The following is a 72,089-nucleotide window of genomic DNA, read 5'->3' as shown; positions in this document are numbered from 1 at the left end:
AGAGCTTTGTGATAACAAGGTTCATGGAGAGTTGTAATGACACGGGCCAAGGAGCATTGTGATGAAAGGGGTGATGGAGCATTGGGATGAAACTCGTCATAGAGCATTGTGATGAAAGTGGTCATGGAGGCTTGTGATGAAAGGGGTCATGTAGGATTGTGATGACAAGGGCAGGGAGCATGGTGAAGACCACAACATGGAGCATTGTGAGGACAGAGGTCATGGAGCATTGTGATGAAAGCAGTCATGGAGCGTTGTCATGGGAAGGGCCATGGAGCATTGTGATGACAAGGGTCATTTAACATTGTGATGAAAAGGGTCATGTAGGATTGTGATGACAAGGGCATGGAGCCTGGAGAAGATCACAGCACGGAGTATTGTAATGAGAGGGGTCATGGAGCATTGTGATGAAAAGAATCAGGGAGCATTGTGATGACAAGGGTCATGGAGTATTGTGATGACACAGGCCAAGGTGCATTGTGATGAAAGGGGTCATGGATCATTTTGATGGAAGTGGTAATGCATTATTTTGATGATAGGGTATATGGATCATTGTGATGACAGGGGGCAAGGAGCATTGTGATGAAAGACGTACTGGAGTATTGTAATGAAAGGGGTCATGGATTATTGTGAGGAAAGTGATCATGGAGCATTGTGGTGTCATGGGTCATGGAGAATTGTGATGATGAGGGCCATGGAGCATTGTGATGACAGGTATCATGGAGCATTGTGATGAATATTGTCATGGAGATTTGTGATGACAAGCGCCATGGGCCATTGTGATGATAAGGGGCATGGACCACTGTGATGACAGGGGTCATGGAGCATTGGGATAACAGGGGCCATGGAGCATTGTGATGAAAGTGGTACTGGAGCATTGTGTTGAAAAGGGTCATGTATTATTGTCATGATAGTGATCATGGATTATTGTGATGATAGCCATCATGGAGCATTGTGAGGAAAGTAGTCATGATGCCTTGTGATGACACGGGGCATGGAGCATTGTGATGAGAGGGGCCATGGAGCATTTTGATGAAAATCGTCATGGAGCATTGTGATTAAAGGGATCATGGAGCATTGTAGTGAAACATTTCATGGAGCATTGTGATGCATGTGGTCATGGAGCATTGTGATGACATTGGGCATGGAGCATTGTGATGAAAACCGCCGTGGAGCATTTTGATGACAAGGGCTTTTTAGCATTGTGATGAAATGGGTCATGGAGATTTGTAATGAATGTGGTCATGGAGCATTGTGGTGTCATGGGTCATGGAGAATTGTGATGATGAGGGCCATGGAGCATTGTGATGACAGGTATCATGGAGCATTGTGATGAATATTGTCATGGAGCTTTGTGATGACAAGCGCCATTGAGCATTGTGATGACATGGGCCTTTTAGCATTGTGATGAACCGTGTCATGGAGCTTTGTGATGAATGTGGTCTAGGAGCATTGTGATGAGAGTGGGCATGGAGCATTGTGATGACAAGCGCCATGGACTATTGTGATGACAAGGGGCATGGAGCATTGTGATGACACGAGCCAAGGTGCATTGTGATGAAAGGGGTCATGGATCATTGTGATGATAGCGATCATGGAGCATTATGCTGAAAGCGGTCATGGAGCATTGTGTTGAAATGGGTCATGGAGCATTGTGATGACAAGCGCCATGGAGCATTTTGATGAAAAGAGCCGTTTAGCATTGTGATGAAACGTGTCATGGAGCTTTGTGATGAATGTGGTCCTGGAGAATTGTGATGACAAGGAGCATGAAGCATTGTGATGAAACGGGTCACGGAGCATTGTGATGTCAGGGGTCATGAAGCATTGTGATGACAAGGGCTATGGAGCATTGTGATGACAGGGGCCATGGAGAATTGTGATGACAGGGGTCATGGAGCATTGTGATGACAGGGGTTATGGAGCATTGTGATGACAGGGGTTATGGAGCATTGTGACTACAGGGGGCATTGAATATGTTGATGACAGTGCTCATGGGGCATTGTGATGACAGGGGGCATCGAGTATTGTGATGAAAGTCATACTGGAGCATTGTGATGAAAGGGGTCATGGATTATTGTCATGAAAAGGATCATGGTGCATTGTGATGACAGGGGGCCTAGAGCATTGTGATGAAAGGCGTACTGGAGCACTGTGTTGTCAGGTGTCATGGGGAATTCTGATGTCAATGGCCATGGAGCCTTGTGATGACAGGGGTCATGGAGCGTTGTCATGACAAGGTCATGGAGGATCCTGATGACAGGTGTTATGGAGCATTCTGATGACAAGGGCCACGGAGCCTTGGGATGACAGGGGTCATAGGGCAGTGTGATGACAGGGGTCATAAAACTTTTTGAAGACAGGGGTCATGGAGCATTGTGATGAAAGGGGTCATGGAGCATTGTGACGATGAGGGCCATGGAGAGTTTTGAGACAGGTATCGTGGAGCATTGTGATGAAAAGGGCCATGGAGCTTTGTGATGACAGGGGTCACAGGGCATTGTGATGGCAGGGGGCATGGAGCATTTTGATAAAAGGCATACTGGAGTGTTGTGATGAAAGGGGTAATGGATTATTGTGATGAAAGGGATCATGGAGCATTGTGATGACAGGGGTCATGGAGCATTGTGAGGAAAGTGGTCAGGGAGCATTGTGATGAAAGTGGTAATGCAGCATTGTGATAAAAGTGGTCATGGGTTTTTGTGATGACAGGGGGCATGGAGCAATGTGTTGACAAGGGCCATGGTGCATTGTGGTGAAAGCAGTCATGGAGCATTGTGATGACAAGGGCCATGGAGAATTGTGAAGTCAGTGGTCATGGAGCATTGTGACAACAAGGCCCATGAAGCATTGTGATGACAGTTGTCATGGAGCATTGTGATGAATGTGGTAATGGAGCATTGTGATGACAAGCGCCATTGAGCATTGTAATGACATGGGCCTTTAGCATTGTGATGAAACCTGTCATGGAGCTTTGTGATTAATATGCTCATGGAGCATTGTGATGTCAGTGGGCATGGAGCTTTGTGATGAAAAGCACCATGGACCATTGTGATGACAATGGGCATGGACCACTGTGATGACAGGGGTCATGGAGCATTGGGATAACAGGGGCCATGTAGCATTGTGATGAAAGTGGTACTGGAGCATTGTGTTGAAAAGGGTCATGTATTATTGTGATGATAGTGATCATGGATTATTGTGATGATAGCGCTCATGGAGCATTGTGAGGAAGGCGGTCATGGAGCATTGTGATGAAATGGGTCATTGAGCATAGGAATGAAAAGAGTCATGGAGCATTGTGATAACATGGCTCATGGAGCATTGTGATGACAAGGGCCATAGAGCTTTGTGATAACAAGGTTCATGGAGAGTTGTAATGACACGGGCCAAGGAGCATTGTGATGAAAGGGGTGATGGAGCATTGGGATGAAACTCGTCATAGAGCATTGTGATGAAAGTGGTCATGGAGGCTTGTGATGAAAGGGGTCATGTAGGATTGTGATGACAAGGGCAGGGAGCATGGTGAAGACCACAACATGGAGCATTGTGAGGACAGAGGTCATGGAGCATTGTGATGAAAGCAGTCATGGAGCATTGTCATGGGAAGGGCCATGGAGCATTGTGATGACAAGGGTCATTTAACATTGTGATGAAAAGGGTCATGTAGGATTGTGATGACAAGGGCATGGAGCCTGGAGAAGATCACAGCACGGAGTATTGTAATGAGAGGGGTCATGGAGCATTGTGATGAAAAGAATCAGGGAGCATTGTGATGACAAGGGTCATGGAGTATTGTGATGACACAGGCCAAGGTGCATTGTGATGAAAGGGGTCATGGATCATTTTGATGGAAGTGGTAATGCATTATTTTGATGATAGGGGATATGGATCATTGTGATGACAAGGGGCAAGGAGCATTGTGATGAAAGACGTACTGGAGTATTGTAATGAAAGGGGTCATGGATTATTGTGAGGAAAGTGATAATGGAGCATTGTGGTGTCATGGGTCATGGAGAATTGTGATGAAGAGGGCCATTGAGCATTGTGATGAGAGGTATCATGGAGCATTGTGATGAATATTGTCATGGAGCTTTGTGATGACAAGCGCCATGGGCCATTGTGATGACAAGGGGCATGGACCACTGTGATGACAGGGGTCATGGAGCATTGGGATAACAGGGGCCATGGAGCATTGTGATGAAAGTGGTACTGGAGCATTGTGTTGAAAAGGGTCATGTATTATTGTCATGATAGTGATCATGGATTATTGTGATGATAGCCATCATGGAGCATTGTGAGGAAAGTAGTCATGATGCCTTGTGATGACACGGGGCATGGAGCATTGTGATGAGAGGGGCCATGGAGCATTTTGATGAAAATCGTCATGGAGCATTGTGATTAAAGGGATCATGGAGCATTGTAGTGAAACATTTCATGGAGCATTGTGATGCATGTGGTCATGGAGCATTGTGATGACATTGGGCATGGAGCATTGTGATGAAAACCGCCGTGGAGCATTTTGATGACAAGGGCTTTTTAGCATTGTGATGAAATGGGTCATGGAGATTTGTAATGAATGTGGTCATGGAGCATTGTGGTGTCATGGGTCATGGAGAATTGTGATGATGAGGGCCATGGAGCATTGTGATGACAGGTATCATGGAGCATTGTGATGAATATTGTCATGGAGCTTTGTGATGACAAGCGCCATTGAGCATTGTGATGACATGGGCCTTTTAGCATTGTGATGAACCGTGTCATGGAGCTTTGTGATGAATGTGGTCTTGGAGCATTGTGATGAGAGTGGGCATGGAGCATTGTGATGACAAGCGCCATGGACTATTGTGATGACAAGGGGCATGGAGCATTGTGATGACACGAGCCAAGGTGCATTGTGATGAAAGGGGTCATGGATCATTGTGATGATAGCGATCATGGAGCATTATGCTGAAAGCGGTCATGGAGCATTGTGTTGAAATGGGTCATGGAGCATTGTGATGACAAGCGCCATGGAGCATTTTGATGAAAAGAGCCGTTTAGCATTGTGATGAAACGTGTCATGGAGCTTTGTGATGAATGTGGTCCTGGAGAATTGTGATGACAAGGAGCATGAAGCATTGTGATGAAACGGGTCACGGAGCATTGTGATGTCAGGGGTCATGAAGCATTGTGATGACAAGGGCTATGGAGCATTGTGATGACAGGGGTTATGGAGCATTGTGACTACAGGGGGCATTGAATATGTTGATGACAGTGGTCATGGGGCATTGTGATGACAGAGGGCATCGAGTATTGTGATGAAAGTCATACTGGAGCATTGTGATGAAAGGGGTCATGGATTATTGTCATGAAAAGGATCATGGTGCATTGTGATGACAGGGGGCCTAGAGTATTGTGATGAAAGGCGTACTGGAGCATTGTGTTGTCAGGTGTCATGGGGAATTCTGATGTCAATGGCCATGGAGCCTTGTGATGACAGGGGTCATGGAGCGTTGTCATGACAAGGTCATGGAGGATCCTGATGACAGGTGTTATGGAGCATTCTGATGACAAGGGCCACGGAGCCTTGGGATGACAGGGGTCATAGGGCAGTGTGATGACAGGGGTCATAAAACTTTTTGAAGACAGGGGTCATGGAGCATTGTGATGAAAGGGGTCATGGAGCATTGTGACGATGAGGGCCATGGAGAGTTGTGATGACAGGTATCGTGGAGCATTGTGATGAAAAGGGCCATGGAGCTTTGTGATGACAGGGGTCACAGGGCATTGTGATGGCAGGGGGCATGGAGCATTGTGATAAAAGGCATACTGGAGTGTTGTGATGAAAGGGGTAATGGATTATTGTGATGAAAGGGATCATGGAGCATTGTGATGACAGGGGTCATGGAGCATTGTGAGGAAAGTGGTCAGGGAGCATTGTGATGGAAGTGGTAATGCAGCATTGTGATAAAAGTGGTCATGGGTCTTTGTGATGACAGGGGGCATGGAGCAATGTGTTGACAAGGGCCATGGTGCATTGTGGTGAAAGCAGTCATGGAGCATTGTGATGACAAGGGCCATGGAGAATTGTGAAGTCAGTGGTCATGGAGCATTGTGACAACAAGGCCCATGAAGCATTGTGATGACAGTTGTCATGGAGCATTGTGATGAATGTGGTAATGGAGCATTGTGATGACAAGCGCCATTGAGCATTGTAATGACATGGGCCTTTAGCATTGTGATGAAACCTGTCATGGAGCTTTGTGATTAATGTGCTCATGGAGCATTGTGATGTCAGTGGGCATGGAGCTTTGTGATGAAAAGCACCATGGACCATTGTGATGACAATGGGCATGGACCACTGTGATGACAGGGGTCATGGAGCATTGGGATAACAGGGGCCATGGAGCATTGTGATGAAAGTGGTACTGGAGCATTGTGTTGAAAAGGGTCATGTATTATTGTGATGATAGTGATCATGGATTATTGTGATGATAGCGCTCATGGAGCATTGTGAGGAAGGCGGTCATGGAGCATTGTGATGAAATGGGTCATTGAGCATAGGAATGAAAAGAGTCATGGAGCATTGTGATAACATGGCTCATGGAGCATTGTGATGACAAGGGCCATAGAGCTTTGTGATAACAAGGTTCATGGAGAGTTGTAATGACACGGGCCAAGGAGCATTGTGATGAAAGGGGTGATGGAGCATTGGGATGAAACTCGTCATAGAGCATTGTGATGAAAGTGGTCATGGAGGCTTGTGATGAAAGGGGTCATGTAGGATTGTGATGACAAGGGCAGGGAGCATGGTGAAGACCACAACATGGAGCATTGTGAGGACAGAGGTCATGGAGCATTGTGATGAAAGCAGTCATGGAGCGTTGTCATGGGAAGGGCCATGGAGCATTGTGATGACAAGGGTCATTTAACATTGTGATGAAAAGGGTCATGTAGGATTGTGATGACAAGGGCATGGAGCCTGGAGAAGATCACAGCACGGAGTATTGTAATGAGAGGGGTCATGGAGCATTGTGATGAAAAGAATCAGGGAGCATTGTGATGACAAGGGTCATGGAGTATTGTGATGACACAGGCCAAGGTGCATTGTGATGAAAGGGGTCATGGATCATTTTGATGGAAGTGGTAATGCATTATTTTGATGATAGGGTATATGGATCATTGTGATGACAGGGGGCAAGGAGCATTGTGATGAAAGACGTACTGGAGTATTGTAATGAAAGGGGTCATGGATTATTGTGAGGAAAGTGATCATGGAGCATTGTGGTGTCATGGGTCATGGAGAATTGTGATGATGAGGGCCATGGAGCATTGTGATGACAGGTATCATGGAGCATTGTGATGAATATTGTCATGGAGATTTGTGATGACAAGCGCCATGGGCCATTGTGATGATAAGGGGCATGGACCACTGTGATGACAGGGGTCATGGAGCATTGGGATAACAGGGGCCATGGAGCATTGTGATGAAAATGGTACTGGAGCATTGTGTTGAAAAGGGTCATGTATTATTGTCATGATAGTGATCATGGATTATTGTGATGATAGCCATCATGGAGCATTGTGAGGAAAGTAGTCATGATGCCTTGTGATGACACGGGGCATGGAGCATTGTGATGAGAGGGGCCATGGAGCATTTTGATGAAAATCGTCATGGAGCATTGTGATTAAAGGGATCATGGAGCATTGTAGTGAAACATTTCATGGAGCATTGTGATGCATGTGGTCATGGAGCATTGTGATGACATTGGGCATGGAGCATTGTGATGAAAACCGCCGTGGAGCATTTTGATGACAAGGGCTTTTTAGCATTGTGATGAAATGGGTCATGGAGATTTGTAATGAATGTGGTCATGGAGCATTGTGGTGTCATGGGTCATGGAGAATTGTGATGATGAGGGCCATGGAGCATTGTGATGACAGGTATCATGGAGCATTGTGATGAATATTGTCATGGAGCTTTGTGATGACAAGCGCCATTGAGCATTGTGATGACATGGGCCTTTTAGCATTGTGATGAACCGTGTCATGGAGCTTTGTGATGAATGTGGTCTAGGAGCATTGTGATGAGAGTGGGCATGGAGCATTGTGATGACAAGCGCCATGGACTATTGTGATGACAAGGGGCATGGAGCATTGTGATGACACGAGCCAAGGTGCATTGTGATGAAAGGGGTCATGGATCATTGTGATGATAGCGATCATGGAGCATTATGCTGAAAGCGGTCATGGAGCATTGTGTTGAAATTGGTCATGGAGCATTGTGATGACAAGCGCCATGGAGCATTTTGATGAAAAGAGCCGTTTAGCATTGTGATGAAACGTGTCATGGAGCTTTGTGATGAATGTGGTCCTGGAGAATTGTGATGACAAGGAGCATGAAGCATTGTGATGAAACGGGTCACGGAGCATTGTGATGTCAGGGGTCATAAAGCATTGTGATGACAAGGGCTATGGAGCATTGTGATGACAGGGGCCATGGAGAATTGTGATGACAGGGGTCATGGAGCATTGTGATGACAGGGGTTATGGAGCATTGTGATGACAGGGGTTATGGAGCATTGTGACTACAGGGGGCATTGAATATGTTGATGACAGTGCTCATGGGGCATTGTGATGACAGGGGGCATCGAGTATTGTGATGAAAGTCATACTGGAGCATTGTGATGAAAGGGGTCATGGATTATTGTCATGAAAAGGATCATGGTGCATTGTGATGACAGGGGGCCTAGAGCATTGTGATGAAAGGCGTACTGGAGCACTGTGTTGTCAGGTGTCATGGGGAATTCTGATGTCAATGGCCATGGAGCCTTGTGATGACAGGGGTCATGGAGCGTTGTCATGACAAGGTCATGGAGGATCCTGATGACAGGTGTTATGGAGCATTCTGATGACAAGGGCCACGGAGCCTTGGGATGACAGGGGTCATAGGGCAGTGTGATGACAGGGGTCATAAAACTTTTTGAAGACAGGGGTCATGGAGCATTGTGATGAAAGGGGTCATGGAGCATTGTGACGATGAGGGCCATGGAGAGTTTTGAGACAGGTATCGTGGAGCATTGTGATGAAAAGGGCCATGGAGCTTTGTGATGACAGGGGTCACAGGGCATTGTGATGGCAGGGGGCATGGAGCATTGTGACAAAAGGCATACTGGAGTGTTGTGATGAAAGGGGTAATGGATTATTGTGATGAAAGGGATCATGGAGCATTGTGATGACAGGGGTCATGGAGCATTGTGAGGAAAGTGGTCAGGGAGCATTGTGATGAAAGTGGTAATGCAGCATTGTGATAAAAGTGGTCATGGGTCTTTGTGATGACAGGGGGCATGGAGCAATGTGTTGACAAGGGCCATGGTGCATTGTGGTGAAAGCAGTCATGGAGCATTGTGATGACAAGGGCCATGGAGAATTGTGAAGTCAGTGGTCATGGAGCATTGTGACAACAAGGCCCATGAAGCATTGTGATGACAGTTGTCATGGAGCATTGTGATGAATGTGGTAATGGAGCATTGTGATGACAAGCGCCATTGAGCATTGTAATGACATGGGCCTTTAGCATTGTGATGAAACCTGTCATGGAGCTTTGTGATTAATGTGCTCATGGAGCATTGTGATGTCAGTGGGCATGGAGCTTTGTGATGAAAAGCACCATGGACCATTGTGATGACAATGGGCATGGACCACTGTGATGACAGGGGTCATGGAGCATTGGGATAACAGGGGCCATGGAGCATTGTGATGAAAGTGGTACTGGAGCATTGTGTTGAAAAGGGTCATGTATTATTGTGATGATAGTGATCATGGATTATTGTGATGATAGCGCTCATGGAGCATTGTGAGGAAGGCGGTCATGGAGCATTGTGATGAAATGGGTCATTGAGCATAGGAATGAAAAGAGTCATGGAGCATTGTGATAACATGGCTCATGGAGCATTGTGATGACAAGGGCCATAGAGCTTTGTGATAACAAGGTTCATGGAGAGTTGTAATGACACGGGCCAAGGAGCATTGTGATGAAAGGGGTGATGGAGCATTGGGATGAAACTCGTCATAGAGCATTGTGATGAAAGTGGTCATGGAGGCTTGTGATGAAAGGGGTCATGTAGGATTGTGATGACAAGGGCAGGGAGCATGGTGAAGACCACAACATGGAGCATTGTGAGGACAGAGGTCATGGAGCATTGTGATGAAAGCAGTCATGGAGCATTGTCATGGGAAGGGCCATGGAGCATTGTGATGACAAGGGTCATTTAACATTGTGATGAAAAGGGTCATGTAGGATTGTGATGACAAGGGCATGGAGCCTGGAGAAGATCACAGCACGGAGTATTGTAATGAGAGGGGTCATGGAGCATTGTGATGAAAAGAATCAGGGAGCATTGTGATGACAAGGGTCATGGAGTATTGTGATGACACAGGCCAAGGTGCATTGTGATGAAAGGGGTCATGGATCATTTTGATGGAAGTGGTAATGCATTATTTTGATGAAAGGGGATATGGATCATTGTGATGACAAGGGGCAAGGAGCATTGTGATGAAAGACGTACTGGAGTATTGTAATGAAAGGGGTCATGGATTATTGTGAGGAAAGTGATCATGGAGCATTGTGGTGTCATGGGTCATGGAGAATTGTGATGATGAGGGCCATTGAGCATTGTGATGACAGGTATCATGGAGCATTGTGATGAATATTGTCATGGAGCTTTGTGATGACAGGCGCCATGGGCCATTGTGATGACAAGGGGCATGGACCACTGTGATGACAGGGTTCATGGAGCATTGGGATAACAGGGGCCATGGAGCATTGTGATGAAAGTGGTACTGGAGCATTGTGTTGAAAAGGGTCATGTATTATTGTCATGATAGTGATCATGGATTATTGTGATGATAGCCATCATGGAGCATTGTGAGGAAAGTAGTCATGATGCCTTGTGATGACACGGGGCATGGAGCATTGTGATGAGAGGGGCCATGGAGCATTTTGATGAAAATCGTCATGGAGCATTGTGATTAAAGGGATCATGGAGCATTGTAGCGAAACATTTCATGGAGCATTGTGATGCATGTGGTCATGGAGCATTGTGATGACATTGGGCATGGAGCATTGTGATGAAAACCGCCGTGGAGCATTTTGATGACAAGGGCTTTTTAGCATTGTGATGAAATGGGTCATGGAGATTTGTAATGAATGTGGTCATGGAGCATTGTGGTGTCATGGGTCATGGAGAATTGTGATGATGAGGGCCATGGAGCATTGTGATGACAGGTATCATGGAGCATTGTGATGAATATTGTCATGGAGCTTTGTGATGACAAGCGCCATTGAGCATTGTGATGACATGGGTCTTTTAGCATTGTGATGAACCGTGTCATGGAGCTTTGTGATGAATGTGGTCTTGGAGCATTGTGATGAGAGTGGGCATGGAGCATTGTGATGACAAGCGCCATGGACTATTGTGATGGCAAGGGGCATAGAGCATTGTGATGACACGAGCCAAGGTGCATTGTGATGAAAGGGGTCATGGATCATTGTGATGATAGCGATCATGGAGCATTATGCTGAAAGCGGTCATGGAGCATTGTGTTGAAATGGGTCATGGAGCATTGTGATGACAAGCGCCATGGAGCATTTTGATGAAAAGAGCCGTTTAGCATTGTGATGAAACGTGTCATGGAGCTTTGTGATGAATGTGGTCCTGGAGAATTGTGATGACAAGGAGCATGAAGCATTGTGATGAAACGGGTCACGGAGCATTGTGATGTCAGGGGTCATGAAGCATTGTGATGACAAGGGCTATGGAGCATTGTGATGACAGGGGTTATGGAGAATTGTGACTACAGGGGGCATTGAATATGTTGATGACAGTGGTCATGGGGCATTGTGATGACAGAGGGCATCGAGTATTGTGATGAAAGTCATACTGGAGCATTGTGATGAAAGGGGTCATGGATTATTGTCATGAAAAGGATCATGGTGCATTGTGATGACAGGGGGCCTAGAGTATTGTGATGAAAGGCGTACTGGAGCATTGTGTTGTCAGGTGTCATGGGGAATTTTGATGTCAATGGCCATGGAGCCTTGTGATGACAGGGGTCATGGAGCGTTGTCATGACAAGGTCATGGAGGATCGTGATGACAGGTGTTATGGAGCATTCTGATGACAAGGGCCACGGAGCCTTGGGATGACAGGGGTCATAGGGCAGTGTGATGACAGGGGTCATAAAACTTTTTGAAGACAGGGGTCATGAAGCATTGTGATGAAAGGGGTCATGGAGCATTGTGACGATGAGGGCCATGGAGAGTTGTGATGACAGGTATCGTGGAGCATTGTGATGAAAAGGGCCATGGAGCTTTGTGATGACAGGGGTCACAGGGCATTGTGATGGCAGGGGGCATGGAGCATTGTGATAAAAGGCATACTGGAGTGTTGTGATGAAAGGGGTAATGGATTATTGTGATGAAAGGGATCATGGAGCATTGTGATGACAGGGGTCATGGAGCATTGTGAGGAAAGTGGTCAGGGAGCATTGTGATGAAAGTGGTAATGCAGCATTGTGATAAAAGTGCTCATGGGTCTTTGTGATGACAGGGGGCATGGAGCAATGTGTTGACAAGGGCCATGGTGCATTGTGGTAAAGCAGTCATGGAGCATTGTGATGACAAGGGCCATGGAGAATTGTGAAGTCAGTGGTCATGGAGCATTGTGACAACAAGGCCCATGAAGCATTGTGATGACAGTTGTCATGGAGCATTGTGATGAATGTGGTAATGGAGCAGTGTGATGACAAGCGCCATTGAGCTTTGTAATGACATGGGCCTTTAGCATTGTGATGAAACCTGTCATGGAGCTTTGTGATTAATGTGCTCATGGAGCATTGTGATGTCAGTGGGCATGGAGCTTTGTGATGAAAAGCACCATGGACCATTGTGATGACAATGGGCATGGACCACTGTGATGACAGGGGTCATGGAGCATTTGGATAACAGGGGCCATGGAGCATTGTGATGAAAGTGGTACTGGAGCATTGTGTTGAAAAGGGTCATGTATTATTGTGATGATAGCGCTCATGGAGCATTGTGAGGAAGGCGGTCATGGAGCATTGTGATGAAATGGGTCATTGAGCATAGGAATGAAAAGAGTCATGGAGCATTGGGATAACATGGCTCATGGAGCATTGTGATGACAAGGGCCATAGAGCTTTGTGATAACAAGGTTCATGGAGAGTTGTAATGACACGGGCCAAGGAGCATTGTGATGAAAGGGGTGATGGAGCATTGGGATGAAACTCGTCATAGAGCATTGTGATGAAAGTGGTCATGGAGGCTTGTGATGAAAGGGGTCATGTAGGATTGTGATGACAAGGGCAGGGAGCATGGTGAAGACCACAACATGGAGCATTGTGAGGACAGAGGTCATGGAGCATTGTGATGAAAGCAGTCATGGAGCATTGTCATGGGAAGGGCCATGGAGCATTGTGATGACAAGGGTCATTTAACATTGTGATGAAAAGGGTCATGTAGGATTGTGATGACAAGGGCATGGAGCCTGGAGAAGATCACAGCACGGAGTATTGTAATGAGAGGGGTCATGGAGCATTGTGATGAAAAGAATCAGGGAGCATTGTGATGACAAGGGTCATGGAGTATTGTGATGACACAGGCCAAGGTGCATTGTGATGAAAGGGGTCATGGATCATTTTGATGGAAGTGGTAATGCATTATTTTGATGAAAGGGGATATGGATCATTGTGATGACAAGGGGCAAGGAGCATTGTGATGAAAGACGTACTGGAGTATTGTAATGAAAGGGGTCATGGATTATTGTGAGGAAAGTGATCATGGAGCATTGTGGTGTCATGGGTCATGGAGAATTGTGATGATGAGGGCCATTGAGCATTGTGATGACAGGTATCATGGAGCATTGTGATGAATATTGTCATGGAGCTTTGTGATGACAGGCGCCATGGGCCATTGTGATGACAAGGGGCATGGACCACTGTGATGACAGGGTTCATGGAGCATTGGGATAACAGGGGCCATGGAGCATTGTGATGAAAGTGGTACTGGAGCATTGTGTTGAAAAGGGTCATGTATTATTGTCATGATAGTGATCATGGATTATTGTGATGATAGCCATCATGGAGCATTGTGAGGAAAGTAGTCATGATGCCTTGTGATGACACGGGGCATGGAGCATTGTGATGAGAGGGGCCATGGAGCATTTTGATGAAAATCGTCATGGAGCATTGTGATTAAAGGGATCATGGAGCATTGTAGTGAAACATTTCATGGAGCATTGTGATGCATGTGGTCATGGAGCATTGTGATGACATTGGGCATGGAGCATTGTGATGAAAACCGCCGTGGAGCATTTTGATGACAAGGGCTTTTTAGCATTGTGATGAAATGGGTCATGGAGATTTGTAATGAATGTGGTCATGGAGCATTGTGGTGTCATGGGTCATGGAGAATTGTGATGATGAGGGCCATGGAGCATTGTGATGACAGGTATCATGGAGCATTGTGATGAATATTGTCATGGAGCTTTGTGATGACAAGCGCCATTGAGCATTGTGATGACATGGGCCTTTTAGCATTGTGATGAACCGTGTCATGGAGCTTTGTGATGAATGTGGTCTTGGAGCATTGTGATGAGAGTGGGCATGGAGCATTGTGATGACAAGCGCCATGGACTATTGTGATGGCAAGGGGCATAGAGCATTGTGATGACACGAGCCAAGGTGCATTGTGATGAAAGGGGTCATGGATCATTGTGATGATAGCGATCATGGAGCATTATGCTGAAAGCGGTCATGGAGCATTGTGTTGAAATGGGTCATGGAGCATTGTGATGACAAGCGCCATGGAGCATTTTGATGAAAAGAGCCGTTTAGCATTGTGATGAAACGTGTCATGGAGCTTTGTGATGAATGTGGTCCTGGAGAATTGTGATGACAAGGAGCATGAAGCATTGTGATGAAACGGGTCACGGAGCATTGTGATGTCAGGGGTCATGAAGCATTGTGATGACAAGGGCTATGGAGCATTGTGATGACAGGGGTTATGGAGCATTGTGACTACAGGGGGCATTGAATATGTTGATGACAGTGGTCATGGGGCATTGTGATGACAGAGGGCATCGAGTATTGTGATGAAAGTCATACTGGAGCATTGTGATGAAAGGGGTCATGGATTATTGTCATGAAAAGGATCATGGTGCATTGTGATGACAGGGGGCCTAGAGTATTGTGATGAAAGGCGTACTGGAGCATTGTGTTGTCAGGTGTCATGGGGAATTTTGATGTCAATGGCCATGGAGCCTTGTGATGACAGGGGTCATGGAGCGTTGTCATGACAAGGTCATGGAGGATCGTGATGACAGGTGTTATGGAGCATTCTGATGACAAGGGCCACGGAGCCTTGGGATGACAGGGGTCATAGGGCAGTGTGATGACAGGGGTCATAAAACTTTTTGAAGACAGGGGTCATGGAGCATTGTGATGAAAGGGGTCATGGAGCATTGTGACGATGAGGGCCATGGAGAGTTGTGATGACAGGTATCGTGGAGCATTGTGATGAAAAGGGCCATGGAGCTTTGTGATGACAGGGGTCACAGGGCATTGTGATGGCAGGGGGCATGGAGCATTGTGATAAAAGGCATACTGGAGTGTTGTGATGAAAGGGGTAATGGATTATTGTGATGAAAGGGATCATGGAGCATTGTGATGACAGGGGTCATGGAGCATTGTGAGGAAAGTGGTCAGGGACCATTGTGATGGAAGTGGTAATGCAGCATTGTGATAAAAGTGGTCATGGGTCTTTGTGATGACAGGGGGCATGGAGCAATGTGTTGACAAGGGCCATGGTGCATTGTGGTGAAAGCAGTCATGGAGCATTGTGATGACAAGGGCCATGGAGAATTGTGAAGTCAGTGGTCATGGAGCATTGTGACAACAAGGCCCATGAAGCATTGTGATGACAGTTGTCATGGAGCATTGTGATGAATGTGGTAATGGAGCAGTGTGATGACAAGCGCCATTGAGCTTTGTAATGACATGGGCCTTTAGCATTGTGATGAAACCTGTCATGGAGCTTTGTGATTAATGTGCTCATGGAGCATTGTGATGTCAGTGGGCATGGAGCTTTGTGATGAAAAGCACCATGGACCATTGTGATGACAATGGGCATGGACCACTGTGATGACAGGGGTCATGGAGCATTGGGATAACAGGGGCCATGGAGCATTGTGATGAAAGTGGTACTGGAGCATTGTGTTGAAAAGGGTCATGTATTATTGTGATGATAGCGCTCATGGAGCATTGTGAGGAAGGCGGTCATGGAGCATTGTGATGAAATGGGTCATTGAGCATAGGAATGAAAAGAGTCATGGAGCATTGGGATAACATGGCTCATGGAGCATTGTGATGACAAGGGCCATAGAGCTTTTTGATAACAAGGTTCATGGAGAGTTGTAATGACACGGGCCAAGGAGCATTGTGATGAAAGGGGTGATGGAGCATTGGGATGAAACTCGTCATAGAGCATTGTGATGAAAGTGGTCATGGAGGCTTGTGATGAAAGGGGTCATGTAGGATTGTGATGACAAGGGCAGGGAGCATGGTGAAGACCACAACATGGAGCATTGTGAGGACAGAGGTCATGGAGCATTGTGATGAAAGCAGTCATGGAGCGTTGTCATGGGAAGGGCCATGGAGCATTGTGATGACAAGGGTCATTTAACATTGTGATGAAAAGGGTCATGTAGGATTGTGATGACAAGGGCATGGAGCCTGGAGAAGATCACAGCACGGAGTATTGTAATGAGAGGGGTCATGGAGCATTGTGATGAAAAGAATCAGGGAGCATTGTGATGACAAGGGTCATGGAGTATTGTGATGACACAGGCCAAGGTGCATTGTGATGAAAGGGGTCATGGATCATTTTGATGGAAGTGGTAATGCATTATTTTGATGATAGGGTATATGGATCATTGTGATGACAGGGGGCAAGGAGCATTGTGATGAAAGACGTACTGGAGTATTGTAATGAAAGGGGTCATGGATTATTGTGAGGAAAGTGATCATGGAGCATTGTGGTGTCATGGGTCATGGAGAATTGTGATGATGAGGGCCATGGAGGATTGTGATGACAGGTATCATGGAGCATTGTGATGAATATTGTCATGGAGCTTTGTGATGACAAGCACCATGGGCCATTGTGATGATAAGGGGCATGGACCACTGTGATGACAGGGGTCATGTAGCATTGGGATAACAGGGGCCATGGAGCATTGTGATGAAAGTGGTACTGGAGCATTGTGTTGAAAAGGGTCATGTATTATTGTCATGATAGTGATCATGGATTATTGTGATGATAGCCATCATGGAGCATTGTGAGGAAAGTAGTCATGATGCCTTGTGATGACACGGGGCATGGAGCATTGTGATGAGAGGGGCCATGGAGCATTTTGATGAAAATCGTCATGGAGCATTGTGATTAAAGGGATCATGGAGCATTGTAGTGAAACATTTCATGGAGCATTGTGATGCATGTGGTCATGGAGCATTGTGATGACATTGGGCATGGAGCATTGTGATGAAAACCGCCGTGGAGCATTTTGATGACAAGGGCTTTTTAGCATTGTGATGAAATGGGTCATGGAGATTTGTAATGAATGTGGTCATGGAGCATTGTGGTGTCATGGGTCATGGAGAATTGTGATGATGAGGGCCATGGAGCATTGTGATGACAGGTATCATGGAGCATTGTGATGAATATTGTCATGGAGCTTTGTGATGACAAGCGCCATTGAGCATTGTGATGACATGGGCCTTTTAGCATTGTGATGAACCGTGTCATGGAGCTTTGTGATGAATGTGGTCTTGGAGCATTGTGATGAGAGTGGGCATGGAGCATTGTGATGACAAGCGCCATGGACTATTGTGATGACAAGGGGCATGGAGCATTGTGATGACACGAGCCAAGGTGCATTGTGATGAAAGGGGTCATGGATCATTGTGATGATAGCGATCATGGAGCATTATGCTGAAAGCGGTCATGGAGCATTGTGTTGAAATGGGTCATGGAGCATTGTGATGACAAGCGCCATGGAGCATTTTGATGAAAAGAGCCGTTTAGCATTGTGATGAAACGTGTCATGGAGCTTTGTGATGAATGTGGTCCTGGAGAATTGTGATGACAAGGAGCATGAAGCATTGTGATGAAACGGGTCACGGAGCATTGTGATGTCAGGGGTCATGAAGCATTGTGATGACAAGGGCTATGGAGCATTGTGATGATAGGGGCCATGGAGAATTGTGATGACAGGGGTCATGGAGCATTGTGATGACAGGGGTTATAGAGCATTGTGATGACAGGGGTTATGGAGCATTGTGACTACAGGGGGCATTGAATATGTTGATGACAGTGTTCATGGGGCATTGTGATGACAGGGGGCATCGAGTATTGTGATGAAAGTCATACTGGAGCATTGTGATGAAAGGGGTCATGGATTATTGTCATGAAAAGGATCATGGTGCATTGTGATGACAGGGGGCCTAGAGCATTGTGATGAAAGGCGTACTGGAGCATTGTGTTGTCAGGTGTCATGGGGAATTCTGATGTCAATGGCCATGGAGCCTTGTGATGACAGGGGTCATGGAGCGTTGTCATGACAAGGTCATGGAGGATCATGATGACAGGTGTTATGGAGCATTCTGATGACAAGGGCCACGGAGCCTTGGGATGACAGGGGTCATAGGGTAGTGTGATGACAGGGGTCATAAAACTTTTTGAAGACAGGGGTCATGGAGCATTGTGATGAAAGGGGTCATGGAGCATTGTGACGATGAGGGCCATGGAGAGTTGTGATGACAGGTATCGTGGAGCATTGTGATGAAAAGGGCCATGGAGCTTTGTGATGACAGGGGTCACAGGGCATTGTGATGGCAGGGGGCATGGAGCATTGTGATAAAAGGCATACTGGAGTGTTGTGATGAAAGGGGTAATGGATTATTGTGATGAAACGGATCATGGAGCATTGTGATGACAGGGGTCATGGAGCATTGTGAGGAAAGTGGTTAGGGAGCATTGTGATGAAAGTGGTAATGCAGCATTGTGATAAAAGTGGTCATGGGTCTTTGTGATGACAGGGGGCATGGAGCAATGTGTTGACAAGGGCCATGGTGCATTGTGGTGAAAGCAGTCATGGAGCATTGTGATGACAAGGGCCATGGAGAATTGTGAAGTCAGTGGTCATGGAGCATTGTGACAACAAGGCCCATGAAGCATTGTGATGACAGTTGTCATGGAGCATTGTGATGAATGTGGTAATGGAGCATTGTGATGACAAGCGCCATTGAGCATTGTAATGACATGGGCCTTTAGCATTGTGATGAAACCTGTCATGGAGCTTTGTGATTAATATGCTCATGGAGCATTGTGATGTCAGTGGGCATGGAGCTTTGTGATGAAAAGCACCATGGACCATTGTGATGACAATGGGCATGGACCACTGTGATGACAGGGGTCATGGAGCATTGGGATAACAGGGGCCATGGAGCATTGTGATGAAAGTGGTACTGGAGCATTGTGTTGAAAAGGGTCATGTATTATTGTGATGATAGTGATCATGGATTATTGTGATGATAGCGCTCATGGAGCATTGTGAGGAAGGCGGTCATGGAGCATTGTGATGAAATGGGTCATTGAGCATAGGAATGAAAAGAGTCATGGAGCATTGTGATAACATGGCTCATGGAGCATTGTGATGACAAGGGCCATAGAGCTTTGTGATAACAAGGTTCATGGAGAGTTGTAATGACACGGGCCAAGGAGCATTGTGATGAAAGGGGTGATGGAGCATTGGGATGAAACTCGTCATAGAGCATTGTGATGAAAGTGGTCATGGAGGCTTGTGATGAAAGGGGTCATGTAGGATTGTGATGACAAGGGCAGGGAGCATGGTGAAGACCACAACATGGAGCATTGTGAGGACAGAGGTCATGGAGCATTGTGATGAAAGCAGTCATGGAGCATTGTCATGGGAAGGGCCATGGAGCATTGTGATGACAAGGGTCATTTAACATTGTGATGAAAAGGGTCATGTAGGATTGTGATGACAAGGGCATGGAGCCTGGAGAAGATCACAGCACGGAGTATTGTAATGAGAGGGGTCATGGAGCATTGTGATGAAAAGAATCAGGGAGCATTGTGATGACAAGGGTCATGGAGTATTGTGATGACACAGGCCAAGGTGCATTGTGATGAAAGGGGTCATGGATCATTTTGATGGAAGTGGTAATGCATTATTTTGATGATAGGGGATATGGATCATTGTGATGACAAGGGGCAAGGAGCATTGTGATGAAAGACGTACTGGAGTATTGTAATGAAAGGGGTCATGGATTATTGTGAGGAAAGTGATCATGGAGCATTGTGGTGTCATGGGTCATGGAGAATTGTGATGATGAGGGCCATTGAGCATTGTGATGAGAGGTATCATGGAGCATTGTGATGAATATTGTCATGGAGCTTTGTGATGACAAGCGCCATGGGCCATTGTGATGACAAGGGGCATGGACCACTGTGATGACAGGGGTCATGTAGCATTGGGATAACAGGGGCCATGGAGCATTGTGATGAAAGTGGTACTGGAGCATTGTGTTGAAAAGGGTCATGTATTATTGTCATGATAGTGATCATGGATTATTGTGATGATAGCCATCATGGAGCATTGTGAGGAAAGTAGTCATGATGCCTTGTGATGACACGGGGCATGGAGCATTGTGATGAGAGGGGCCATGGAGCATTTTGATGAAAATCGTCATGGAGCATTGTGATTAAAGGGATCATGGAGCATTGTAGTGAAACATTTCATGGAGCATTGTGATGCATGTGGTCATGGAGCATTGTGATGACATTGGGCATGGAGCATTGTGATGAAAACCGCCGTGGAGCATTTTGATGACAAGGGCTTTTTAGCATTGTGATGAAATGGGTCATGGAGATTTGTAATGAATGTGGTCATGGAGCATTGTGGTGTCATGGGTCATGGAGAATTGTGATGATGAGGGCCATGGAGCATTGTGATGACAGGTATCATGGAGCATTGTGATGAATATTGTCATGGAGCTTTGTGATGACAAGCGCCATTGAGCATTGTGATGACATGGGCCTTTTAGCATTGTGATGAACCGTGTCATGGAGCTTTGTGATGAATGTGGTCTTGGAGCATTGTGATGAGAGTGGGCATGGAGCATTGTGATGACAAGCGCCATGGACTATTGTGATGGCAAGGGGCATGGAGCATTGTGATGACACGAGCCAAGGTGCATTGTGATGAAAGGGGTCATGGATCATTGTGATGATAGCGATCATGGAGCATTATGCTGAAAGCGGTCATGGAGCATTGTGTTGAAATGGGTCATGGAGCATTGTGATGACAAGCGGCATGGAGCATTTTGATGAAAAGAGCCGTTTAGCATTGTGATGAAACGTGTCATGGAGCTTTGTGATGAATGTGGTCCTGGAGAATTGTGATGACAAGGAGCATGAAGCATTGTGATGAAACGGGTCACGGAGCATTGTGATGTCAGGGGTCATGAAGCATTGTGATGACAAGGGCTATGGAGCATTGTGATGACAGGGGTTATGGAGCATTGTGACTACAGGGGGCATTGAATATGTTGATGACAGTGGTCATGGGGCATTGTGATGACAGAGGGCATCGAGTATTGTGATGAAAGTCATACTGGAGCATTGTGATGAAAGGGGTCATGGATTATTGTCATGAAAAGGATCATGGTGCATTGTGATGACAGGGGGCCTAGAGTATTGTGATGAAAGGCGTACTGGAGCATTGTGTTGTCAGGTGTCATGGGGAATTCTGATGTCAATGGCCATGGAGCCTTGTGATGACAGGGGTCATGGAGCGTTGTCATGACAAGGTCATGGAGGATCCTGATGACAGGTGTTATGGAGCATTCTGATGACAAGGGCCACGGAGCCTTGGGATGACAGGGGTCATAGGGCAGTGTGATGACAGGGGTCATAAAACTTTTTGAAGACAGGGGTCATGGAGCATTGTGATGAAAGGGGTCATGGAGCATTGTGACGATGAGGGCCATGGAGAGTTGTGATGACAGGTATCGTGGAGCATTGTGATGAAAAGGGCCATGGAGCTTTGTGATGACAGGGGTCACAGGGCATTGTGATGGCAGGGGGCATGGAGCATTGTGATAAAAGGCATACTGGAGTGTTGTGATGAAAGGGGTAATGGATTATTGTGATGAAAGGGATCATGGAGCATTGTGATGACAGGGGTCATGGAGCATTGTGAGGAAAGTGGTCAGGGAGCATTGTGATGGAAGTGGTAATGCAGCATTGTGATAAAAGTGGTCATGGGTCTTTGTGATGACAGGGGGCATGGAGCAATGTGTTGACAAGGGCCATGGTGCATTGTGGTGAAAGCAGTCATGGAGCATTGTGATGACAAGGACCATGGAGAATTGTGAAGTCAGTGGTCATGGAGCATTGTGACAACAAGGCCCATGAAGCATTGTGATGACAGTTGTCATGGAGCATTGTGATGAATGTGGTAATGGAGCATTGTGATGACAAGCGCCATTGAGCATTGTAATGACATGGGCCTTTAGCATTGTGATGAAACCTGTCATGGAGCTTTGTGATTAATGTGCTCATGGAGCATTGTGATGTCAGTGGGCATGGAGCTTTGTGATGAAAAGCACCATGGACCATTGTGATGACAATGGGCATGGACCACTGTGGTGACAGGGTTCATGGAGCATTGGGATAACAGGGGCCATGGAGCATTGTGATGAAAGTGGTACTGGAGCATTGTGTTGAAAAGGGTCATGTATTATTGTGATGATAGTGATCATGGATTATTGTGATGATAGCGCTCATGGAGCATTGTGAGGAAGGCGGTCATGGAGCATTGTGATGAAATGGGTCATTGAGCATAGGAATGAAAAGAGTCATGGAGCATTGTGATAACATGGCTCATGGAGCATTGTGATGACAAGGGCCATAGAGCTTTGTGATAACAAGGTTCATGGAGAGTTGTAATGACACGGGCCAAGGAGCATTGTGATGAAAGGGGTGATGGAGCATTGGGATGAAACTCGTCATAGAGCATTGTGATGAAAGTGGTCATGGAGGCTTGTGATGAAAGGGGTCATGTAGGATTGTGATGACAAGGGCAGGGAGCATGGTGAAGACCACAACATGGAGCATTGTGAGGACAGAGGTCATGGAGCATTGTGATGAAAGCAGTCATGGAGCGTTGTCATGGGAAGGGCCATGGAGCATTGTGATGACAAGGGTCATTTAACATTGTGATGAAAAGGGTCATGTAGGATTGTGATGACAAGGGCATGGAGCCTGGAGAAGATCACAGCACGGAGTATTGTAATGAGAGGGGTCATGGAGCATTGTGATGAAAAGAATCAGGGAGCATTGTGATGACAAGGGTCATGGAGTATTGTGATGACACAGGCCAAGGTGCATTGTGATGAAAGGGGTCATGGATCATTTTGATGGAAGTGGTAATGCATTATTTTGATGATAGGGTATATGGATCATTGTGATGACAGGGGGCAAGGAGCATTGTGATGAAAGACGTACTGGAGTATTGTAATGAAAGGGGTCATGGATTATTGTGAGGAAAGTGATCATGGAGCATTATGGTGTCATGGGTCATGGAGAATTGTGATGATGAGGGCCATGGAGCATTGTGATGACAGGTATCATGGAGCATTGTGATGAATATTGTCATGGAGATTTGTGATGACAAGCGCCATGGGCCATTGTGATGATAAGGGGCATGGACCACTGTGATGACAGGGGTCATGGAGCATTGGGATAACAGGGGCCATGGAGCATTGTGATGAAAGTGGTACTGGAGCATTGTGTTGAAAAGGGTCATGTATTATTGTCATGATAGTGATCATGGATTATTGTGATGATAGCCATCATGGAGCATTGTGAGGAAAGTAGTCATGATGCCTTGTGATGACACGGGGCATGGAGCATTGTGATGAGAGGGGCCATGGAGCATTTTGATGAAAATCGTCATGGAGCATTGTGATTAAAGGGATCATGGAGCATTGTAGTGAAACATTTCATGGAGCATTGTGATGCATGTGGTCATGGAGCATTGTGATGACATTGGGCATGGAGCATTGTGATGAAAACCGCCGTGGAGCATTTTGATGACAAGGGCTTTTTAGCATTGTGATGAAATGGGTCATGGAGATTTGTAATGAATGTGGTCATGGAGCATTGTGGTGTCATGGGTCATGGAGAATTGTGATGATGAGGGCCATGGAGCATTGTGATGACAGGTATCATGGAGCATTGTGATGAATATTGTCATGGAGCTTTGTGATGACAAGCGCCATTGAGCATTGTGATGACATGGGCCTTTTAGCATTGTGATGAACCGTGTCATGGAGCTTTGTGATGAATGTGGTCTAGGAGCATTGTGATGAGAGTGGGCATGGAGCATTGTGATGACAAGCGCCATGGACTATTGTGATGACAAGGGGCATGGAGCATTGTGATGACACGAGCCAAGGTGCATTGTGATGAAAGGGGTCATGGATCATTGTGATGATAGCGATCATGGAGCATTATGCTGAAAGCGGTCATGGAGCATTGTGTTGAAATGGGTCATGGAGCATTGTGATGACAAGCGCCATGGAGCATTTTGATGAAAAGAGCCGTTTAGCATTGTGATGAAACGTGTCATGGAGCTTTGTGATGAATGTGGTCCTGGAGAATTGTGATGACAAGGAGCATGAAGCATTGTGATGAAACGGGTCACGGAGCATTGTGATGTCAGGGGTCATGAAGCATTGTGATGACAAGGGCTATGGAGCATTGTGATGACAGGGGCCATGGAGAATTGTGATGACAAGGGTCATGGAGCATTGTGATGACAGGGGTTATGGAGCATTGTGATGACAGGGGTTATGGAGCATTGTGACTACAGGGGGCATTGAATATGTTGATGACAGTGGTCATGGGGCATTGTGATGACAGGGGGCATCGAGTATTGTGATGAAAGTCATACTGGAGCATTGTGATGAAAGGGGTCATGGATTATTGTCATGAAAAGGATCATGGTGCATTGTGATGACAGGGGGCCTAGAGCATTGTGATGAAAGGCGTACTGGAGCACTGTGTTGTCAGGTGTCATGGGGAATTCTGATGTCAATGGCCATGGAGCCTTGTGATGACAGGGGTCATGGAGCGTTGTCATGACAAGGTCATGGAGGATCCTGATGACAGGTGTTATGGAGCATTCTGATGACAAGGGCCACGGAGCCTTGGGATGACAGGGGTCATAGGGCAGTGTGATGACAGGGGTCATAAAACTTTTTGAAGACAGGGGTCATGGAGCATTGTGATGAAAGGGGTCATGGAGCATTGTGACGATGAGGGCCATGGAGAGTTTTGAGACAGGTATCGTGGAGCATTGTGATGAAAAGGGCCATGGAGCTTTGTGATGACAGGGGTCACAGGGCATTGTGATGGCAGGGGGCATGGAGCATTGTGATAAAAGGCATACTGGAGTGTTGTGATGAAAGGGGTAATGGATTATTGTGATGAAAGGGATCATGGAGCATTGTGATGACAGGGGTCATGGAGCATTGTGAGGAAAGTGGTCAGGGAGCATTGTGATGAAAGTGGTAATGCAGCATTGTGATAAAAGTGGTCATGGGTCTTTGTGATGACAGGGGGCATGGAGCAATGTGTTGACAAGGGCCATGGTGCATTGTGGTGAAAGCAGTCATGGAGCATTGTGATGACAAGGGCCATGGAGAATTGTGAAGTCAGTGGTCATGGAGCATTGTGACAACAAGGCCCATGAAGCATTGTGATGACAGTTGTCATGGAGCATTGTGATGAATGTGGTAATGGAGCATTGTGATGACAAGCGCCATTGAGCATTGTAATGACATGGGCCTTTAGCATTGTGATGAAACCTGTCATGGAGCTTTGTGATTAATGTGCTCATGGAGCATTGTGATGTCAGTGGGCATGGAGCTTTGTGATGAAAAGCACCATGGACCATTGTGATGACAATGGGCATGGACCACTGTGATGACAGGGGTCATGGAGCATTGGGATAACAGGGGCCATGGAGCATTGTGATGAAAGTGGTACTGGAGCATTGTGTTGAAAAGGGTCATGTATTATTGTGATGATAGTGATCATGGATTATTGTGATGATAGCGCTCATGGAGCATTGTGAGGAAGGCGGTCATGGAGCATTGTGATGAAATGGGTCATTGAGCATAGGAATGAAAAGAGTCATGGAGCATTGTGATAACATGGCTCATGGAGCATTGTGATGACAAGGGCCATAGAGCTTTGTGATAACAAGGTTCATGGAGAGTTGTAATGACACGGGCCAAGGAGCATTGTGATGAAAGGGGTGATGGAGCATTGGGATGAAACTCGTCATAGAGCATTGTGATGAAAGTGGTCATGGAGGCTTGTGATGAAAGGGGTCATGTAGGATTGTGATGACAAGGGCAGGGAGCATGGTGAAGACCACAACATGGAGCATTGTGAGGACAGAGGTCATGGAGCATTGTGATGAAAGCAGTCATGGAGCATTGTCATGGGAAGGGCCATGGAGCATTGTGATGACAAGGGTCATTTAACATTGTGATGAAAAGGGTCATGTAGGATTGTGATGACAAGGGCATGGAGCCTGGAGAAGATCACAGCACGGAGTATTGTAATGAGAGGGGTCATGGAGCATTGTGATGAAAAGAATCAGGGAGCATTGTGATGACAAGGGTCATGGAGTATTGTGATGACACAGGCCAAGGTGCATTGTGATGAAAGGGGTCATGGATCATTTTGATGGAAGTGGTAATGCATTATTTTGATGAAAGGGGATATGGATCATTGTGATGACAAGGGGCAAGGAGCATTGTGATGAAAGACGTACTGGAGTATTGTAATGAAAGGGGTCATGGATTATTGTGAGGAAAGTGATCATGGAGCATTGTGGTGTCATGGGTCATGGAGAATTGTGATGATGAGGGCCATTGAGCATTGTGATGACAGGTATCATGGAGCATTGTGATGAATATTGTCATGGAGCTTTGTGATGACAGGCGCCATGGGCCATTGTGATGACAAGGGGCATGGACCACTGTGATGACAGGGTTCATGGAGCATTGGGATAACAGGGGCCATGGAGCATTGTGATGAAAGTGGTACTGGAGCATTGTGTTGAAAAGGGTCATGTATTATTGTCATGATAGTGATCATGGATTATTGTGATGATAGCCATCATGGAGCATTGTGAGGAAAGTAGTCATGATGCCTTGTGATGACACGGGGCATGGAGCATTGTGATGAGAGGGGCCATGGAGCATTTTGATGAAAATCGTCATGGAGCATTGTGATTAAAGGGATCATGGAGCATTGTAGCGAAACATTTCATGGAGCATTGTGATGCATGTGGTCATGGAGCATTGTGATGACATTGGGCATGGAGCATTGTGATGAAAACCGCCGTGGAGCATTTTGATGACAAGGGCTTTTTAGCATTGTGATGAAATGGGTCATGGAGATTTGTAATGAATGTGGTCATGGAGCATTGTGGTGTCATGGGTCATGGAGAATTGTGATGATGAGGGCCATGGAGCATTGTGATGACAGGTATCATGGAGCATTGTGATGAATATTGTCATGGAGCTTTGTGATGACAAGCGCCATTGAGCATTGTGATGACATGGGCCTTTTAGCATTGTGATGAACCGTGTCATGGAGCTTTGTGATGAATGTGGTCTTGGAGCATTGTGATGAGAGTGGGCATGGAGCATTGTGATGACAAGCGCCATGGACTATTGTGATGGCAAGGGGCATAGAGCATTGTGATGACACGAGCCAAGGTGCATTGTGATGAAAGGGGTCATGGATCATTGTGATGATAGCGATCATGGAGCATTATGCTGAAAGCGGTCATGGAGCATTGTGTTGAAATGGGTCATGGAGCATTGTGATGACAAGCGCCATGGAGCATTTTGATGAAAAGAGCCGTTTAGCATTGTGATGAAACGTGTCATGGAGCTTTGTGATGAATGTGGTCCTGGAGAATTGTGATGACAAGGAGCATGAAGCATTGTGATGAAACGGGTCACGGAGCATTGTGATGTCAGGGGTCATGAAGCATTGTGATGACAAGGGCTATGGAGCATTGTGATGACAGGGGTTATGGAGCATTGTGACTACAGGGGGCATTGAATATGTTGATGACAGTGGTCATGGGGCATTGTGATGACAGAGGGCATCGAGTATTGTGATGAAAGTCATACTGGAGCATTGTGATGAAAGGGGTCATGGATTATTGTCATGAAAAGGATCATGGTGCATTGTGATGACAGGGGGCCTAGAGTATTGTGATGAAAGGCGTACTGGAGCATTGTGTTGTCAGGTGTCATGGGGAATTTTGATGTCAATGGCCATGGAGCCTTGTGATGACAGGGGTCATGGAGCGTTGTCATGACAAGGTCATGGAGGATCGTGATGACAGGTGTTATGGAGCATTCTGATGACAAGGGCCACGGAGCCTTGGGATGACAGGGGTCATAGGGCAGTGTGATGACAGGGGTCATAAAACTTTTTGAAGACAGGGGTCATGGAGCATTGTGATGAAAGGGGTCATGGAGCATTGTGACGATGAGGGCCATGGAGAGTTGTGATGACAGGTATCGTGGAGCATTGTGATGAAAAGGGCCATGGAGCTTTGTGATGACAGGGGTCACAGGGCATTGTGATGGCAGGGGGCATGGAGCATTGTGATAAAAGGCATACTGGAGTGTTGTGATGAAAGGGGTAATGGATTATTGTGATGAAAGGGATCATGGAGCATTGTGATGACAGGGGTCATGGAGCATTGTGAGGAAAGTGGTCAGGGAGCATTGTGATGAAAGTGGTAATGCAGCATTGTGATAAAAGTGCTCATGGGTCTTTGTGATGACAGGGGGCATGGAGCAATGTGTTGACAAGGGCCATGGTGCATTGTGGTAAAGCAGTCATGGAGCATTGTGATGACAAGGGCCATGGAGAATTGTGAAGTCAGTGGTCATGGAGCATTGTGACAACAAGGCCCATGAAGCATTGTGATGACAGTTGTCATGGAGCATTGTGATGAATGTGGTAATGGAGCAGTGTGATGACAAGCGCCATTGAGCTTTGTAATGACATGGGCCTTTAGCATTGTGATGAAACCTGTCATGGAGCTTTGTGATTAATGTGCTCATGGAGCATTGTGATGTCAGTGGGCATGGAGCTTTGTGATGAAAAGCACCATGGACCATTGTGATGACAATGGGTATGGACCACTGTGATGACAGGGGTCATGGAGCATTGGGATAACAGGGGCCATGGAGCATTGTGATGAAAGTGGTACTGGAGCATTGTGTTGAAAAGGGTCATGTATTATTGTGATGATAGCGCTCATGGAGCATTGTGAGGAAGGCGGTCATGGAGCATTGTGATGAAATGGGTCATTGAGCATAGGAATGAAAAGAGTCATGGAGCATTGGGATAACATGGCTCATGGAGCATTGTGATGACAAGGGCCATAGAGCTTTGTGATAACCAGGTTCATGGAGAGTTGTAATGACACGGGCCAAGGAGCATTGTGATGAAAGGGGTGATGGAGCATTGGGATGAAACTCGTCATAGAGCATTGTGATGAAAGTGGTCATGGAGGCTTGTGATGAAAGGGGTCATGTAGGATTGTGATGACAAGGGCAGGGAGCATGGTGAAGACCACAACATGGAGCATTGTGAGGACAGAGGTCATGGAGCATTGTGATGAAAGCAGTCATGGAGCATTGTCATGGGAAGGGCCATGGAGCATTGTGATGACAAGGGTCATTTAACATTGTGATGAAAAGGGTCATGTAGGATTGTGATGACAAGGGCATGGAGCCTGGAGAAGATCACAGCACGGAGTATTGTAATGAGAGGGGTCATGGAGCATTGTGATGAAAAGAATCAGGGAGCATTGTGATGACAAGGGTCATGGAGTATTGTGATGACACAGGCCAAGGTGCATTGTGATGAAAGGGGTCATGGATCATTTTGATGGAAGTGGTAATGCATTATTTTGATGAAAGGGGATATGGATCATTGTGATGACAAGGGGCAAGGAGCATTGTGATGAAAGACGTACTGGAGTATTGTAATGAAAGGGGTCATGGATTATTGTGAGGAAAGTGATCATGGAGCATTGTGGTGTCATGGGTCATGGAGAATTGTGATGATGAGGGCCATTGAGCATTGTGATGACAGGTATCATGGAGCATTGTGATGAATATTGTCATGGAGCTTTGTGATGACAGGCGCCATGGGCCATTGTGATGACAAGGGGCATGGACCACTGTGATGACAGGGTTCATGGAGCATTGGGATAACAGGGGCCATGGAGCATTGTGATGAAAGTGGTACTGGAGCATTTTGTTGAAAAGGGTCATGTATTATTGTCATGATAGTGATCATGGATTATTGTGATGATAGCCATCATGGAGCATTGTGAGGAAAGTAGTCATGATGCCTTGTGATGACACGGGGCATGGAGCATTGTGATGAGAGGGGCCATGGAGCATTTTGATGAAAATCGTCATGGAGCATTGTGATTAAAGGGATCATGGAGCATTGTAGTGAAACATTTCATGGAGCATTGTGATGCATGTGGTCATGGAGCATTGTGATGACATTGGGCATGGAGCATTGTGATGAAAACCGCCGTGGAGCATTTTGATGACAAGGGCTTTTTAGCATTGTGATGAAATGGGTCATGGAGATTTGTAATGAATGTGGTCATGGAGCATTGTGGTGTCATGGGTCATGGAGAATTGTGATGATGAGGGCCATGGAGCATTGTGATGACAGGTATCATGGAGCATTGTGATGAATATTGTCATGGAGCTTTGTGATGACAAGCGCCATTGAGCATTGTGATGACATGGGCCTTTTAGCATTGTGATGAACAGTGTCATGGAGATTTGTGATGAATGTGGTCTTGGAGCATTGTGATGAGAGTGGGCATGGAGCATTGTGATGACAAGCGCCATGGACTATTGTGATGGCAAGGGGCATAGAGCATTGTGATGACACGAGCCAAGGTGCATTGTGATGAAAGGGGTCATGGATCATTGTGATGATAGCGATCATGGAGCATTATGCTGAAAGCGGTCATGGAGCATTGTGTTGAAATGGGTCATGGAGCATTGTGATGACAAGCGCCATGGAGCATTTTGATGAAAAGAGCCGTTTAGCATTGTGATGAAACGTGTCATGGAGCTTTGTGATGAATGTGGTCCTGGAGAATTGTGATGACAAGGAGCATGAAGCATTGTGATGAAACGGGTCACGGAGCATTGTGATGTCAGGGGTCATGAAGCATTGTGATGACAAGGGCTATGGAGCATTGTGATGACAGGGGCCATGGAGAATTGTGATGACAGGGGTCATGGAGCATTGTGATGACAGGGGTTATAGAGCATTGTGATGACAGGGGTTATGGAGCATTGTGACTACAGGGGGCATTGAATATGTTGATGACAGTGGTCATGGGGCATTGTGATGACAGGGGGCATCGAGTATTGTGATGAAAGTCATACTGGAGCATTGTGATGAAAGGGGTCATGGATTATTGTCATGAAAAGGATCATGGTGCATTGTGATGACAGGGGGCCTAGAGCATTGTGATGAAAGGCGTACTGGAGCATTGTGTTGTCAGGTGTCATGGGGAATTCTGATGTCAATGGCCATGGAGCCTTGTGATGACAGGGGTCATGGAGCGTTGTCATGACAAGGTCATGGAGGATCATGATGACAGGTGTTATGGAGCATTCTGATGACAAGGGCCACGGAGCCTTGGGATGACAGGGGTCATAGGGTAGTGTGATGACAGGGGTCATAAAACTTTTTGAAGACAGGGGTCATGGAGCATTGTGATGAAAGGGGTCATGGAGCATTGTGACGATGAGGGCCATGGAGAGTTGTGATGACAGGTATCGTGGAGCATTGTGATGAAAAGGGCCATGGAGCTTTGTGATGACAGGGGTCACAGGGCATTGTGATGGCAGGGGGCATGGAGCATTGTGATAAAAGGCATACTGGAGTGTTGTGATGAAAGGGGTAATGGATTATTGTGATGAAACGGATCATGGAGCATTGTGATGACAGGGGTCATGGAGCATTGTGAGGAAAGTGGTTAGGGAGCATTGTGATGAAAGTGGTAATGCAGCATTGTGATAAAAGTGGTCATGGGTCTTTGTGATGACAGGGGGCATGGAGCAATGTGTTGACAAGGGCCATGGTGCATTGTGGTGAAAGCAGTCATGGAGCATTGTGATGACAAGGGCCATGGAGAATTGTGAAGTCAGTGGTCATGGAGCATTGTGACAGCAAGGCCCATGAAGCATTGTGATGACAGTTGTCATGGAGCATTGTGATGAATGTGGTAATGGAGCAGTGTGATGACAAGCGCCATTGAGCTTTGTAATGACATGGGCCTTTAGCATTGTGATGAAACCTGTCATGGAGCTTTGTGATTAATGTGCTCATGGAGCATTGTGATGTCAGTGGGCATGGAGCTTTGTGATGAAAAGCACCATGGACCATTGTGATGACAATGGGCATGGACCACTGTGATGACAGGGGTCATGGAGCATTGGGATAACAGGGGCCATGGAGCATTGTGATGAAAGTGGTACTGGAGCATTGTGTTGAAAAGGGTCATGTATTATTGTGATGATAGCGCTCATGGAGCATTGTGAGGAAGGCGGTCATGGAGCATTGTGATGAAATGGGTCATTGAGCATAGGAATGAAAAGAGTCATGGAGCATTGGGATAACATGGCTCATGGAGCATTGTGATGACAAGGGCCATAGAGCTTTGTGATAACAAGGTTCATGGAGAGTTGTAATGACACGGGCCAAGGAGCATTGTGATGAAAGGGGTGATGGAGCATTGGGATGAAACTCGTCATAGAGCATTGTGATGAAAGTGGTCATGGAGGCTTGTGATGAAAGGGGTCATGTAGGATTGTGATGACAAGGGCAGGGAGCATGGTGAAGACCACAACATGGAGCATTGTGAGGACAGAGGTCATGGAGCATTGTGATGAAAGCAGTCATGGAGCATTGTCATGGGAAGGGCCATGGAGCATTGTGATGACAAGGGTCATTTAACATTGTGATGAAAAGGGTCATGTAGGATTGTGATGACAAGGGCATGGAGCCTGGAGAAGATCACAGCACGGAGTATTGTAATGAGAGGGGTCATGGAGCATTGTGATGAAAAGAATCAGGGAGCATTGTGATGACAAGGGTCATGGAGTATTGTGATGACACAGGCCAAGGTGCATTGTGATGAAAGGGGTCATGGATCATTTTGATGGAAGTGGTAATGCATTATTTTGATGAAAGGGGATATGGATCATTGTGATGACAAGGGGCAAGGAGCATTGTGATGAAAGACGTACTGGAGTATTGTAATGAAAGGGGTCATGGATTATTGTGAGGAAAGTGATCATGGAGCATTGTGGTGTCATGGGTCATGGAGAATTGTGATGATGAGGGCCATTGAGCATTGTGATGACAGGTATCATGGAGCATTGTGATGAATATTGTCATGGAGCTTTGTGATGACAGGCGCCATGGGCCATTGTGATGACAAGGGGCATGGACCACTGTGATGACAGGGTTCATGGAGCATTGGGATAACAGGGGCCATGGAGCATTGTGATGAAAGTGGTACTGGAGCATTGTGTTGAAAAGGGTCATGTATTATTGTCATGATAGTGATCATGGATTATTGTGATGATAGCCATCATGGAGCATTGTGAGGAAAGTAGTCATGATGCCTTGTGATGACACGGGGCATGGAGCATTGTGATGAGAGGGGCCATGGAGCATTTTGATGAAAATCGTCATGGAGCATTGTGATTAAAGGGATCATGGAGCATTGTAGTGAAACATTTCATGGAGCATTGTGATGCATGTGGTCATGGAGCATTGTGATGACATTGGGCATGGAGCATTGTGATGAAAACCGCCGTGGAGCATTTTGATGACAAGGGCTTTTTAGCATTGTGATGAAATGGGTCATGGAGATTTGTAATGAATGTGGTCATGGAGCATTGTGGTGTCATGGGTCATGGAGAATTGTGATGATGAGGGCCATGGAGCATTGTGATGACAGGTATCATGGAGCATTGTGATGAATATTGTCATGGAGCTTTGTGATGACAAGCGCCATTGAGCATTGTGATGACATGGGCCTTTTAGCATTGTGATGAACCGTGTCATGGAGCTTTGTGATGAATGTGGTCTTGGAGCATTGTGATGAGAGTGGGCATGGAGCATTGTGATGACAAGCGCCATGGACTATTGTGATGGCAAGGGGCATAGAGCATTGTGATGACACGAGCCAAGGTGCATTGTGATGAAAGGGGTCATGGATCATTGTGATGATAGCGATCATGGAGCATTATGCTGAAAGCGGTCATGGAGCATTGTGTTGAAATGGGTCATGGAGCATTGTGATGACAAGCGCCATGGAGCATTTTGATGAAAAGAGCCGTTTAGCATTGTGATGAAACGTGTCATGGAGCTTTGTGATGAATGTGGTCCTGGAGAATTGTGATGACAAGGAGCATGAAGCATTGTGATGAAACGGGTCACGGAGCATTGTGATGTCAGGGGTCATGAAGCATTGTGATGACAAGGGCTATGGAGCATTGTGATGACAGGGGTTATGGAGCATTGTGACTACAGGGGGCATTGAATATGTTGATGACAGTGGTCATGGGGCATTGTGATGACAGAGGGCATCGAGTATTGTGATGAAAGTCATACTGGAGCATTGTGATGAAAGGGGTCATGGATTATTGTCATGAAAAGGATCATGGTGCATTGTGATGACAGGGGGCCTAGAGTATTGTGATGAAAGGCGTACTGGAGCATTGTGTTGTCAGGTGTCATGGGGAATTTTGATGTCAATGGCCATGGAGCCTTGTGATGACAGGGGTCATGGAGCGTTGTCATGACAAGGTCATGGAGGATCGTGATGAAAGGTGTTATGGAGCATTCTGATGACAAGGGCCACGGAGCCTTGGGATGACAGGGGTCATAGGGCAGTGTGATGACAGGGGTCATAAAACTTTTTGAAGACAGGGGTCATGGAGCATTGTGATGAAAGGGGTCATGGAGCATTGTGACGATGAGGGCCATGGAGAGTTGTGATGACAGGTATCGTGGAGCATTGTGATGAAAAGGGCCATGGAGCTTTGTGATGACAGGGGTCACAGGGCATTGTGATGGCAGGGGGCATGGAGCATTGTGATAAAAAGCATACTGGAGTGTTGTGATGAAAGGGGTAATGGATTATTGTGATGAAAGGGATCATGGAGCATTGTGATGACAGGGGTCATGGAGCATTGTGAGGAAAGTGGTCAGGGACCATTGTGATGGAAGTGGTAATGCAGCATTGTGATAAAAGTGGTCATGGGCCTTTGTGATGACAGGGGGCATGGAGCAATGTGTTGACAAGGGCCATGGTGCATTGTGGTGAAAGCAGTCATGGAGCATTGTGATGACAAGGGCCATGGAGAATTGTGAAGTCAGTGGTCATGGAGCATTGTGACAACAAGGCCCATGAAGCATTGTGATGACAGTTGTCATGGAGCATTGTGATGAATGTGGTAATGGAGCAGTGTGATGACAAGCGCCATTGAGCTTTGTAATGACATGGGCCTTTAGCATTGTGATGAAACCTGTCATGGAGCTTTGTGATTAATGTGCTCATGGAGCATTGTGATGTCAGTGGGCATGGAGCTTTGTGATGAAAAGCACCATGGACCATTGTGATGACAATGGGCATGGACCACTGTGATGACAGGGGTCATGGAGCATTGGGATAACAGGGGCCATGGAGCATTGTGATGAAAGTGGTACTGGAGCATTGTGTTGAAAAGGGTCATGTATTATTGTGATGATAGCGCTCATGGAGCATTGTGAGGAAGGCGGTCATGGAGCATTGTGATGAAATGGGTCATTGAGCATAGGAATGAAAAGAGTCATGGAGCATTGGGATAACATGGCTCATGGAGCATTGTGATGACAAGGGCCATAGAGCTTTGTGATAACAAGGTTCATGGAGAGTTGTAATGACACGGGCCAAGGAGCATTGTGATGAAAGGGGTGATGGAGCATTGGGATGAAACTCGTCATAGAGCATTGTGATGAAAGTGGTCATGGAGGCTTGTGATGAAAGGGGTCATGTAGGATTGTGATGACAAGGGCAGGGAGCATGGTGAAGACCACAACATGGAGCATTGTGAGGACAGAGGTCATGGAGCATTGTGATGAAAGCAGTCATGGAGCGTTGTCATGGGAAGGGCCATGGAGCATTGTGATGACAAGGGTCATTTAACATTGTGATGAAAAGGGTCATGTAGGATTGTGATGACAAGGGCATGGAGCCTGGAGAAGATCACAGCACGGAGTATTGTAATGAGAGGGGTCATGGAGCATTCTGAGGAAAAGAATCAGGGAGCATTGTGATGACAAGGGTCATGGAGTATTGTGATGACACAGGCCAAGGTGCATTGTGATGAAAGGGGTCATGGATCATTTTGATGGAAGTGGTAATGCATTATTTTGATGATAGGGGATATGGATCATTGTGATGACAGGGGGCAAGGAGCATTGTGATGAAAGACGTACTGGAGTATTGTAATGAAAGGGGTCATGGATTATTGTGAGGAAAGTGATCATGGAGCATTGTGGTGTCATGGGTCATGGAGAATTGTGATGATGAGGGCCATGGAGGATTGTGATGACAGGTATCATGGAGCATTGTGATGAATATTGTCATGGAGCTTTGTGATGACAAGCACCATGGGCCATTGTGATGATAAGGGGCATGGACCACTGTGATGACAGGGGTCATGTAGCATTGGGATAACAGGGGCCATGGAGCATTGTGATGAAAGTGGTACTGGAGCATTGTGTTGAAAAGGGTCATGTATTATTGTCATGATAGTGATCATGGATTATTGTGATGATAGCCATCATGGAGCATTGTGAGGAAAGTATTCATGATGCCTTGTGATGACACGGGGCATGGAGCATTGTGATGAGAGGGGCCATGGAGCATTTTGATGAAAATCGTCATGGAGCATTGTGATTAAAGGGATCATGGAGCATTGTAGTGAAACATTTCATGGAGCATTGTGATGCATGTAGTCATGGAGCATTGTGATGACATTGGGCATGGAGCATTGTGATGAAAACCGCCGTGGAGCATTTTGATGACAAGGGCTTTTTAGCATTGTGATGAAATGGGTCATGGAGATTTGTAATGAATGTGGTCATGGAGCATTGTGGTGTCATGGGTCATGGAGAATTGTGATGATGAGGGCCATGGAGCATTGTGATGACAGGTATCATGGAGCATTGTGATGAATATTGTCATGGAGCTTTGTGATGACAAGCGCCATTGAGCATTGTGATGACATGGGCCTTTTAGCATTGTGATGAACCGTGTCATGGAGCTTTGTGATGAATGTGGTCTTGGAGCATTGTGATGAGAGTGGGCATGGAGCATTGTGATGACAAGCGCCATGGACTATTGTGATGACAAGGGGCATGGAGCATTGTGATGACACGAGCCAAGGTGCATTGTGATGAAAGGGGTCATGGATCATTGTGATGATAGCGATCATGGAGCATTATGCTGAAAGCGGTCATGGAGCATTGTGTTGAAATGGGTCATGGAGCATTGTGATGACAAGCGCCATGGAGCATTTTGATGAAAAGAGCCGTTTAGCATTGTGATGAAACGTGTCATGGAGCTTTGTGATGAATGTGGTCCTGGAGAATTGTGATGACAAGGAGCATGAAGCATTGTGATGAAACGGGTCACGGAGCATTGTGATGTCAGGGGTCATGAAGCATTGTGATGACAAGGGCTATGGAGTATTGTGTTGACAGGGGCCATGGAGAATTGTGATGACAGGGGTCATGGAGCATTGTGATGACAGGGGTTATAGAGCATTGTGATGACAGGGGTTATGGAGCATTGTGACTACAGGGGGCATTGAATATGTTGATGACAGTGGTCATGGGGCATTGTGATGACAGGGGGCATCGAGTATTGTGATGAAAGTCATACTGGAGCATTGTGATGAAAGGGGTCATGGATTATTGTCATGAAAAGGATCATGGTGCATTGTGATGACAGGGGGCCTAGAGCATTGTGATGAAAGGCGTACTGGAGCATTGTGTTGTCAGGTGTCATGGGGAATTCTGATGTCAATGGCCATGGAGCCTTGTGATGACAGGTGTCATGGAGCGTTGTCATGACAAGGTCATGGAGGATCATGATGACAGGTGTTATGGAGCATTCTGATGACAAGGGCCACGGAGCCTTGGGATGACAGGGGTCATAGGGTAGTGTGATGACAGGGGTCATAAAACTTTTTGAAGACAGGGGTCATGGAGCATTGTGATGAAAGGGGTCATGGAGCATTGTGACGATGAGGGCCATGGAGAGTTGTGATGACAGGTATCGTGGAGCATTGTGATGAAAAGGGCCATGGAGCTTTGTGATGACAGGGGTCACAGGGCATTGTGATGGCAGGGGGCATGGAGCATTGTGATAAAAGGCATACTGGAGTGTTGTGATGAAAGGGGTAATGGATTATTGTGATGAAACGGATCATGGAGCATTGTGATGACAGGGGTCATGGAGCATTGTGAGGAAAGTGGTTAGGGAGCATTGTGATGAAAGTGGTAATGCAGCATTGTGATAAAAGTGGTCATGGGTCTTTGTGATGACAGGGGGCATGGAGCAATGTGTTGACAAGGGCCATGGTGCATTGTGGTGAAAGCAGTCATGGAGCATTGTGATGACAAGGGCCATGGAGAATTGTGAAGTCAGTGGTCATGGAGCATTGTGACAACAAGGCCCATGAAGCATTGTGATGACAGTTGTCATGGAGCATTGTGATGAATGTGGTAATGGAGCATTGTGATGACAAGCGCCATTGAGCATTGTAATGACATGGGCCTTTAGCATTGTGATGAAACCTGTCATGGAGCTTTGTGATTAATATGCTCATGGAGCATTGTGATGTCAGTGGGCATGGAGCTTTGTGATGAAAAGCACCATGGACCATTGTGATGACAATGGGCATGGACCACTGTGATGACAGGGGTCATGGAGCATTGGGATAACAGGGGCCATGGAGCATTGTGATGAAAGTGGTACTGGAGCATTGTGTTGAAAAGGGTCATGTATTATTGTGATGATAGTGATCATGGATTATTGTGATGATAGCGCTCATGGAGCATTGTGAGGAAGGCGGTCATGGAGCATTGTGATGAAATGGGTCATTGAGCATAGGAATGAAAAGAGTCATGGAGCATTGTGATAACATGGCTCATGGAGCATTGTGATGACAAGGGCCATAGAGCTTTGTGATAACAAGGTTCATGGAGAGTTGTAATGACACGGGCCAAGGAGCATTGTGATGAAAGGGGTGATGGAGCATTGGGATGAAACTCGTCATAGAGCATTGTGATGAAAGTGGTCATGGAGGCTTGTGATGAAAGGGGTCATGTAGGATTGTGATGACAAGGGCAGGGAGCATGGTGAAGACCACAACATGGAGCATTGTGAGGACAGAGGTCATGGAGCATTGTGATGAAAGCAGTCATGGAGCATTGTCATGGGAAGGGCCATGGAGCATTGTGATGACAAGGGTCATTTAACATTGTGATGAAAAGGGTCATGTAGGATTGTGATGACAAGGGCATGGAGCCTGGAGAAGATCACAGCACGGAGTATTGTAATGAGAGGGGTCATGGAGCATTGTGATGAAAAGAATCAGGGAGCATTGTGATGACAAGGGTCATGGAGTATTGTGATGACACAGGCCAAGGTGCATTGTGATGAAAGGGGTCATGGATCATTTTGATGGAAGTGGTAATGCATTATTTTGATGATAGGGGATATGGATCATTGTGATGACAAGGGGCAAGGAGCATTGTGATGAAAGACGTACTGGAGTATTGTAATGAAAGGGGTCATGGATTATTGTGAGGAAAGTGATCATGGAGCATTGTGGTGTCATGGGTCATGGAGAATTGTGATGATGAGGGCCATTGAGCATTGTGATGAGAGGTATCATGGAGCATTGTGATGAATATTGTCATGGAGCTTTGTGATGACAAGCGCCATGGGCCATTGTGATGACAAGGGGCATGGACCACTGTGATGACAGGGGTCATGGAGCATTGGGATAACAGGGGCCATGGAGCATTGTGATGAAAGTGGTACTGGAGCATTGTGTTGAAAAGGGTCATGTATTATTGTCATGATAGTGATCATGGATTATTGTGATGATAGCGATCATGGAGCATTGTGAGGAAAGTAGTCATGATGCCTTGTGATGACACGGGGCATGGAGCATTGTGATGAGAGGGGCCATGGAGCATTTTGATGAAAATCGTCATGGAGCATTGTGATTAAAGGGATCATGGAGCATTGTAGTGAAACATTTCATGGAGCATTGTGATGCATGTGGTCATGGAGCATTGTGATGACATTGGGCATGGAGCATTGTGATGAAAACCGCCGTGGAGCATTTTGATGACAAGGGCTTTTTAGCATTGTGATGAAATGGGTCATGGAGATTTGTAATGAATGTGGTCATGGAGCATTGTGGTGTCATGGGTCATGGAGAATTGTGATGATGAGGGCCATGGAGCATTGTGATGACAGGTATCATGGAGCATTGTGATGAATATTGTCATGGAGCTTTGTGATGACAAGCGCCATTGAGCATTGTGATGACATGGGCCTTTTAGCATTGTGATGAACCGTGTCATGGAGCTTTGTGATGAATGTGGTCTTGGAGCATTGTGATGAGAGTGGGCATGGAGCATTGTGATGACAAGCGCCATGGACTATTGTGATGGCAAGGGGCATGGAGCATTGTGATGACACGAGCCAAGGTGCATTGTGATGAAAGGGGTCATGGATCATTGTGATGATAGCGATCATGGAGCATTATGCTGAAAGCGGTCATGGAGCATTGTGTTGAAATGGGTCATGGAGCATTGTGATGACAAGCGGCATGGAGCATTTTGATGAAAAGAGCCGTTTAGCATTGTGATGAAACGTGTCATGGAGCTTTGTGATGAATGTGGTCCTGGAGAATTGTGATGACAAGGAGCATGAAGCATTGTGATGAAACGGGTCACGGAGCATTGTGATGTCAGGGGTCATGAAGCATTGTGATGACAAGGGCTATGGAGCATTGTGATGACAGGGGTTATGGAGCATTGTGACTACAGGGGGCATTGAATATGTTGATGACAGTGGTCATGGGGCATTGTGATGACAGAGGGCATCGAGTATTGTGATGAAAGTCATACTGGAGCATTGTGATGAAAGGGGTCATGGATTATTGTCATGAAAAGGATCATGGTGCATTGTGATGACAGGGGGCCTAGAGTATTGTGATGAAAGGCGTACTGGAGCATTGTGTTGTCAGGTGTCATGGGGAATTCTGATGTCAATGGCCATGGAGCCTTGTGATGACAGGGGTCATGGAGCGTTGTCATGACAAGGTCATGGAGGATCCTGATGACAGGTGTTATGGAGCATTCTGATGACAAGGGCCACGGAGCCTTGGGATGACAGGGGTCATAGGGCAGTGTGATGACAGGGGTCATAAAACTTTTTGAAGACAGGGGTCATGGAGCATTGTGATGAAAGGGGTCATGGAGCATTGTGACGATGAGGGCCATGGAGAGTTGTGATGACAGGTATCGTGGAGCATTGTGATGAAAAGGGCCATGGAGCTTTGTGATGACAGGGGTCACAGGGCATTGTGATGGCAGGGGGCATGGAGCATTGTGATAAAAGGCATACTGGAGTGTTGTGATGAAAGGGGTAATGGATTATTGTGATGAAAGGGATCATGGAGCATTGTGATGACAGGGGTCATGGAGCATTGTGAGGAAAGTGGTCAGGGAGCATTGTGATGGAAGTGGTAATGCAGCATTGTGATAAAAGTTGTCATGGGTCTTTGTGATGACAGGGGGCATGGAGCAATGTGTTGACAAGGGCCATGGTGCATTGTGGTGAAAGCAGTCATGGAGCATTGTGATGACAAGGGCCATGGAGAATTGTGAAGTCAGTGGTCATGGAGCATTGTGACAACAAGGCCCATGAAGCATTGTGATGACAGTTGTCATGGAGCATTGTGATGAATGTGGTAATGGAGCATTGTGATGACAAGCGCCATTGAGCATTGTAATGACATGGGCCTTTAGCATTGTGATGAAACCTGTCATGGAGCTTTGTGATTAATGTGCTCATGGAGCATTGTGATGTCAGTGGGCATGGAGCTTTGTGATGAAAAGCACCATGGACCATTGTGATGACAATGGGCATGGACCACTGTGATGACAGGGGTCATGGAGCATTGGGATAACAGGGGCCATGGAGCATTGTGATGAAAGTGGTACTGGAGCATTGTGTTGAAAAGGGTCATGTATTATTGTGATGATAGTGATCATGGATTATTGTGATGATAGCGCTCATGGAGCAATGTGAGGAAGGCGGTCATGGAGCATTGTGATGAAATGGGTCATTGAGCATAGGAATGAAAAGAGTCATGGAGCATTGTGATAACATGGCTCATGGAGCATTGTGATGACAAGGGCCATAGAGCTTTGTGATAACAAGGTTCATGGAGAGTTGTAATGACACGGGCCAAGGAGCATTGTGATGAAAGGGGTGATGGAGCATTGGGATGAAACTCGTCATAGAGCATTGTGATGAAAGTGGTCATGGAGGCTTGTGATGAAAGGGGTCATGTAGGATTGTGATGACAAGGGCAGGGAGCATGGTGAAGACCACAACATGGAGCATTGTGAGGACAGAGGTCATGGAGCATTGTGATGAAAGCAGTCATGGAGCATTGTCATGGGAAGGGCCATGGAGCATTGTGATGACAAGGGTCATTTAACATTGTGATGAAAAGGGTCATGTAGGATTGTGATGACAAGGGCATGGAGCCTGGAGAAGATCACAGCACGGAGTATTGTAATGAGAGGGGTCATGGAGCATTGTGATGAAAAGAATCAGGGAGCATTGTGATGACAAGGGTCATGGAGTATTGTGATGACACAGGCCAAGGTGCATTGTGATGAAAGGGGTCATGGATCATTTTGATGGAAGTGGTAATGCATTATTTTGATGATAGGGGATATGGATCATTGTGATGACAAGGGGCAAGGAGCATTGTGATGAAAGACGTACTGGAGTATTGTAATGAAAGGGGTCATGGATTATTGTGAGGAAAGTGATCATGGAGCATTGTGGTGTCATGGGTCATGGAGAATTGTGATGATGAGGGCCATTGAGCATTGTGATGAGAGGTATCATGGAGCATTGTGATGAATATTGTCATGGAGCTTTGTGATGACAAGCGCCATGGGCCATTGTGATGACAAGGGGCATGGACCACTGTGATGACAGGGGTCATGGAGCATTGGGATAACAGGGGCCATGGAGCATTGTGATGAAAGTGGTACTGGAGCATTGTGTTGAAAAGGGTCATGTATTATTGTCATGATAGTGATCATGGATTATTGTGATGATAGCCATCATGGAGCATTGTGAGGAAAGTAGTCATGATGCCTTGTGATGACACGGGGCATGGAGCATTGTGATGAGAGGGGCCATGGAGCATTTTGATGAAAATCGTCATGGAGCATTGTGATTAAAGGGATCATGGAGCATTGTAGTGAAACATTTCATGGAGCATTGTGATGCATGTGGTCATGGAGCATTGTGATGACATTGGGCATGGAGCATTGTGATGAAAACCGCCGTGGAGCATTTTGATGACAAGGGCTTTTTAGCATTGTGATGAAATGGGTCATGGAGATTTGTAATGAATGTGGTCATGGAGCATTGTGGTGTCATGGGTCATGGAGAATTGTGATGATGAGGGCCATGGAGCATTGTGATGACAGGTATCATGGAGCATTGTGATGAATATTGTCATGGAGCTTTGTGATGACAAGCGCCATTGAGCATTGTGATAACATGGGCCTTTTAGCATTGTGATGAACCGTGTCATGGAGCTTTGTGATGAATGTGGTCTTGGAGCATTGTGATGAGAGTGGGCATGGAGCATTGTGATGACAAGCGCCATGGACTATTGTGATGGCAAGGGGCATGGAGCATTGTGATGACACGAGCCAAGGTGCATTGTGATGAAAGGGGTCATGGATCATTGTGATGATAGCGATCATGGAGCATTATGCTGAAAGCGGTCATGGAGCATTGTGTTGAAATGGGTCATGGAGCATTGTGATGACAAGCGGCATGGAGCATTTTGATGAAAAGAGCCGTTTAGCATTGTGATGAAACGTGTCATGGAGCTTTGTGATGAATGTGGTCCTGGAGAATTGTGATGACAAGGAGCATGAAGCATTGTGATGAAACGGGTCACGGAGCATTGTGATGTCAGGGGTCATGAAGCATTGTGATGACAAGGGCTATGGAGCATTGTGATGACAGGGGTTATGGAGCATTGTGACTACAGGGGGCATTGAATATGTTGATGACAGTGGTCATGGGGCATTGTGATGACAGAGGGCATCGAGTATTGTGATGAAAGTCATACTGGAGCATTGTGATGAAAGGGGTCATGGATTATTGTCATGAAAAGGATCATGGTGCATTGTGATGACAGGGGGCCTAGAGTATTGTGATGAAAGGCGTACTGGAGCATTGTGTTGTCAGGTGTCATGGGGAATTCTGATGTCAATGGCCATGGAGCCTTGTGATGACAGGGGTCATGGAGCGTTGTCATGACAAGGTCATGGAGGATCGTGATGACAGGTGTTATGGATCATTCTGCTGACAAGGGCCACGGAGCCTTGGGATGACAGGGGTCATAGGGCAGTGTGATGACAGGGGTCATAAAACTTTTTGAAGACAGGGGTCATGGAGCATTGTGATGAAAGGGGTCATGGAGCATTGTGACGATGAGGGCCATGGAGAGTTGTGATGACAGGTATCGTGGAGCATTGTGATGAAAAGGGCCATGGAGCTTTGTGATGACAGGGGTCACAGGGCATTGTGATGGCAGGGGGCATGGAGCATTGTGATAAAAGGCATACTGGAGTGTTGTGATGAAAGGGGTAATGGATTATTGTGATGAAAGGGATCATGGAGCATTGTGATGACAGGGGTCATGGAGCATTGTGAGGAAAGTGGTCAGGGAGCATTGTGATGGAAGTGGTAATGCAGCATTGTGATAAAAGTGGTCATGGGTCTTTGTGATGACAGGGGGCATGGAGCAATGTGTTGACAAGGGCCATGGTGCATTGTGGTGAAAGCAGTCATGGAGCATTGTGATGACAAGGGCCATGGAGAATTGTGAAGTCAGTGGTCATGGAGCATTGTGACAACAAGGCCCATGAAGCATTGTGATGACAGTTGTCATGGAGCATTGTGATGAATGTGGTAATGGAGCATTGTGATGACAAGCGCCATTGAGCATTGTAATGACATGGGCCTTTAGCATTGTGATGAAACCTGTCATGGAGCTTTGTGATTAATGTGCTCATGGAGCATTGTGATGTCAGTGGGCATGGAGCTTTGTGATGAAAAGCACCATGGACCATTGTGATGACAATGGGCATGGACCACTGTGATGACAGGGGTCATGGAGCATTGGGATAACAAGGGCCATGGAGCATTGTGATGAAAGTGGTACTGGAGCATTGTGTTGAAAAGGGTCATGTATTATTGTGATGATAGTGATCATGGATTATTGTGATGATAGCGCTCATGGAGCATTGTGAGGAAGGCGGTCATGGAGCATTGTGATGAAATGGGTCATTGAGCATAGGAATGAAAAGAGTCATGGAGCATTGTGATAACATGGCTCATGGAGCATTGTGATGACAAGGGCCATAGAGCTTTGTGATAACAAGGTTCATGGAGAGTTGTAATGACACGGGCCAAGGAGCATTGTGATGAAAGGGGTGATGGAGCATTGGGATGAAACTCGTCATAGAGCATTGTGATGAAAGTGGTCATGGAGGCTTGTGATGAAAGGGGTCATGTAGGATTGTGATGACAAGGGCAGGGAGCATGGTGAAGACCACAACATGGAGCATTGTGAGGACAGAGGTCATGGAGCATTGTGATGAAAGCAGTCATGGAGCATTGTCATGGGAAGGGCCATGGAGCATTGTGATGACAAGGGTCATTTAACATTGTGATGAAAAGGGTCATGTAGGATTGTGATGACAAGGGCATGGAGCCTGGAGAAGATCACAGCACGGAGTATTGTAATGAGAGGGGTCATGGAGCATTGTGATGAAAAGAATCAGGGAGCATTGTGATGACAAGGGTCATGGAGTATTGTGATGACACAGGCCAAGGTGCATTGTGATGAAAGGGGTCATGGATCATTTTGATGGAAGTGGTAATGCATTATTTTGATGATAGGGGATATGGATCATTGTGATGACAAGGGGCAAGGAGTATTGTGATGAAAGACGTACTGGAGTATTGTAATGAAAGGGGTCATGGATTATTGTGAGGAAAGTGATCATGGAGCATTGTGGTGTCATGGGTCATGGAGAATTGTGATGATGAGGGCCATTGAGCATTGTGATGACAGGTATCATGGAGCATTGTGATGAATATTGTCATGGAGCTTTGTGATGACAAGCGCCATGGGCCATTGTGATGACAAGGGGCATGGACCACTGTGATGACAGGGGTCATGGAGCATTGGGATAACAGGGGCCATGGAGCATTGTGATGAAAGTGGTACTGGAGCATTGTGTTGAAAAGGGTCATGTATTATTGTCATGATAGTGATCATGGATTATTGTGATGATAGCCATCATGGAGCATTGTGAGGAAAGTAGTCATGATGCCTTGTGATGACACGGGGCATGGAGCATTGTGATGAGAGGGGCCATGGAGCATTTTGATGAAAATCGTCATGGAGCATTGTGATTAAAGGGATCATGGAGCATTGTAGTGAAACATTTCATGGAGCATTGTGATGCATGTGGTCATGGAGCATTGTGATGACATTGGGCATGGAGCATTGTGATGAAAACCGCCGTGGAGCATTTTGATGACAAGGGCTTTTTAGCATTGTGATGAAATGGGTCATGGAGATTTGTAATGAATGTGGTCATGGAGCATTGTGGTGTCATGGGTCATGGAGAATTGTGATGATGAGGGCCATGGAGCATTGTGATGACAGGTATCATGGAGCATTGTGATGAATATTGTCATGGAGCTTTGTGATGACAAGCGCCATTGAGCATTGTGATGACATGGGCCTTTTAGCATTGTGATGAACCGTGTCATGGAGCTTTGTGATGAATGTGGTCTTGGAGCATTGTTATGAGAGTGGGCATGGAGCATTGTGATGACAAGCGCCATGGACTATTGTGATGGCAAGGGGCATGGAGCATTGTGATGACACGAGCCAAGGTGCATTGTGATGAAAGGGGTCATGGATCATTGTGATGATAGCGATCATGGAGCATTATGCTGAAAGCGGTCATGGAGCATTGTGTTGAAATGGGTCATGGAGCATTGTGATGACAAGCACCATGGAGCATTTTGATGAAAAGAGCCGTTTAGCATTGTGATGAAACGTGTCATGGAGCTTTGTGATGAATGTGGTCCTGGAGAATTGTGATGACAAGGAGCATGAAGCATTGTGATGAAACGGGTCACGGAGCATTGTGATGTCAGGGGTCATGAAGCATTGTGATGACAAGGGCTATGGAGCATTGTGATGACAGGGGTTATGGAGCATTGTGACTACAGGGGGCATTGAATATGTTGATGACAGTGGTCATGGGGCATTGTGATGACAGAGGGCATCGAGTATTGTGATGAAAGTCATACTGGAGCATTGTGATGAACGGGGTCATGGATTATTGTCATGAAAAGGATCATGGTGCATTGTGATGACAGGGGGCCTAGAGTATTGTGATGAAAGGCGTCCTGGAGCATTGTGTTGTCAGGTGTCATGGGGAATTTTGATGTCAATGGCCATGGAGCCTTGTGATGACAGGGGTCATGGAGCGTTGTCATGACAAGGTCATGGAGGATCGTGATGACAGGTGTTATGGAGCATTCTGATGACAAGGGCCACGGAGCCTTGGGATGACAGGGGTCATACGGCAGTGTGATGACAGGGGTCATAAAACTTTTTGAAGACAGGGGTCATGGAGCATTGTGATGAAAGGGGTCATGGAGCATTGTGACGATGAGGGCCATGGAGAGTTGTGATGACAGTTATCGTGGAGCATTGTGATGAAAAGGGCCATGGAGCTTTGTGATGACAGGGGTCACAGGGCATTGTGATGGCAGGGGGCATGGAGCATTGTGATAAAAGGCATACTGGAGTGTTGTGATGAAAGGGGTAATGGATTATTGTGATAAAAGGGATCATGGAGCATTGTGATGACAGGGGTCATGGAGCATTGTGAGGAAAGTGGTCAGGGAGCATTGTGATGAAAGTGGTAATGCAGCATTGTGATAAAAGTGCTCATGGGTCTTTGTGATGACAGGGGGCATGGAGCAATGTGTTGACAAGGGCCATGGTGCATTGTGGTAAAGCAGTCATGGAGCATTGTGATGACAAGGGCCATGGAGAATTGTGAAGTCAGTGGTCATGGAGCATTGTGACAACAAGGCCCATGAAGCATTGTGATGACAGTTGTCATGGAGCATTGTGATGAATGTGGTAATGGAGCAGTGTGATGACAAGCGCCATTGAGCATTGTAATGACATGGGCCTTTAGCATTGTGATGAAACCTGTCATGGAGCTTTGTGATTAATGTGCTCATGGAGCATTGTGATGTCAGTGGGCATGGAGCTTTGTGATGAAAAGCACCATGGACCATTGTGATGACAATGGGCATGGACCACTGTGATGACAGGGGTCATGGAGCATTGGGATAACAGGGGCCATGGAGCATTGTGATGAAAGTGGTACTGGAGCATTGTGTTGAAAAGGGTCATGTATTATTGTGATGATAGCGCTCATGGAGCATTGTGAGGAAGGCGGTCATGGAGCATTGTGATGAAATGGGTCATTGAGCATAGGAATGAAAAGAGTCATGGAGCATTGGGATAACATGGCTCATGGAGCATTGTGATGACAAGGGCCATAGAGCTTTGTGATAACAAGGTTCATGGAGAGTTGTAATGACACGGGCCAAGGAGCATTGTGATGAAAGGGGTGATGGAGCATTGGGATGAAACTCGTCATAGAGCATTGTGATGAAAGTGGTCATGGAGGCTTGTGATGAAAGGGGTCATGTAGGATTGTGATGACAAGGGCAGGGAGCATGGTGAAGACCACAACATGGAGCATTGTGAGGACAGACGTCATGGAGCATTGTGATGAAAGCAGTCATGGAGCGTTGTCATGGGAAGGGCCATGGAGCATTGTGATGACAAGGGTCATTTAACATTGTGATGAAAAGGGTCATGTAGGATTGTGATGACAAGGGCATGGAGCCTGGAGAAGATCACAGCACGGAGTATTGTAATGAGAGGGGTCATGGAGCATTGTGATGAAAAGAATCAGGGAGCATTGTGATGACAAGGGTCATGGAGTATTGTGATGACACAGGCCAAGGTGCATTGTGATGAAAGGGGTCATGGATCATTTTGATGGAAGTGGTAATGCATTATTTTGATGATAGGGTATATATCATTGTGATGACAGGGGGCAAGGAGCATTGTGATGAAAGACGTACTGGAGTATTGTAATGAAAGGGGTCATGGATTATTGTGAGGAAAGTGATCATGGAGCATTGTGGTGTCATGGGTCATGGAGAATTGTGATGATGAGGGCCATGGAGCATTGTGATGACAGGTATCATGGAGCATTGTGATGAATATTGTCATGGAGATTTGTGATGACAAGCACCATGGGCCATTGTGATGATAAGGGGCATGGACCACTGTGATGACAGGGGTCATGGAGCATTGGGATAACAGGGGCCATGGAGCATTGTGATGAAAGTGGTACTGGAGCATTGTGTTGAAAAGGGTCATGTATTATTGTCATGATAGTGATCATGGATTATTGTGATGATAGCCATCATGGAGCATTGTGAGGAAAGTAGTCATGATGCCTTGTGATGACACGGGGCATGGAGCATTGTGATGAGAGGGGCCATGGAGCATTTTGATGAAAATCGTCATGGAGCATTGTGATTAAAGGGATCATGGAGCATTGTAGTGAAACATTTCATGGAGCATTGTGATGCATGTGGTCATGGAGCATTGTGATGACATTGGGCATGGAGCATTGTGATGAAAACCGCCGTGGAGCATTTTGATGACAAGGGCTTTTTAGCATTGTGATGAAATGGGTCATGGAGATTTGTAATGAATGTGGTCATGGAGCATTGTGGTGTCATGGGTCATGGAGAATTGTGATGATGAGGGCCATGGAGCATTGTGATGACAGGTATCATGGAGCATTGTGATGAATATTGTCATGGAGCTTTGTGATGACAAGCGCCATTGAGCATTGTGATGACATGGGCCTTTTAGCATTGTGATGAACCGTGTCATGGAGCTTTGTGATGAATGTGGTCTTGGAGCATTGTGATGAGAGTGGGCATGGAGCATTGTGATGACAAGCGCCATGGACTATTGTGATGACAAGGGGCATGGAGCATTGTGATGACACGAGCCAAGGTGCATTGTGATGAAAGGGGTCATGGATAATTGTGATGATAGCGATCATGGAGCATTATGCTGAAAGCGGTCATGGAGCATTGTGTTGAAATGGTTCATGGAGCATTGTGATGACAAGCGCCATGGAGCATTTTGATGAAAAGAGCCGTTTAGCATTGTGATGAAACGTGTCATGGAGCTTTGTGATGAATGTGGTCCTGGAGAATTGTGATGACAAGGAGCATGAAGCATTGTGATGAAACGGGTCACGGAGCATTGTGATGTCAGGGGTCATGAAGCATTGTGATGACAAGGGCTATGGAGCATTGTGATGACAGGGGTTATGGAGCATTGTGACTACAGGGGGCATTGAATATGTTGATGACAGTGGTCATGGGGCATTGTGATGACAGAGGGCATCGAGTATTGTGATGAAAGTCATACTGGAGCATTGTGATGAACGGGGTCATGGATTATTGTCATGAAAAGGATCATGGTGCATTGTGATGACAGGGGGCCTAGAGTATTGTGATGAAAGGCGTACTGGAGCATTGTGTTGTCAGGTGTCATGGGGAATTTTGATGTCAATGGCCATGGAGCCTTGTGATGACAGGGGTCATGGAGCGTTGTCATGACAAGGTCATGGAGGATCGTGATGACAGGTGTTATGGAGCATTCTGCTGACAAGGGCCACGGAGCCTTGGGATGACAGGGGTCATAGGGCAGTGTGATGACAGGGGTCATAAAACTTTTTGAAGACAGGGGTCATGGAGCATTGTGATGAAAGGGGTCATGGAGCATTGTGACGATGAGGGCCATGGAGAGTTGTGATGACAGGTATCGTGGAGCATTGTGATGAAAAGGGCCATGGAGCTTTGTGATGACAGGGGTCACAGGGCATTGTGATGGCAGGGGGCATGGAGCATTGTGATAAAAGGCATACTGGAGTGTTGTGATGAAAGGGGTAATGGATTATTGTGATGAAAGGGATCATGGAGCATTGTGATGACAGGGGTCATGGAGCATTGTGAGGAAAGTGGTCAGGGAGCATTGTGATGAAAGTGGTAATGCAGCATTGTGATAAAAGTGCTCATGGGTCTTTGTGATGACAGGGGGCATGGAGCAATGTGTTGACAAGGGCCATGGTGCATTGTGGTAAAGCAGTCATGGAGCATTGTGATGACAAGGGCCATGGAGAATTGTGAAGTCAGTGGTCATGGAGCATTGTGACAACAAGGCCCATGAAGCATTGTGATGACAGTTGTCATGGAGCATTGTGATGAATGTGGTAATGGAGCAGTGTGATGACAAGCGCCATTGAGCTTTGTAATGACATGGGCCTTTAGCATTGTGATGAAACCTGTCATGGAGCTTTGTGATTAATGTGCTCATGGAGCATTGTGATGTCAGTGGGCATGGAGCTTTGTGATGAAAAGCACCATGGACCATTGTGATGACAATGGGCATGGACCACTGTGATGACAGGGGTCATGGAGCATTGGGATAACAGGGGCCAGGGAGCATTGTGATGAAAGTGGTACTGGAGCATTGTGTTGAAAAGGGTCATGTATTATTGTGATGATAGCGCTCATGGAGCATTGTGAGGAAGGCGGTCATGGAGCATTGTGATGAAATGGGTCATTGAGCATAGGAATGAAAAGAGTCATGGAGCATTGGGATAACATGGCTCATGGAGCATTGTGATGACAAGGGCCATAGAGCTTTGTGATAACAAGGTTCATGGAGAGTTGTAATGACACGGGCCAAGGAGCATTGTGATGAAAGGGGTGATGGAGCATTGGGATGAAACTCGTCATAGAGCATTGTGATGAAAGTGGTCATGGAGGCTTGTGATGAAAGGGGTCATGTAGGATTGTGATGACAAGGGCAGGGAGCATGGTGAAGACCACAACATGGAGCATTGTGAGGACAGAGGTCATGGAGCATTGTGATGAAAGCAGTCATGGAGCATTTTCATGGGAAGGGCCATGGAGCATTGTGATGACAAGGGTCATTTAACATTGTGATGAAAAGGGTCATGTAGGATTGTGATGACAAGGGCATGGAGCCTGGAGAAGATCACAGCACGGAGTATTGTAATGAGAGGGGTCATGGAGCATTGTGATGAAAAGAATCAGGGAGCATTGTGATGACAAGGGTCATGGAGTATTGTGATGACACAGGCCAAGGTGCATTGTGATGAAAGGGGTCATGGATCATTTTGATGGAAGTGGTAATGCATTATTTTGATGATAGGGGATATGGATCATTGTGATGACAAGGGGCAAGGAGCATTGTGATGAAAGACGTACTGGAGTATTGTAATGAAAGGGGTCATGGATTATTGTGAGGAAAGTGATCATGGAGCATTGTGGTGTCATGGGTCATGGAGAATTGTGATGATGAGGGCCATGGAGCATTGTGATGACAGGTATCATGGAGCATTGTGATGAATATTGTCATGGAGCTTTGTGATGACAAGCGCCATGGGACATTGTGATGACAAGGGGCATGGACCACTGTGATGACAGGGTTCATGGAGCATTGGGATAACAGGGGCCATGGAGCATTGTGATGAAAGTGGTACTGGAGCATTGTGTTGAAAAGGGTCATGTATTATTGTCATGATAGTGATCATGGATTATTGTGATGATAGCGATCATGGAGCATTGTGAGGAAAGTACTCATGATGCCTTGTGATGACACGGGGCATGGAGCATTGTGATGAGAGGGGCCATGGAGCATTTTGATGAAAATCGTCATGGAGCATTGTGATTAAAGGGATCATGGAGCATTGTAGTGAAACATTTCATGGAGCATTGTGATGCATGTGGTCATGGAGCATTGTGATGACATTGGGCATGGAGCATTGTGATGAAAACCGCCGTGGAGCATTTTGATGACAAGGGCTTTTTAGCATTGTGATGAAATGGGTCATGGAGATTTGTAATGAATGTGGTCATGGAGCATTGTGGTGTCATGGGTCATGGAAAATTGTGATGATGAGGGCCATGGAGCATTGTGATGACAGGTATCATGGAGCATTGTGATGAATATTGTCATGGAGCTTTGTGATGACAAGCGCCATTGAGCATTGTGATGACATGGGCCTTTTAGCATTGTGATGAACCGTGTCATGGAGCTTTGTGATGAATGTGGTCTTGGAGTATTGTGATGAGAGTGGGCATGGAGCATTGTGATGACAAGCGCCATGGACTATTGTGATGGCAAGGGGCATGGAGCATTGTGATGACACGAGCCAAGGTGCATTGTGATGAAAGGGGTCATGGATCATTGTGATGATAGCGATCATGGAGCATTATGCTGAAAGCGGTCATGGAGCATTGTGTTGAAATGGGTCATGGAGCATTGTGATGACAAGCGCCATGGAGCATTTTGATGAAAAGAGCCGTTTAGCATTGTGATGAAACGTGTCATGGAGCTTTGTGATGAATGTGGTCCTGGAGAATTGTGATGACAAGGAGCATGAAGCATTGTGATGAAACGGGTCACGGAGCATTGTGATGTCAGGGGTCATGAAGCATTGTGATGACAAGGGCTATGGAACATTGTGATGACAGGGGTTATGGAGCATTGTGACTACAGGGGGCATTGAATATGTTGATGACAGTGGTCATGGGGCATTGTGATGACAGAGGGCATCGAGTATTGTGATGAAAGTCATACTGGAGCATTGTGATGAAAGGGGTCATGGATTATTGTCATGAAAAGGATCATGGTGCATTGTGATGACAGGGGGCATCGAGTATTGTGATGAAAGGCGTACTGGAGCATTGTGTTGTCAGGTGTCATGGGGAATTTTGATGTCAATGGCCATGGAGCCTTGTGATGACAGGGGTCATGGAGCGTTGTCATGACAAGGTCATGGAGGATCGTGATGACAGGTGTTATGGAGCATTCTGCTGACAAGGGCCACGGAGCCTTGGGATGACAGGGGTCATAGGGCAGTGTGATGACAGGGGTCATAAAACTTTTTGAAGACAGGGGTCATGGAGCATTGTGATGAAAGGGGTCATGGAGCATTGTGACGATGAGGGCCATGGAGAGTTGTGATGACAGGTATCGTGGAGCATTGTGATGAAAAGGGCCATGGAGCTTTGTGATGACAGGGGTCACAGGGCATTGTGATGGCAGGGGGCATGGAGCATTGTGATAAAAGGCATACTGGAGTGTTGTGATGAAAGGGGTAATGGATTATTGTGATGAAAGGGATCATGGAGCATTGTGATGACAGGGGTCATGGAGCATTGTGAGGAAAGTGGTCAGGGAGCATTGTGATGAAAGTGGTAATGCAGCATTGTGATAAAAGTGGTCATGGGTCTTTGTGATGACAGGGGGCATGGAGCAATGTGTTGACAAGGGCCATGGTGCATTGTGGTGAAAGCAGTCATGGAGCATTGTGATGAGAAGGGCCATGGAGAATTGTGAAGTCAGTGGTCATGGAGCATTGTGACAACAAGGCCCATGAAGCATTGTGATGACAGTTGTCATGGAGCATTGTGATGAATGTGGTAATGGAGCATTGTGATGACAAGCGCCATTGAGCATTGTAATGACATGGGCCTTTAGCATTGTGATGAAACCTGTCATGGAGCTTTGTGATTAATGTGCTCATGGAGCATTGTGATGTCAGTGGGCATGGAGCTTTGTGATGAAAAGCACCATGGACCATTGTGATGACAATGGGCATGGACCACTGTGATGACAGGGGTCATGGAGCATTGGGATAACAGGAGCCATGGAGCATTGTGATGAAAGTGGTACTGGAGCATTGTGTTGAAAAGGGTCATGTATTATTGTGATGATAGTGATCATGGATTATTGTGATGATAGCGCTCATGGAGCATTGTGAGGAAAGCGGTCATGGAGCATTGTGATGAAATGGGTCATTGAGCATAGGAATGAAAAGAGTCATGGAGCATTGTGATAACATGGCTCATGGAGCATTGTGATGACAAGGGCCATAGAGCTTTGTGATAACAAGGTTCATGGAGAGTTGTAATGACACGGGCCAAGGAGCATTGTGATGAAAGGGGTGATGGAGCATTGGGATGAAACTCGTCATAGAGCATTGTGATGAAAGTGGTCATGGAGGCTTGTGATGAAAGGGGTCATGTAGGATTGTGATGACAAGGGCAGGGAGCATGGTGAAGACCACAACATGGAGCATTGTGAGGACAGAGGTCATGGAGCATTGTGATGAAAGCAGTCATGGAGCATTGTCATGGGAAGGGCCATGGAGCATTGTGATGACAAGGGTCATTTAACATTGTGATGAAAAGGGTCATGTAGGATTGTGATGACAAGGGCATGGAGCCTGGAGAAGATCACAGCACGGAGTATTGTAATGAGAGGGGTCATGGAGCATTGTGATGAAAAGAATCAGGGAGCATTGTGATGACAAGGGTCATGGAGTATTGTGATGACACAGGCCAAGGTGCATTGTGATGAAAGGGGTCATGGATCATTTTGATGGAAGTGGTAATGCATTATTTTGATGATAGGGGATATGGATCATTGTGATGACAAGGGGCAAGGAGCATTGTGATGAAAGACGTACTGGAGTATTGTAATGAAAGGGGTCATGGATTATTGTGAGGAAAGTGATCATGGAGCATTGTGGTGTCATGGGTCATGGAGAATTGTGATGATGAGGGCCATTGAGCATTGTGATGACAGGTATCATGGAGCATTGTGATGAATATTGTCATGGAGCTTTGTGATGACAAGCGCCATGGGCCATTGTGATCACAAGGGGCATGGACCACTGTGATGACAGGGGTCATGGAGCATTGGGATAACAGGGGCCATGGAGCATTGTGATGAAAGTGGTACTGGAGCATTGTGTTGAAAAGGGTCATGTATTATTGTCATGATAGTGATCATGGATTATTGTGATGATAGCGATCATGGAGCATTGTGAGGAAAGTAGTCATGAAGCCTTGTGATGACACGGGGCATGGAGCATTGTGATGAGAGGGGCCATGGAGCATTTTGATGAAAATCGTCATGGAGCATTGTGATTAAAGGGATCATGGAGCATTGTAGTGAAACATTTCATGGAGCATTGTGATGCATGTGGTCATGGAGCATTGTGATGACATTGGGCATGGAGCATTGTGATGAAAACCGCCGTGGAGCATTTTGATGACAAGGGCTTTTTAGCATTGTGATGAAATGGGTCATGGAGATTTGTAATGAATGTGGTCATGGAGCATTGTGGTGTCATGGGTCATGGAGAATTGTGATGATGAGGGCCATGGAGCATTGTGATGACAGGTATCATGGAGCATTGTGATGAATATTGTCATGGAGCTTTGTGATGACAAGCGCCATTGAGCATTGTGATGACATGGGCCTTTTAGCATTGTGATGAACCGTGTCATGGAGCTTTGTGATGAATGTGGTCTTGGAGCATTGTGATGAGAGTGGGCATGGAGCATTGTGATGACAAGCGCCATGGACTATTGTGATGGCAAGGGGCATGGAGCATTGTGATGACACGAGCCAAGGTGCATTGTGATGAAAGGGGTCATGGATCATTGTGATGATAGCGATCATGGAGCATTATGCTGAAAGCGGTCATGGAGCATTGTGTTGAAATGGGTCATGGAGCATTGTGATGACAAGCGCCATGGAGCTTTTTGATGAAAAGAGCCGTTTAGCATTGTGATGAAACGTGTCATGGAGCTTTGTGATGAATGTGGTCCTGGAGAATTGTGATGACAAGGAGCATGAAGCATTGTGATGAAACGGGTCACGGAGCATTGTGATGTCAGGGGTGATGAAGCATTGTGATGACAAGGGCTATGGAGCATTGTGATGACAGGGGCCATGGAGAATTGTGATGACAGGGGTCATGGAGAATTGTGATGACAGGGGTTATGGAGCATTGTGACTACAGGGGGCATTGAATATGTTGATGACAGTGGTCATGGGGCATTGTGATGACAGGGGGCATCGAGTATTGTGATGAAAGTCATACTGGAGCATTGTGATGAAAGGGGTCATGGATTATTGTCATGAAAAGGATCATGGTGCATTGTGATGACAGGGGGCCTAGAGCATTGTGATGAAAGGCGTACTGGAGCATTGTGTTGTCAGGTGTCATGGGGAATTCTGATGTCAATGGCCATGGAGCCTTGTGATGACAGGGGTCATGGAGCGTTGTCATGACAAGGTCATGGAGGATCATGATGACAGGTGTTATGGAGCATTCTGATGACAAGGGCCACGGAGCCTTGGGATGACAGGGGTCATAGGGTAGTGTGATGACAGGGGTCATAAATTTTTTGAAGACAGGGGTCATGGAGCATTGTGATGAAAGGGGTCATGGAGCATTGTGACGATGAGGGCCATGGAGAGTTGTGATGACAGGTATCGTGGAGCATTGTGATGAAAAGGGCCATGGAGCTTTGTGATGACAGGGGTCACAGGGCATTGTGATGGCAGGGGGCATGGAGCATTGTGATAAAAGGCATACTGGAGTGTTGTGATGAAAGGGGTAATGGATTATTGTGATGAAAGGGATCATGGAGCATTGTGATGACAGGGGTCATGGAGCATTGTGAGGAAAGTGGTCAGGGAGCATTGTGATGAAAGTGGTAATGCAGCATTGTGATAAAAGTGCTCATGGGTCTTTGTGATGACAGGGGGCATGGAGCAATGTGTTGACAAGGGCCATGGTGCATTGTGGTAAAGCAGTCATGGAGCATTGTGATGACAAGGGCCATGGAGAATTGTGAAGTCAGTGGTCATGGAGCATTGTGACAACAAGGCCCATGAAGCATTGTGATGACAGTTGTCATGGAGCATTGTGATGAATGTGGTAATGGAGCAGTGTGATGACAAGCGCCATTTAGCTTTGTAATGACATGGGCCTTTAGCATTGTGATGAAACCTGTCATGGAGCTTTGTGATTAATGTGCTCATGGAGCATTGTGATGTCAGTGGGCATGGAGCTTTGTGATGAAAAGCACCATGGACCATTGTGATGACAATGGGCATGGACCACTGTGATGACAGGGGTCATGGAGCATTGGGATAACAGGGGCCATGGAGCATTGTGATGAAAGTGGTACTGGAGCATTGTGTTGAAAAGGGTCATGTATTATTGTGATGATAGCGCTCATGGAGCATTGTGAGGAAGGCGGTCATGGAGCATTGTGATGAAATGGGTCATTGAGCATAGGAATGAAAAGAGTCATGGAGCATTGGGATAACATGGCTCATGGAGCATTGTGATGACAAGGGCCATAGAGCTTTGTGATAACAAGGTTCATGGAGAGTTGTAATGACACGGGCCAAGGAGCATTGTGATGAAAGGGGTGATGGAGCATTGGGATGAAACTCGTCATAGAGCATTGTGATGAAAGTGGTCATGGAGGCTTGTGATGAAAGGGGTCATGTAGGATTGTGATGACAAGGGCAGGGAGCATGGTGAAGACCACAACATGGAGCATTGTGAGGACAGAGGTCATGGAGCATTGTGATGAAAGCAGTCATGGAGCATTGTCATGGGAAGGGCCATGGAGCATTGTGATGACAAGGGTCATTTAACATTGTGATGAAAAGGGTCATGTAGGATTGTGATGACAAGGGCATGGAGCCTGGAGAAGATCACAGCACGGAGTATTGTAATGAGAGGGGTCATGGAGCATTGTGATGAAAAGAATCAGGGAGCATTGTGATGACAAGGGTCATGGAGTATTGCGATGACACAGGCCAAGGTGCATTGTGATGAAAGGGGTCATGGATCATTTTGATGGAAGTGGTAATGCATTATTTTGATGATAGGGGATATGGATCATTGTGATGACAAGGGGCAAGGAGCATTGTGATGAAAGACGTACTGGAGTATTGTAATGAAAGGGGTCATGGATTATTGTGAGGAAAGTGATCATGGAGCATTGTGGTGTCATGGGTCATGGAGAGTTGTGATGATGAGGGCCATTGAGCATTGTGATGACAGGTATCATGGAGCATTGTGATGAATATTGTCATGGAGCTTTGTGATGACAGGCGCCATGGGCCATTGTGATGACAAGGGGCATGGACCACTGTGATGACAGGGTTCATGGAGCATTGGGATAACAGGGGCCATGGAGCATTGTGATGAAAGTGGTACTGGAGCATTGTGTTGAAAAGGGTCATGTATTATTGTCATGATAGTGATCATGGATTATTGTGATGATAGCCATCATGGAGCATTGTGAGGAAAGTAGTCATGATGCCTTGTGATGACACGGGGCATGGAGCATTGTGATGAGAGGGGCCATGGAGCATTTTGATGAAAATCGTCATGGAGCATTGTGATTAAAGGGATCATGGAGCATTGTAGTGAAACATTTCATGGAGCATTGTGATGCATGTGGTCATGGAGCATTGTGATGACATTGGGCATGGAGCATTGTGATGAAAACCGCCGTGGAGCATTTTGATGACAAGGGCTTTTTAGCATTGTGATGAAATGGGTCATGGAGATTTGTAATGAATGTGGTCATGGAGCATTGTGGTGTCATGGGTCATGGAGAATTGTGATGATGAGGGCCATGGAGCATTGTGATGACAGGTATCATGGAGCATTGTGATGAATATTGTCATGGAGCTTTGTGATGACAAGCGCCATTGAGCATTGTGATGACATGGGCCTTTTAGCATTGTGATGAACCGTGTCATGGAGCTTTGTGATGAATGTGGTCTTGGAGCATTGTGATGAGAGTGGGCATGGAGCATTGTGATGACAAGCGCCATGGACTATTGTGATGGCAAGGGGCATAGAGCATTGTGATGACACGAGCCAAGGTGCATTGTGATGAAAGGGGTCATGGATCATTGTGATGATAGCGATCATGGAGCATTATGCTGAAAGCGGTCATGGAGCATTGTGTTGAAATGGGTCATGGAGCATTGTGATGACAAGCGCCATGGAGCATTTTGATGAAAAGAGCCGTTTAGCATTGTGATGAAACGTGTCATGGAGCTTTGTGATGAATGTGGTCTTGGAGAATTGTGATGAAAAGGAGCATGAAGCATTGTGATGAAACGGGTCACGGAGCATTGTGATGTCAGGGGTCATGAAGCATTGTGATGACAAGGGCTATGGAGCATTGTGATGACAGGGGTTATGGAGCATTGTGACTACAGGGGGCATTGAATATGTTGATGACAGTGGTCATGGGGCATTGTGATGACAGAGGGCATCGAGTATTGTGATGAAAGTCATACTGGAGCATTGTGATGAAAGGGGTCATGGATTATTGTCATGAAAAGGATCATGGTGCATTGTGATGACAGGGGGCCTAGAGTATTGTGATGAAAGGCGTACTGGAGCATTGTGTTGTCAGGTGTCATGGGGAATTTTGATGTCAATGGCCATGGAGCCTTGTGATGACAGGGGTCATGGAGCGTTGTCATGACAAGGTCATGGAGGATCGTGATGACAGGTGTTATGGAGCATTCTGATGACAAGGGCCACGGAGCCTTGGGATGACAGGGGTCATAGGGCAGTGTGATGACAGGGGTCATAAAACTTTTTGAAGACAGGGGTCATGGAGCATTGTGATGAAAGGGGTCATGGAGCATTGTGACGATGAGGGCCATGGAGAGTTGTGATGACAGGTATCGTGGAGCATTGTGATGAAAAGGGCCATGGAGCTTTGTGATGACAGGGGTCACAGGGCATTGTGATGGCAGGGGGCATGGAGCATTGTGATAAAAGGCATACTGGAGTGTTGTGATGAAAGGGGTAATGGATTATTGTGATGAAAGGGATCATGGAGCATTGTGATGACAGGGGTCATGGAGCATTGTGAGGAAAGTGGTCAGGGAGCATTGTGATGAAAGTGGTAATGCAGCATTGTGATAAAAGTGCTCATGGGTCTTTGTGATGACAGGGGGCATGGAGCAATGTGTTGACAAGGGCCATGGTGCATTGTGGTAAAGCAGTCATGGAGCATTGTGATGACAAGGGCCATGGAGAATTGTGAAGTCAGTGGTCATGGAGCATTGTGACAACAAGGCCCATGAAGCATTGTGATGACAGTTGTCATGGAGCATTGTGATGAATGTGGTAATGGAGCAGTGTGATGACAAGCGCCATTGAGCTTTGTAATGACATGGGCCTTTAGCATTGTGATGAAACCTGTCATGGAGCTTTGTGATTAATGTGCTCATGGAGCATTGTGATGTCAGTGGGCATGGAGCTTTGTGATGAAAAGCACCATGGACCATTGTGATGACAATGGGCATGGACCACTGTGATGACAGGGGTCATGGAGCATTGGGATAACAGGGGCCATGGAGCATTGTGATGAAAGTGGTACTGGAGCATTGTGTTGAAAAGGGTCATGTATTATTGTGATGATAGCGCTCATGGAGCATTGTGAGGAAGGCGGTCATGGAGCATTGTGATGAAATGGGTCATTGAGCATAGGAATGAAAAGAGTCATGGAGCATTGGGATAACATGGCTCATGGAGCATTGTGATGACAAGGGCCATAGAGCTTTGTGATAACAAGGTTCATGGAGAGTTGTAATGACACGGGCCAAGGAGCATTGTGATGAAAGGGGTGATGGAGCATTGGGATGAAACTCGTCATAGAGCATTGTGATGAAAGTGGTCATGGAGGCTTGTGATGAAAGGGGTCATGTAGGATTGTGATGACAAGGGCAGGGAGCATGGTGAAGACCACAACATGGAGCATTGTGAGGACAGAGGTCATGGAGCATTGTGATGAAAGCAGTCATGGAGCATTGTCATGGGAAGGGCCATGGAGCATTGGGATGACAAGGGTCATTTAACATTGTGATGAAAAGGGTCATGTAGGATTGTGATGACAAGGGCATGGAGCCTGGAGAAGATCACAGCACGGAGTATTGTAATGAGAGGGGTCATGGAGCATTGTGATGAAAAGAATCAGGGAGCATTGTGATGACAAGGGTCATGGAGTATTGTGATGACACAGGCCAAGGTGCATTGTGATGAAAGGGGTCATGGATCATTTTGATGGAAGTGGTAATGCATTATTTTGATGATAGGGGATATGGATCATTGTGATGACAAGGGGCAAGGAGCATTGTGATGAAAGACGTACTGGAGTATTGTAATGAAAGGGGTCATGGATTATTGTGAGGAAAGTGATCATGGAGCATTGTGGTGTCATGGGTCATGGAGAATTGTGATGATGAGGGCCATTGAGCATTGTGATGACAGGTATCATGGAGCATTGTGATGAATATTGTCATGGAGCTTTGTGATGACAGGCGCCATGGGCCATTGTGATGACAAGGGGCATGGACCACTGTGATGACAGGGTTCATGGAGCATTGGGATAACAGGGGCCATGGAGCATTGTGATGAAAGTGGTACTGGAGCATTGTGTTGAAAAGGGTCATGTATTATTGTCATGATAGTGATCATGGATTATTGTGATGATAGCCATCATGGAGCATTGTGAGGAAAGTAGTCATGATGCCTTGTGATGACACGGGGCATGGAGCATTGTGATGAGAGGGGCCATGGAGCATTTTGATGAAAATCGTCATGGAGCATTGTGATTAAAGGGATCATGGAGCATTGTAGTGAAACATTTCATGGAGCATTGTGATGCATGTGGTCATGGAGCATTGTGATGACATTGGGCATGGAGCATTGTGATGAAAACCGCCGTGGAGCATTTTGATGACAAGGGCTTTTTAGCATTGTGATGAAATGGGTCATGGAGATTTGTAATGAATGTGGTCATGGAGCATTGTGGTGTCATGGGTCATGGAGAATTGTGATGATGAGGGCCATGGAGCATTGTGATGACAGGTATCATGGAGCATTGTGATGAATATTGTCATGGAGCTTTGTGATGACAAGCGCCATTGAGCATTGTGATGACATGGGCCTTTTAGCATTGTGATGAACCGTGTCATGGAGCTTTGTGATGAATGTGGTCTTGGAGCATTGTGATGAGAGTGGGCATGGAGCATTGTGATGACAAGCGCCATGGACTATTGTGATGGCAAGGGGCATGGAGCATTGTGATGACACGAGCCAAGGTGCATTGTGATGAAAGGGGTCATGGATCATTGTGATGATAGCGATCATGGAGCATTATGCTGAAAGCGGTCATGGAGCATTGTGTTGAAATGGGTCATGGAGCATTGTGATGACAAGCGCCATGGAGCTTTTTGATGAAAAGAGCCGTTTAGCATTGTGATGAAACGTGTCATGGAGCTTTGTGATGAATGTGGTCCTGGAGAATTGTGATGACAAGGAGCATGAAGCATTGTGATGAAACGGGTCACGGAGCATTGTGATGTCAGGGGTGATGAAGCATTGTGATGACAAGGGCTATGGAGCATTGTGATGACAGGGGCCATGGAGAATTGTGATGACAGGGGTCATGGAGAATTGTGATGACAGGGGTTATGGAGCATTGTGACTACAGGGGGCATTGAATATGTTGATGACAGTGGTCATGGGGCATTGTGATGACAGGGGGCATCGAGTATTGTGATGAAAGTCATACTGGAGCATTGTGATGAAAGGGGTCATGGATTATTGTCATGAAAAGGATCATGGTGCATTGTGATGACAGGGGGCCTAGAGCATTGTGATGAAAGGCGTACTGGAGCATTGTGTTGTCAGGTGTCATGGGGAATTCTGATGTCAATGGCCATGGAGCCTTGTGATGACAGGGGTCATGGAGCGTTGTCATGACAAGGTCATGGAGGATCATGATGACAGGTGTTATGGAGCATTCTGATGACAAGGGCCACGGAGCCTTGGGATGACAGGGGTCATAGGGTAGTGTGATGACAGGGGTCATAAATTTTTTGAAGACAGGGGTCATGGAGCATTGTGATGAAAGGGGTCATGGAGCATTGTGACGATGAGGGCCATGGAGAGTTGTGATGACAGGTATCGTGGAGCATTGTGATGAAAAGGGCCATGGAGCTTTGTGATGACAGGGGTCACAGGGCATTGTGATGGCAGGGGGCATGGAGCATTGTGATAAAAGGCATACTGGAGTGTTGTGATGAAAGGGGTAATGGATTATTGTGATGAAAGGGATCATGGAGCATTGTGATGACAGGGGTCATGGAGCATTGTGAGGAAAGTGGTCAGGGAGCATTGTGATGAAAGTGGTAATGCAGCATTGTGATAAAAGTGCTCATGGGTCTTTGTGATGACAGGGGGCATGGAGCAATGTGTTGACAAGGGCCATGGTGCATTGTGGTAAAGCAGTCATGGAGCATTGTGATGACAAGGGCCATGGAGAATTGTGAAGTCAGTGGTCATGGAGCATTGTGACAACAAGGCCCATGAAGCATTGTGATGACAGTTGTCATGGAGCATTGTGATGAATGTGGTAATGGAGCAGTGTGATGACAAGCGCCATTTAGCTTTGTAATGACATGGGCCTTTAGCATTGTGATGAAACCTGTCATGGAGCTTTGTGATTAATGTGCTCATGGAGCATTGTGATGTCAGTGGGCATGGAGCTTTGTGATGAAAAGCACCATGGACCATTGTGATGACAATGGGCATGGACCACTGTGATGACAGGGGTCATGGAGCATTGGGATAACAGGGGCCATGGAGCATTGTGATGAAAGTGGTACTGGAGCATTGTGTTGAAAAGGGTCATGTATTATTGTGATGATAGCGCTCATGGAGCATTGTGAGGAAGGCGGTCATGGAGCATTGTGATGAAATGGGTCATTGAGCATAGGAATGAAAAGAGTCATGGAGCATTGGGATAACATGGCTCATGGAGCATTGTGATGACAAGGGCCATAGAGCTTTGTGATAACAAGGTTCATGGAGAGTTGTAATGACACGGGCCAAGGAGCATTGTGATGAAAGGGGTGATGGAGCATTGGGATGAAACTCGTCATAGAGCATTGTGATGAAAGTGGTCATGGAGGCTTGTGATGAAAGGGGTCATGTAGGATTGTGATGACAAGGGCAGGGAGCATGGTGAAGACCACAACATGGAGCATTGTGAGGACAGAGGTCATGGAGCATTGTGATGAAAGCAGTCATGGAGCATTGTCATGGGAAGGGCCATGGAGCATTGTGATGACAAGGGTCATTTAACATTGTGATGAAAAGGGTCATGTAGGATTGTGATGACAAGGGCATGGAGCCTGGAGAAGATCACAGCACGGAGTATTGTAATGAGAGGGGTCATGGAGCATTGTGATGAAAAGAATCAGGGAGCATTGTGATGACAAGGGTCATGGAGTATTGCGATGACACAGGCCAAGGTGCATTGTGATGAAAGGGGTCATGGATCATTTTGATGGAAGTGGTAATGCATTATTTTGATGATAGGGGATATGGATCATTGTGATGACAAGGGGCAAGGAGCATTGTGATGAAAGACGTACTGGAGTATTGTAATGAAAGGGGTCATGGATTATTGTGAGGAAAGTGATCATGGAGCATTGTGGTGTCATGGGTCATGGAGAGTTGTGATGATGAGGGCCATTGAGCATTGTGATGACAGGTATCATGGAGCATTGTGATGAATATTGTCATGGAGCTTTGTGATGACAGGCGCCATGGGCCATTGTGATGACAAGGGGCATGGACCACTGTGATGACAGGGTTCATGGAGCATTGGGATAACAGGGGCCATGGAGCATTGTGATGAAAGTGGTACTGGAGCATTGTGTTGAAAAGGGTCATGTATTATTGTCATGATAGTGATCATGGATTATTGTGATGATAGCCATCATGGAGCATTGTGAGGAAAGTAGTCATGATGCCTTGTGATGACACGGGGCATGGAGCATTGTGATGAGAGGGGCCATGGAGCATTTTGATGAAAATCGTCATGGAGCATTGTGATTAAAGGGATCATGGAGCATTGTAGTGAAACATTTCATGGAGCATTGTGATGCATGTGGTCATGGAGCATTGTGATGACATTGGGCATGGAGCATTGTGATGAAAACCGCCGTGGAGCATTTTGATGACAAGGGCTTTTTAGCATTGTGATGAAATGGGTCATGGAGATTTGTAATGAATGTGGTCATGGAGCATTGTGGTGTCATGGGTCATGGAGAATTGTGATGATGAGGGCCATGGAGCATTGTGATGACAGGTATCATGGAGCATTGTGATGAATATTGTCATGGAGCTTTGTGATGACAAGCGCCATTGAGCATTGTGATGACATGGGCCTTTTAGCATTGTGATGAACCGTGTCATGGAGCTTTGTGATGAATGTGGTCTTGGAGCATTGTGATGAGAGTGGGCATGGAGCATTGTGATGACAAGCGCCATGGACTATTGTGATGGCAAGGGGCATAGAGCATTGTGATGACACGAGCCAAGGTGCATTGTGATGAAAGGGGTCATGGATCATTGTGATGATAGCGATCATGGAGCATTATGCTGAAAGCGGTCATGGAGCATTGTGTTGAAATGGGTCATGGAGCATTGTGATGACAAGCGCCATGGAGCATTTTGATGAAAAGAGCCGTTTAGCATTGTGATGAAACGTGTCATGGAGCTTTGTGATGAATGTGGTCTTGGAGAATTGTGATGAAAAGGAGCATGAAGCATTGTGATGAAACGGGTCACGGAGCATTGTGATGTCAGGGGTCATGAAGCATTGTGATGACAAGGGCTATGGAGCATTGTGATGACAGGGGTTATGGAGCATTGTGACTACAGGGGGCATTGAATATGTTGATGACAGTGGTCATGGGGCATTGTGATGACAGAGGGCATCGAGTATTGTGATGAAAGTCATACTGGAGCATTGTGATGAAAGGGGTCATGGATTATTGTCATGAAAAGGATCATGGTGCATTGTGATGACAGGGGGCCTAGAGTATTGTGATGAAAGGCGTACTGGAGCATTGTGTTGTCAGGTGTCATGGGGAATTTTGATGTCAATGGCCATGGAGCCTTGTGATGACAGGGGTCATGGAGCGTTGTCATGACAAGGTCATGGAGGATCGTGATGACAGGTGTTATGGAGCATTCTGATGACAAGGGCCACGGAGCCTTGGGATGACAGGGGTCATAGGGCAGTGTGATGACAGGGGTCATAAAACTTTTTGAAGACAGGGGTCATGGAGCATTGTGATGAAAGGGGTCATGGAGCATTGTGACGATGAGGGCCATGGAGAGTTGTGATGACAGGTATCGTGGAGCATTGTGATGAAAAGGGCCATGGAGCTTTGTGATGACAGGGGTCACAGGGCATTGTGATGGCAGGGGGCATGGAGCATTGTGATAAAAGGCATACTGGAGTGTTGTGATGAAAGGGGTAATGGATTATTGTGATGAAAGGGATCATGGAGCATTGTGATGACAGGGGTCATGGAGCATTGTGAGGAAAGTGGTCAGGGAGCATTGTGATGAAAGTGGTAATGCAGCATTGTGATAAAAGTGCTCATGGGTCTTTGTGATGACAGGGGGCATGGAGCAATGTGTTGACAAGGGCCATGGTGCATTGTGGTAAAGCAGTCATGGAGCATTGTGATGACAAGGGCCATGGAGAATTGTGAAGTCAGTGGTCATGGAGCATTGTGACAACAAGGCCCATGAAGCATTGTGATGACAGTTGTCATGGAGCATTGTGATGAATGTGGTAATGGAGCAGTGTGATGACAAGCGCCATTGAGCTTTGTAATGACATGGGCCTTTAGCATTGTGATGAAACCTGTCATGGAGCTTTGTGATTAATGTGCTCATGGAGCATTGTGATGTCAGTGGGCATGGAGCTTTGTGATGAAAAGCACCATGGACCATTGTGATGACAATGGGCATGGACCACTGTGATGACAGGGGTCATGGAGCATTGGGATAACAGGGGCCATGGAGCATTGTGATGAAAGTGGTACTGGAGCATTGTGTTGAAAAGGGTCATGTATTATTGTGATGATAGCGCTCATGGAGCATTGTGAGGAAGGCGGTCATGGAGCATTGTGATGAAATGGGTCATTGAGCATAGGAATGAAAAGAGTCATGGAGCATTGGGATAACATGGCTCATGGAGCATTGTGATGACAAGGGCCATAGAGCTTTGTGATAACAAGGTTCATGGAGAGTTGTAATGACACGGGCCAAGGAGCATTGTGATGAAAGGGGTGATGGAGCATTGGGATGAAACTCGTCATAGAGCATTGTGATGAAAGTGGTCATGGAGGCTTGTGATGAAAGGGGTCATGTAGGATTGTGATGACAAGGGCAGGGAGCATGGTGAAGACCACAACATGGAGCATTGTGAGGACAGAGGTCATGGAGCATTGTGATGAAAGCAGTCATGGAGCATTGTCATGGGAAGGGCCATGGAGCATTGGGATGACAAGGGTCATTTAACATTGTGATGAAAAGGGTCATGTAGGATTGTGATGACAAGGGCATGGAGCCTGGAGAAGATCACAGCACGGAGTATTGTAATGAGAGGGGTCATGGAGCATTGTGATGAAAAGAATCAGGGAGCATTGTGATGACAAGGGTCATGGAGTATTGCGATGACACAGGCCAAGGTGCATTGTGATGAAAGGGGTCATGGATCATTTTGATGGAAGTGGTAATGCATTATTTTGATGATAGGGGATATGGATCATTGTGATGACAAGGGGCAAGGAGCATTGTGATGAAAGACGTACTGGAGTATTGTAATGAAAGGGGTCATGGATTATTGTGAGGAAAGTGATCATGGAGCATTGTGGTGTCATGGGTCATGGAGAGTTGTGATGATGAGGGCCATTGAGCATTGTGATGACAGGTATCATGGAGCATTGTGATGAATATTGTCATGGAGCTTTGTGATGACAGGCGCCATGGGCCATTGTGATGACAAGGGGCATGGACCACTGTGATGACAGGGTTCATGGAGCATTGGGATAACAGGGGCCATGGAGCATTGTGATGAAAGTGGTACTGGAGCATTGTGTTGAAAAGGGTCATGTATTATTGTCATGATAGTGATCATGGATTATTGTGATGATAGCCATCATGGAGCATTGTGAGGAAAGTAGTCATGATGCCTTGTGATGACACGGGGCATGGAGCATTGTGATGAGAGGGGCCATGGAGCATTTTGATGAAAATCGTCATGGAGCATTGTGATTAAAGGGATCATGGAGCATTGTAGTGAAACATTTCATGGAGCATTGTGATGCATGTGGTCATGGAGCATTGTGATGACATTGGGCATGGAGCATTGTGATGAAAACCGCCGTGGAGCATTTTGATGACAAGGGCTTTTTAGCATTGTGATGAAATGGGTCATGGAGATTTGTAATGAATGTGGTCATGGAGCATTGTGGTGTCATGGGTCATGGAGAATTGTGATGATGAGGGCCATGGAGCATTGTGATGACAGGTATCATGGAGCATTGTGATGAATATTGTCATGGAGCTTTGTGATGACAAGCGCCATTGAGCATTGTGATGACATGGGCCTTTTAGCATTGTGATGAACCGTGTCATGGAGCTTTGTGATGAATGTGGTCTTGGAGCATTGTGATGAGAGTGGGCATGGAGCATTGTGATGACAAGCGCCATGGACTATTGTGATGGCAAGGGGCATAGAGCATTGTGATGACACGAGCCAAGGTGCATTGTGATGAAAGGGGTCATGGATCATTGTGATGATAGCGATCATGGAGCATTATGCTGAAAGCGGTCATGGAGCATTGTGTTGAAATGGGTCATGGAGCATTGTGATGACAAGCGCCATGGAGCATTTTGATGAAAAGAGCCGTTTAGCATTGTGATGAAACGTGTCATGGAGCTTTGTGATGAATGTGGTCTTGGAGAATTGTGATGAAAAGGAGCATGAAGCATTGTGATGAAACGGGTCACGGAGCATTGTGATGTCAGGGGTCATGAAGCATTGTGATGACAAGGGCTATGGAGCATTGTGATGACAGGGGTTATGGAGCATTGTGACTACAGGGGGCATTGAATATGTTGATGACAGTGGTCATGGGGCATTGTGATGACAGAGGGCATCGAGTATTGTGATGAAAGTCATACTGGAGCATTGTGATGAAAGGGGTCATGGATTATTGTCATGAAAAGGATCATGGTGCATTGTGATGACAGGGGGCCTAGAGTATTGTGATGAAAGGCGTACTGGAGCATTGTGTTGTCAGGTGTCATGGGGAATTTTGATGTCAATGGCCATGGAGCCTTGTGATGACAGGGGTCATGGAGCGTTGTCATGACAAGGTCATGGAGGATCGTGATGACAGGTGTTATGGAGCATTCTGATGACAAGGGCCACGGAGCCTTGGGATGACAGGGGTCATAGGGCAGTGTGATGACAGGGGTCATAAAACTTTTTGAAGACAGGGGTCATGGAGCATTGTGATGAAAGGGGTCATGGAGCATTGTGACGATGAGGGCCATGGAGAGTTGTGATGACAGGTATCGTGGAGCATTGTGATGAAAAGGGCCATGGAGCTTTGTGATGACAGGGGTCACAGGGCATTGTGATGGCAGGGGGCATGGAGCATTGTGATAAAAGGCATACTGGAGTGTTGTGATGAAAGGGGTAATGGATTATTGTGATGAAAGGGATCATGGAGCATTGTGATGACAGGGGTCATGGAGCATTGTGAGGAAAGTGGTCAGGGAGCATTGTGATGAAAGTGGTAATGCAGCATTGTGATAAAAGTGCTCATGGGTCTTTGTGATGACAGGGGGCATGGAGCAATGTGTTGACAAGGGCCATGGTGCATTGTGGTAAAGCAGTCATGGAGCATTGTGATGACAAGGGCCATGGAGAATTGTGAAGTCAGTGGTCATGGAGCATTGTGACAACAAGGCCCATGAAGCATTGTGATGACAGTTGTCATGGAGCATTGTGATGAATGTGGTAATGGAGCAGTGTGATGACAAGCGCCATTGAGCTTTGTAATGACATGGGCCTTTAGCATTGTGATGAAACCTGTCATGGAGCTTTGTGATTAATGTGCTCATGGAGCATTGTGATGTCAGTGGGCATGGAGCTTTGTGATGAAAAGCACCATGGACCATTGTGATGACAATGGGCATGGACCACTGTGATGACAGGGGTCATGGAGCATTGGGATAACAGGGGCCATGGAGCATTGTGATGAAAGTGGTACTGGAGCATTGTGTTGAAAAGGGTCATGTATTATTGTGATGATAGCGCTCATGGAGCATTGTGAGGAAGGCGGTCATGGAGCATTGTGATGAAATGGGTCATTGAGCATAGGAA

This window comes from Eschrichtius robustus, chromosome 3 (assembly GCF_028021215.1).
Source record: "Eschrichtius robustus isolate mEscRob2 chromosome 3, mEscRob2.pri, whole genome shotgun sequence".
Taxonomy (NCBI): Eukaryota; Metazoa; Chordata; class Mammalia; order Artiodactyla; family Eschrichtiidae; genus Eschrichtius; species Eschrichtius robustus.
This window is presented reverse-complemented; position numbering follows the sequence as displayed.